The following is a 72089-nucleotide window of genomic DNA, read 5'->3' as shown; positions in this document are numbered from 1 at the left end:
TAAAAGTAAATGCGAATCCCAATTACCACCAAAATCTATGACACACAAACGAAGCATATCTTCAAGGGTGCGATTCGTGCGTTCAGTCTGACCGTCGGTCTGGGGATGGAAAGCGGTACTGAGATTAAGAGTAGTACCGAGAGCGGATTGAAACGTTTCCCAACGGTGCGAGGTAATTCGACCATCGCGATCAGAGATGATATCACGAGGTGACCCATGTCTACAAATGACTTCGTCGGTATAGATTCATGCTAATCGTTCAACCTTATAGTCTTCTTGTATTGGCAGAAAGTGAGCAGATTTAGTAAGACGATCAACGATAACCCAAATGCTATCGTGACCTAATGGGGTGCGCGGAAGTTTCGTAATGAGGTCCATAACTATACTCTCCCATTTCCACATAGGGATTTCGGGTTGTACGAGTAAGCCAGAGGGTCGTTGTTGTTCAACCTTGACTTTCGAACAAGTTAGGCATTTTGAAACATAGACGGCGATATCGTTCTTCATTCCAGGCCACCAATACCAAAGACGAAGGTCCTGGTACATCTTGTCGGCACCGGGATGAATGGAATATCGGGACTTGTGGGCTTCGGTCAATAATATCTCCCGAAGGTTATTGCGACTTGGGATCCAGATGCGATCAAGATAGTAATAGATACCGTTCAATTTGGTGACAAGTTGGGTTTCAGCACCGCACTTCTTCATTTCCTCTTTCAAGGTATTCTCAATGAAGCATGCGTGCTACGGGTCACGGATTAGAGCTTCGAGGTTGTGCTGGGCTTGAACATTACGAACGCTATGCAAATAGCTTCGTCGGCTAAGAGCGTCGGCAACGACATTTGCTTTGCCTGGGTGGTAACGTATCTCACAGTCGTAGTCGTTGAGAAGTTCAACCCATCTTCGTTGGCGCATATTCAGTTCTTTCTGGTTCAAGATGTGTTGTAGGCTCTTATGGTCGGTGAAGACCGTACACTTGTACCGTAAAGGTAGTGTCGCCAAATCTTTAACGCAAAAACAACTGCATCGAGCTCGAGATCGTGGGTTGTATAGTTCTTCTCGTGGATTTTGAGCTGACGAGAGACGTACGCGATAACCTTATCTCGTTGCATAAGAACACAACTGAGACCGAGGTTAGAGGCATCACAATAGACTACGAAGTCGTCGTTTCCATCGGGTAAAGCGAGGGTGGGAGCATTGCAGAGCATATGCTTGAGAGTTTGAAAGGCTTCCTCTTGTTCAGTTCCCCAAACAAAAGGCTTATCTTTATGCGTCAGGGAGGTAAGCGGGATGGCGATTTTAGAAAAATCTGCGATGAATCGTCGGTAATAACCCGCCAATCCGAGGAAAGAACGAACTTCGGACGGGGATTTCGGTGTAACCCAACTCTTTACTGCTTCAATCTTCACGGGGTCGATGTGAATACCTTGACTATTGACGATGTGACCGAGAAATTGAACCTCCTCATGCCAAAAATCGCACTTGGAGAACTTGGCGTAGAGGCGATTCCCTTGGAGTAGCTCGAGAACCAAACGAAGATGTTGCACATGTTCGGCTTTCGACTTCGAATACATAAGGATATCATCGATAAACACGATGACGAAGCGGTCGAGAAAGGGTTTACACACGCGATTCATCAAGTTCATGAAAACCGCGGGTGCCTTGGTTAGACCAAAGGGCATAACAACAAATTCATAATGGCCGTATTGGGTTCGAAAAGCGGTCTTAGGTATATCTTCCTCTTGAATTTGTAATTGGTGATAACCAGCGCGTAAATCAATCTTCGAGAAACACATAGCGCCTTGCAATTGATCAAAAAAATCGTCGATTACGGGTAAGGGATTGCGATTCTTGATAGTAAGCTTGTTGAGTTCCCTATAATTGATGCACATTCGGAACGATCCGTCCTTCTTTTTGACGAAAAGGACAGGTGCGCCCCATGGAGATGTGTTAGGGCGTATGAAGCCTTTTTATCAAGCAATTCCTGGAGTTGACTCGAAAGTTCATGCATTTCAAACGGAGCGAGGCGATAAGAGGCTTTAGCAACAGGGTTAGCTCCAGGAATGAGGTCGATACGGAAATCAATATCACGACTCGGGGGTAGACCAGGTAAATCATCAGGAAAGACAGAAGGAAAATCACGAACCACAAGTACCTTTTCTGTCGGCTTCTTTTCCTTTTCCTCCACTACTACGATGTGTGCCAAGAAAGTATTGTATTCCTTTCGGAGATACTTGCATGCTTGAATGCACGACATGAGTTTCAGATCCTTCGAAGATACTTCTCCATAGACACAGAGTTGGTCGCCATTAGCAAGAGAGAAACGAATCATTTTATCAAAACAAACGACTTCAGCATGATTTTCACGAAGAAAATCCATGCCTACTATGATATCAAAACTATCAAGCTGCATCGGAATGAGATCGATCGGGAAAACGTGATTGTTGATTTCAAGGGTACAATCACGGAGAAAAGAACTAACGGTGACGGTTCTTCTGGTGGCAATTTCTATGTCGAACGTCGTTGGGAGATTAGCGCGTTTACGGTTTAGAAGCTTTTCGAATTCAAACGATACAAAACAGTTATCGGCTCCAGTATCAAATAAACACGAAGCATAAATACCGTTGACAAGAAACGTACCATTGACAACATTGTTGTCAGTTTGAGCCTGGCAGACATTGATGTTGAATGCTCTGCCACGGGCTGCTTGTTGAGCTGGCTGCTGCTGCTGTTGATGTTGGTGCTGCGCTAGTTGCTGTTGTGGCTCGTGCTTCACCACTCGATTCGGGCAGACGTTTGCGAAGTGGTTAGGATCACCACATGCGAAGAAGGCTCGTGCATGAGCAGCGGGAGCAGGAGCTGCTTGATTACCCTGAGGAGCGGGAAGAGGAGCTGGCAGTGCAGGAGGAGCTTGAGCTTGCTGAAGAGGACCAGTACGAAAGTTCGCTGTAAAGTGTCCGTAGAGATTGCAGTGGACACAAAAACGGCAAGCGATCCCAACTGGGTGATGGTAAGTATAAGTAGGGCACAGAGGGTGAGGACGGTGTACGCACGCTTTGCGGACGGTGCGTTGGTCATAGGTGCTGCTACTTGGCAGTTCTGGTTCTGAGGTTGGGCAGGAACAGCATTCAGAGAAGTGGCGGTGACAGCACAGTTCTTGTTGTTGTTGTTGCTCTTGCGCTTGCGGCGTGAAGACTTCGATCCTTGAGATGCGGTGGTTTCAGAAGTGGGAGTAGCAGTGACTTGATGGAGACTTTTGGTGGTGTTCTTGAAGTAACCAGCCAAAACTCGCTTGTCATTGATTTCAGTGGCGAGTTGATAAGTCTCTTCGATGGTAGTAGTCTTGGCTGCTTGAACAAAATCGGCAACACAATCAGGTAGAGCGCGAATGTATTTCTTGATTGTGATGTCGGGAGTTGAGACTTGTCCAGGACAGATGATGCTGAGCTGCTTAAAGCGAACAGTAAGACCAGCATTATCGCCACCTTCTTGCTTGATATTCCAAAACTCGTTCTCCAGCTTCTGGAGCTCATGTGGGGGACAGAATTCTTTCATCATGATTTCCTTCAATTCCTCCCAAGAAAGTCCATAGGCTGCATCGTTACCTCGCATGTTTCGTTCGGTAGTCCACCAGTCCAGAGCCCTGGACTGAAAAACGCTAGTTGCGTTAACAGTGCGGAGGTTGTCCGGGCATCCGCTTTGACGAAGAGTGACTTCAATCGAGTCAAACCACTGAAACATGGCGATGGGCCCATCTTCCCCAGTGAAGTCTTTGGGGCCACAGGCCTTGAATTGTTTGAAGCTAAAAGAAGCTTTTGGAGAGTCACTCTTATATTCCTCAGAGGACTTGCTGCCGACTTCATTGATTTCGCTGACGATATGCGGAATGACCTTGGCCATTTCCTTGGCGACTAGCGATGCGATGCGTTTTTCAGCGTGGTTGCGGCGGGTAGTATGAGAAGTATGGGATCCAAATGATGACATTGTCTGCAACAGACATCGTCATAGGATTCAGAAGGGATACAATCGAATCTCTCCACACAAACGTACTTATTATTACTAGATAAAGCATCAGGAACACTTCTAACACATAGGCACATAATCACGTAGGCACATAAACCACATAGGCACATATGCACATAAGCACAGAAGCACGTAATCCACATGAGCACACATTCAACTATATTTTGCACGTATTCTCCTACATATTTTGCACGTATTCACCTATCATTCAAGTTTTGCGAGCGCGTTCGAGAGTAGCGAGTGCGAGGAGCGAGTAGCATAAGCGAGTAACATAGCATGCGAGGGTTCATAGATTGTCTGCGATTTGTTAGCATTTTGAGATATGTGTGTTGTGCGCATTTATCAAAGCGAAGGGCGGAAAAGCGTATCTCCAAAATCGAAACACATATAAATTCATAAACCACATAAAACACATAAAATCACACGGAAAAGCGATAAAGCGTAAAAGCAGCGATTGTGGGCTTGAAATAAAAATTAGATTGTCCTGGGTGATAGATATCGACTACCCAAAGTGATTCGACTATCCGCAACGACTTTGAGTACACACTTTGGCCTAGTAGACTGTGCTCTCTCACCGACATACGGTGAACGGCACGCATCCTTTTGGTTACTACGTGAGGTGAGTCGTTGGAATTCATCGAGACTTTGGTGAGAGTTTTGTAAAACTAAAATAGGGAGCGGAACAAGTCAGTAAGATGCGGGTTCCACCCCTAACTTAACAACTTTATTCCTGGTGGTGTGGTAAACCACAGGGTAGAGAGGGAGAACTTCGTCGAGATATGGATTTCACTCCTGACTCAACGCAAATTCTCGTGTTTGTAGTAAAAATGCGCGTTGAGCGAGCGATTTTATCGAGAGTTCTTCGTTTTCACACCTAGTCTCGACCAAATCACTCTGTTGTGTTGTGCGAGTGTTTTCGAAAAATCATGTGTGTCGCTAGCCTTAGGAAAGGCTAAGTGATAGTGTTCGACCTTAGGAAAGGTCATTCCTGGACGAGGCTGTAGTATGCGGTGTTCACGCAAGAATGAGTTCGAGAGAGTAATAGAAATAGGCTTGTGTGGAACCCCTACTGGGTTCGCACAAGGCGGTCTGTTGGTACTTAGACTATAGACTAGGTCATCTCTAAGACAGCAGAAGGTCGCGTCTTTCCTAATTCCTTGTAGTTATGGCTCTGATACCAATCTGTCACACCCCTACCGATGGCAGAATCATCGGGGCGCAACATTGAGCGAAACCGATTGTCCAAGAGAATCCATAACACTATTAGGTGTTGTTTGTTTTTGAAGAGGTAAAAGGTCTGCAGTCTGCGGACCACATCTGCAGGCATCTAAAGGAGAAGAGGTGGACCAAAGGTCTGCAGTTTGCAAGGAGAAGAGTGTTTGTTTTTTTACTTATACAAAAACCTCTTCTCACAACACACAACACTCCTCTTTCTCTATCTCTCCTCTCTCTCTCTCTACCTTCACCCACCACCGCACACACATGCATGAAACAACACTCTGGTACTCTCATCCTCTCTCCCTCTCGATGACAATCTGGCAGCCACAAGAGGAGCCGCCTGCCGAAGCCGGTATTCCGGTTACACACACTACGACATCTCAAAAACCCCCCTCCAATAACAACACCCCCAAAACTCCTTGATTTTGTCAGCGACGGCAGTGCAGCGACGACGAGACAGAGAGACAGCGATAGCGGAGGTCACCGGTCGGCCATTACCACCCATAGCAGACCTAAGTTTTCTGTAAAAATCTCACTGCGGTGGCGACTCTGTTTCCCCAGTTACCGACATCCTGGCGGTGGTGGTTCTGCAGCGACGGCAGTGTCTCGGTGATAGTGGTTTTGATGATGTTGATGTGGTGGTGGTGAGGATTGACGGTGACCGTGATGTGGTGGATCTGGGTGGTGGAGGTTGAAGAGGAGAGGAGAGAAGAGGTTTGAAGACATGGGTATAAGTCTGCTTGGGGAAGAGGTGAGGCAGAGGTAAAAGGTCTGCAGATCTTCAAGAAAACAAACAAGCTGTAGGACCCTTATGTCTGTGCGCGTCTGCGCGACGCAGACATAAGTGCTCAGAAGAGTTTTTACCCAAAAAACAAACACCACCTTAGTGACAATATATTTAACGTTCACGTCCCATACCATAAACATATAAAGCATAAATAGTTATTACAGACATTGTTCTCAAAGACAAATAATTGTTCCGACAACTCAGGTTTTATTGAATGACGTTTCTAGACCACCTACTTCATTCATCAAGCAAAGCATAGCATCCTAGACACCTGTCACATACGTTAAAATAAAGTCAATACACATAGTGTAAAGGTGAGTACACAGGTTTAGTAGTATATAGTATAGCGAAAGCGTTTACGCATAACCAGCATGTAACACGTAGAAACGTGAAGCAAGTAAGCTATCGACAATGACATATGCAACCGACATGACTGTGAGTGTAGAATGGGCAACACATTATCACCACTGTGACCATGTGAAGTAAAACCCTTAACAACCCCTGTTCACGACAGGTGCTGAGTCCAAACTATAGTACTATCATTGCTAAGGTGTCAGGCAACAATCACTGTGTAAACATAACATACAAGCATTCATCGAAAACACATATAACATGCGAGAGCGGTTAGCGTATAAAAGTGTTTGTTTTTGTGCTGATGTGATTTGATATAGGTAACGCATGTAACACCCAAAAGTGCGTTAAGCGAAAAAGGGTCCGAGTATACTCACAGAGCGTGTTTAGTAAATAAACACAGTCTTGGATTGAAGGGAGCGCTTGAGAGATTAGCCTGATCACAGAACGATAGTGTAAGCGTTGAACAGCGTATAACTGTGCGTCGAGTGAGATGATTGATCGGATGGTGGTTCGATCGGATGACCGTCCAGACGGATGGTCATCCGGACGGATGACCATTCGGTCAGTTGGTCATTCGATGGAGGAAGTGTATTGTAAAATGTTTGAACTTTTGAAGTTTTCGTTGTAGTATAAATAAAGTCATTCGATCGGATGGTCATCCGGGCGGATGGCCGTTCGATCGGATGGTTATTCGATTGAAAAGCTGATATTCCTTGAAGTTTTGAAAAAATGTTTAAGTGTTGACCTTAAAATTTTTCAACTTAGCTGATTTTACAAAATTTTCACATACAAAATTTGCAAAACGGATGGTCATCCGGTCGGATGGTCATCCGGTCGGATGCTCATCCGGTCGGATGGTCATCTGGTCGGATGGTCATCCTGTCGGATGGTCATCCGGTCGGATGGCTATTCGTTCGGCGATCTGATGTTTTGCAAATTTTGTAAAATCAGCTAAGCTAAAAACTTTTGCGGTTTAACCGAGACGGTGTGATGACGTGTCGAACAACGGAAACCACTCCAAGTCCAACTCAGTCGATCGGATGGGAATCACCCCATTCGATCAGGCTTAACTGTTCTTGACGGAGTTTCATGTTCAACCTGAGAATCGGTCGTCTCTCCGGTAGAAATCCATTCTCAAACCGGTTCTTCACTAGAGAATGAGTAGAGAGCCCGAACGAGTCCAGATTCTAACGGTTTTGGGTAGAAAGTGAAGAATGTTGTAGAAAAGTTTGAATCAGTTGTTAAACGTTTAGATTTAGACGAAATCAGTGTAAAAACATGTTGAAATCCTTTAGATCCGAACCGTTCTTGATGAGATGAGGTCACACTTCAGTGTTCACAAGAACCCGAGGTGACGTCACCCTAAAACAGCCCAAATCAGGTGATTTCATGGTGAAAATGTAAGATTTGATGGAGAAAATGATGAGAAAGTGTGTAATGAAGATGGAAGTACAAGATTTAGAGTGAAAACTTACAAGAATCGAGAGGAATCGAGAGAAAAGAGCTTGAGAGTGTGTGGGTCAGACGGAGCTGTCACATCAATGAACAATTGATGTGACAGGAGGGGTATTTATAGGTGGGAGGGTGAAAGCGGTGTAGGTTAAGTGGGTCGAACGGCCGTTCGATTGGATGGTCATCCGGTCGGATGTCCATTCGATCAAATGGTCGTTCGATCGGTTGGCTCGCGCGGGTTAGTTTTCCAATTTTCGTTTCGTGCGTTAAGCATTGCGTTGCGTTTAAGCGAGTTGCGAGTAAGCGATACGATAGTATTAAACAATAGTTACACAAATAACATAACTAACACATAACAACATAAAAGTAAGTAAATTTGCGTTGATGAGATTGCGTTGCGATAGAGTTAGGATTGTGTTCGTGAATAACATCTTTAAACATATACAAACATGCACAAGAAAAGCACATAATAGCACACACACATAGAACAAAACCAATAGTTGTGTTTCGAGTTGGCGATGCGATAGCGATGGCGTTTAGACTAACATGCGATGCGATAAAATGCGTGAAATAGTATGCGTTGTAATTAAGCGTTATAAAATGTGTTGTAGAACATAGTTTAAAATATCGTTAATTAATATATAGATTAACACAAAAGGGCTAAACTATTTATCGAGTTTTGAGAGTACAAGGCAATAATTAAGCAAGAAAAGACAGATCTGAATAACAACCTAACTTTTACTTTTACTTTGGCTTTGACTTCGAAAAGTCGGGTTGTTACACCAGTGAACGAAACATATGTCGGTTTTGGTCCGTTTTTAGTGTAAAAATCGAGTTTTAAAAAGTTTTTCTTTGGATTAAACACTTGGTGAATGCGAGATATTCATATCTCTATCTTGGGAAGCCAAAGCTAAACCCAATACACTCGTTTAAGTGTAAATCCGTAGCAAAATCAGAAGTTTTGATGAAAAAGATGAAGGTTTTTCATGAAATAGAGAAGTTTTAGATGAAATCGAAGATAAACTCATGAAAAATCGTAGTGGAAATCATTGTGATACTTGTAAAAAAAACGGATCGTACTTGGAATGCAGAGAGAAAGCAAGTAGGGAGTGTTCTTGAGAGAATGGCAGCAAGTTATGAAATGAGAAGTATGATGAGTATTTATAGAGGGAGCTGCAGGTCTTGTACGAAGCTGGTGCCTTCATACGAAGGTGGTGTCTTCGTACGAGGGGACATGTTTCGTGCTAGAAATTTCCGTTTCGTGTGTCGGGTGTTCGTTTGGTGCGTTTGGTTGCGTTAGTCAGTTCGGGTACTTTAAGTATTTTAGCGAGCTAATTAAGTGTTGTGTTGCGTTGCGTTTTAGCGCGAATAATCGAGTTGCGTGACAAGTCGAGCCGTTCACTCGCGCCATTGAGCATTTTAAGCGAATGTTCAATACTCGATGATATAAATATTTAACAGTTAAACACACAAATAACATAAATAAATCCGCGTTTTGTGTTCTCGTTGAGTTTGCGTTGCGATGAGCGTTAAGTAATAAGCGTTTAAATTGTAAGCGTTTAATTTGCTTATTTATCGCATTTAAAATGTAGTTAACCAAGCGATATACAATGCGTTTTAAAGTGTAGTTAACCAAGGGTTAGTCATCGAATCTCAGAGTACAAGTGTTTACAAATGAAACAACGATAAAAGTAGGATCAACCGAAAAGTCTGGTTGTTACACACATGCGGATCGTAAAATGTACAAAAGGAGATCAACAAACTACTAGGTTTTATGCAAAGGAGTTGCAAATTCCTCTTTTAGCATTACCGAGCAACTTCTAGCCTATTTACGTACTTGATCATGTAACTTAGTCTTTTGAAAATACGTCAGTTTACACTGGTAAATACAATCAACCGACTCGTTTTGAAAACATTTTCAAAATCATTTTAAGTGCACAAGGCACATGATTTTATAAATAACTTGGGACAATTCAAAATGATCATGTATACAGTTTTACATGCTTGTCAATACATACGGGGCCCAGTACTAAACACCGAGACATGATTAACCGACACGCCACTTAAACATACTTGTAATACACCCTATATACGTAAAAATAAGTTAAATTATAAGTTTATAACTCAAAATATCAATAAAATCCAGTTCGGGGGCTAAAAACGAACAAAATGCAACAACTTTTGGAAAATCCACCGTTGCGTCGAGCGAGGGATAGATGACCCTGGTGTCGCATGATGCGACACCCCCCTAATCCGCAGAAAGCTGTTTCTTTCATCCGGGTTGATCACTTTTCACGCCTCTTTTCACCTCAAATCACCTTGCAACTCAATAAAAACACAAACCCAAAACCTCAACTATAAAACCAAGCCTCCCACACCTCTATTTCACTTTCACGTCAAATCACTCGCTAAACACTCTCAAGCATTCAGATTTGCAACTTTGGGCAAATTTGTTCCAAGTGCAAAAAGTGAGTTTCAACTCACTTTCTTTTTCTATTCTTCATGAATTCTTGCTTCTCTCTCTTTGGGATAACCTCTAGGAGTGTTTCCAGAAGTCTACCATGGTAAACTAAGGTGGAACATCACCATTTTGAGGTCCAAGTGGAGTTTAAATTATGTTTTTAACAAATCTTTCAAAACCTTATTCATTTTCCTTCATTTCTTGAACATCTACAAGTTGCCACAAATCCCAATGGTTAGATAGGTTGGATTGATGATTGTTCCAGAAATGATAGGTGTTTTAACTCACATTTAAAATTATCTAAGTCACCAAGTAACTTTCAAGTAATCAGGACAAATTACACCAAGTCTCCAACCATTACCATGTTGGAAGCACACGTCTAGTTAAACCCACTTGGTTGCTTGGTGAATTAGATAAGTCGTTTACTTTATTGTTCTTATGTTCATGACCATCCAAATCATCCATGTGATGATTTGTGCATTGGTGAACTAAGGGTTAAAGGAATCATTCTACCCATACATGATACTAACCGAAATAATGGTTAAATGTTGTGGTAAAGTGGAAACTTTTCTTAGATTTAATTTTCTCATTTTTGGACTTCCAATGAGTTTAATCCTCATGAAGAACACTAATAAGAATGGTGTCCAAATGAGTATCTAAAACAAGATGTATTTGATGTATTTTCGTATTTAAAGTCTCAAATGCATTCCTATCATCAACCTCCCAAAGAACTTACAAACCTTTGTTTATCCTTTAGGGTAACTTCGATGTTCCATCCTCCAAGCCATTCAAGACTCACTTTGTGGAAAACATTTGCAAACCGTGGGTTCATACTTTACCCATTTTACGCTTTAAACATTATTTGGGTTGCAACATGTATCCATATTAAATTATAATCACACAGACAATCAATCTTGCGCAGACACTCAATCCTTAAACATGCTTACTTGTTATGTGACTTTTTATACATATTAGGACAATCTTATGCATGCTATCTATCATTAACTTTAAAAAGTCTCCCTTAACATGTATAGCGCTACAGGAGTAGCACACCACCCATTTTGGGGTCATTGTTAAGTATTCTATCATAACGGTCTTGTTCACTTCGGTGACGAGATTATGCTAGTGGACACTTTGGGTTTACATATAGGTTTTGCATGCTAGTATGATATATAGCTTAGTGTACAAAATGTCATGTTGTATTTGAGACTTTTATACGTATACTATGTAAGCTAAACTTGTATGCTCACCGACCTTTTTGTGTTGACATATACTTTAATACATGTTGCAGAAAAATGATGACAATAACTCGAGAATCTACTTAGGATAGACTAGAAACACACCCAAATTTTGTTTATGTAATCTTTTGATTGTTTGGTTATGTTAGATTCAATGTTGTATTTCCTTTCCAAAACGATGTATTTCCGATGTTATAAATGAAATGAAAGTTGGTTAGTAAATTATTGTCATTTTAGTTCGTTATGATGTTTTGAACAATCTCGTTCGTCTCACTCTGATGTTTCCGCCATCGATTGGGGTGTGACATTGAAGTACCACATATCAGGTCAATCTTTATGTCCCAATATATTAAAAATATTCTTGTTGTTAGAAAATGTATAGAATAGGTTCATATTTGCTCTAATGGGTTTGCCATGTGCTAGATGATATGTCCTTAGTGTACCTTCTCATGCGTTAATTTGTTTTTTTAGCTTATAACATGTCACATCAGGTTATAGCAATTTATTTAGGTGTTAATGACATTTGTTTGATTAATAAGTCCACCAACTGAGCTTTAATGGGTATTATCATGTGTTAATGTGCATTTTTAGCTTATAAAAAGTCAAATTAGATCACAACAAATGATTTAGATGTTAATGACATATTTTACAAGATATTTCCACCAAGCCTTAATTGTCCTTGTTGTGTATTGATGTGTTATTTTAATATATAACAAGTTAGGCTATATTCTAAAAAGGTCATTTAAATTTAACTACACGTGTTATATGATAAGTGCACTGGCTAGTTAGGACTTAAGGAGCATTGTCATGTTTTATCCGAATAGGCAAAATCAATCCAAGAACACCAAATCTCACAGATGTTAAAATCAATCCAAAAACACCATTTCCACCATTGTTCGTGTAGAAGGATGTTAACATCGAGACACATATGTAAGCCCATCCAGGCACATTTAATACTAAGACCATCAATCCCACCAAACTAATTACCATCAATCCCACCAAACTAATTACCATCAAATTAACAAAGAGTGTATAATACGTGTGAAGAAAACAAATAATGCAAGAGTCCATGTTGCGTATGTATTGAATCATGTCAGTTGATCATACATTTGTTTTGGTGATGGTTGGTAAGTGTAAAGTTGATACGTGAGTGGTGGTTCACGTATAATATGACTTTGAACCACGTTGGTACATGCTAAATTCATGGCTAGTAGAACACACACAGATGAACATAAAGCCAGTTAACCAACCCGGTTTTTAAGAACTAAACCAAACCCGAAGCGGTTAACTTCGATATCCAAATTGGAAGTTCCACACCGGTTTCACCTCTCCATAAGAAAACCTGAACCGAAACCGGTTCGGCAAAAAATCGGTTTTGATTCATTAAGAAAAACAAAATATTCATCTCTACTAACAAACAAATTAAAAGGTGTTCTCAATCCAAACCCTCTTATTTGGGCTAGCTAAGCCCACCCTTTATGAAAAAGCCCAAAGACAAACTCAAGCCCATAACCCACCCCATCCAAAAACCTTAATTCCCCAAAATCATCACACCCACCGGCCACCGATAACATCCCTTATCCTCCTCCTCTTCCTCTAAACCCTCGTCATTCACAATGTCTTCTTGTGCGGCAAAACCCTTATCCATGGCTTCCAACTTCCTAATCTCATCAACCCCATCAATCTTTGCCGGAAAAACCTCAAACCAACACATCTCCTTACCACTCAAACCCATCAACCTCCACCTCTCCGCTTCTTTCACCCCTTTTTCTCTCCGAAAAACCCCAACTTTATCCCGAACCATAACCTTTGTTGCGTCACAAGAAGACGACAGCACGTTGGTTGTTGAAGCAGGTGAAGAAGAATCGAGTTGGGGGAGTGAGGAGAGTCAGGAGCCGGAGGCGGCGGCTGCTGGTGGGTGGGGAGAGAGTCCGGTGGAAGAGTCCGGTGAGGGAGAAGGAGAGGTGGAGGAGTATTCGGAGCCGCCGGAGGATGCGAAGATATTTGTTGGGAATTTGCCGTATGATGTGGATAGTGAGCAGTTGGCTCAGTTGTTTCAACAGGCTGGTGTTGTTGAGATTTCTGAGGTATAATTCATTCTTTCAATTGCTTTGTTTATTATATCAAATATATATTTGTATAATAAGTGTTATATATATAATTAGGATTCGGTTCAATTAAGAAACCATGAGAAATCCTGCTTTCTGCACAAGTTGGGCCACCGTTTTTTGCACAAATTTAGATGAGAATGTGTTAAACACATTTGTAAAAACAAAAAAAATGTTGAGTAGGTAGTTACGCTTGATTTAAATTTTATTTATGCATGATGTAAATTTTCTTTATAACGATGTGAATCTTTTTACATCCAATTTATATTGTTGCATGCCATTTTATTTATTTATTTATTTATTTTTTTGCTGGAACAAGTGGTTTTTTAAAGATTTTTGAGGGAAAAAAAATTGAAAAAAACTTTTGGAAGGCCTAGTTATCAGACCATAGGTAATGGTTAATGCCCACTAAGGGGCATTTTTCACCACATCATCATCATAATGCCCTTTTAAAAAAGGTGTAATGGTTAATGCCCATTTCATTTATTGCTTTCCATTATTTTTCTTCTCTTTGGGCATTATTATAGAAATGCCTCTCACTCTTAATGCCCCTATAATGCCGATGAGTAATGGTGTAAGGGCATTATCAAAATCTTTCATGCCGTTATAAAGCCCCATTGCATACGGTCTCATACTCAAGTTAGTTCTCATTTTACTCTTTCCCTATATAATTATTATGATAAAGAGAAAAAGTATATCGTACATTACGGCTTAACGTACTTCACGTACAACAACGTGCATGATTTGTTCTATAACATGCATGATTAATTTTTTCAATATGCGTGATTATTGTGTTTCAACATGCGTGATTTTGGATTTTTGAGTTATAACGTGCGTGATTTTAAAATGAACGTGCGTAATTACCTGTCGTACGTGATGTACATTAAGCCGTAATGTATGTTAACTTTCCTCATGATAAAGATATCTAAATATTATATATTCATGGGGAGGGTTTAAATGAGAACGCTAACTATTGTGAGAACCGTGAGAACGAATGAAAAAACCATGAGAACTTGGTCAAAAACAATTCAAATTCAAAATTTCTTTTTACACTTATCATTATTATCGATTACAATGTTAGAAATTTAATTTACACGTACAAATTTACGTGAATTCGTAAATAAAGAAAATTTACACATGTGTAAGTTTGCCATTTACACATGCCTAAATTTGTTATATTTACACATATGTAAAAAATCTAATAAGAGTGCTTTTGAGAGGAGAAATGAATTATTTGATGTTGTAAATTCTTTTTTTGATGTTGTATTTTTATTACAATGAGTGATGTATTAAAAAAAAAGTGGTTTTAATTGGTTTTTTCATTTGTTCTCATGGTTCTCGCAATATTTAACGTTCTCAAGATAACCCTCCCCATATATTCATTTTGTTGTATACAAATTATAATTACAAATCTATTTAAGTTTGTTAATGAACTTGGTTTTGAAATGCGAGAATCTGGAGTGCTTAATGCACATTATCTATAAATAGTTTTTTAATATTTGTTTTTTAATAAAGAATGCCTCACATACATGACGCGGGCACATCGCATCTTGCACATTGCGCATTGGAGAGCTACGCGATTTTCAAAACCAAGTTAATAAATAACAAAACAAGCTCGAGCTTGAAAAACTATGAAAACGGGCTATAGAAATAAAATCTAAACAAGCCAAGCTGAAGCTCTCTTGTTTACGGTGGTGATGCTGGATTGATATAATTGTTTTGTTTGTTGAAATAGGTTATCTACAACAGAGAGACTGATCAAAGTAGGGGTTTTGGGTTTGTGACTATGAGTACTGTTGAAGAAGCAGAGAAGGCTGTTGAAATGCTTCATCGTTACGTAAGTTTCTATCGAAAGTTTGTTATCCGTTATCATCAATTTAACGAAAATATGTTAAAATTGGTTTCTTTTGATCGGTTTACACTAGTTTATCGATAGTTGGACACACAGTTGTAAATAGCGATCGCTATAGCAAGCTACGTAGCGTATAGGTCCAGTGTCGCTATTTGGGTTGTAGCGATGGATAGCGAGAATAGCGACACTTTATTTATTTTTTTATTTTTTTAAATATAGATATCAATTAAATATAGCTATAAAATAGCTGGATTTTAGGCTTTTGTTAAATATACATGTAAAATAGCATATATACGAGGGTATTTTGATAAAATATACATATAAAATTCTTAAAAATTCTTTTTCTAGTGTATCGCTATTTATAAAATAGCCGCCTGCTATTTGTCGCTATTCGCCATTAACAACTATGGTTGGACATGGGATTTGAGTGTGTTTCGATGTGCATTTTGAAACCAGTTATTACAGATTGTAAATTAGGGGCTCTGTTTGGATTTGCTTAATGAGTTTTTTTTTTTTTTTTGTGTGTAATCTTAAATAAATAATAAATAATGTGGTGTTTGAAACAGGAACTAGGAGGAAGGTATTTAACTGTAAACAAGGCTGCACCAAGGGGATCAAGGCCAGAACGCGCTGAACGGTCACCTCAGAGCAGTGGGCCGTCATACAGAGTGTATGTTGGCAACCTGCCGTGGGACGTTGATGATGTTCGTCTTGAACAAGTTTTTAGTGAGCACGGGAAAGTCGTGAGTGCAAGAGTTGTTTACGACAGGGAAAGTGGTCGATCACGAGGTTTTGGTTTTGTGACCATGTCCTCTGAAAGTGAGCTCAACGACGCCATTGAAAATCTTGATGGACAGGTGCCTATCTTAAATTATTACTATAGATTTACCTTATGATTTATATTTTTTTAATAGATAATAATTGTTTACATGCTATATGTATTTCAGAGTTTGGGTGGGAGAGCAATCAGAGTAAACGTAGCAGAGGAGAAACCAAGGCGTTTCTGATTCGAGTTTTGGAGTGAGATGGTGATCCTGCACGGTGGGTTGGGTGTAATTGTTCGAAAATGGTATTTATATTCGTGTAAGTTTGAGATTTTATGTAGGAATTCTCTTTATTTTATTGAGTAATTGAGTTGATGATTTTGCACACGATGCCGATGCAAATTTGCATGGCGGTTTATGGCGTAAAATATGTTTTTTTTTTAAACCTTGTGATGTGTAGGATGTGACCAAAAAAATCGCCTAGAATTGTTTATGTGATAAGACTGATGTCTGGCCTGATTACCCGAAACATATATATATTTTGTTCACCTTAACAATATACTTGCCATATGTTTGTAAAAATATAACTTCTATTTACCTTCTCACTTTTTTCAAGTAACCTTATCATGTAAAACAGAAATTATGTGGCTGACTTGCATATATTTATGTTATGAATATATTTTGTTGTATTTGTGTTAAGAAATTTACATATCTTATATATTTTAAACATTTACAGTAACACCAAAACATCTTATAGTAATATGAAAGGCAAGTAATTTAAATTAGGAATCATGGATTTTAATAATCTTAATTATTATCCATTGGCCGGTAACTGTCCAACCTTCAAAATTTTTCACTGGCGGTACTATCTTTTCACATATAGGTCTTCAATGGACCCTAACTAACAGAACCCTAACGCCGTTAGTCTTAGGTCACCGGAAAAACATTTTTGGTCGGAAATAGGTTCCTAAAGGTTCAATCTATGGTTACAAACAGGTTTGGGACGAAAACTTTGAGTTTTCCGGCCAAAAAAATGAGTTTTCCACCCAAAAAAAAGTTTTCCGGCGAAAAAGGAGTTTTTCCGGCAACCTTAATAATTGGGGCTTTTACTAAAAGGGTCATAAAGATCCGTAATAATATTACAAAGAGGTTTGAGACGAAAAGGTTGAATTTTCCAGCCAAAAACGTTTTTTCGACGACCAGAAACTAACGGCGTTAGGGTTCTGTTAGTTAGGGGAAGGTCAATATATGAACAAATGGGACCACCAGTGAGAATTTTTAAAGTTGAAACCATTACCGGCCAACGAACAATAGTTGAGATTATTAAAATCCATTATTCATTTAAATTAGCACTAAAAGGGATGTGGAATTAAAATTAATAATCTCAACAAATATACCAGATACTAGACAAGTACTCAACATTGTTTTACAATCAGTTACAAGACTAAGATTTACTAATATGATTGTCATTTCTAGACTGCCAAACCGGATTGTTATCATTGCCATGACCTCAAAAGAGTTTATAACATGCCATGACCTCAAGAATTTATAACGACATCTACATCACTTTATTACATCTTTTTATAAAAATCGGAGTAAACTACCATTTTGGTCCTTGTGGTTTGGGCACTTTTGCCATTTTAGTTCAAATCTCAAACTTTTTAAATCTGGGTCCCTGTGATTTGAATTGTGTTGCCATTTTGGTCCAAATCTCAAATCAGATCAAATTTCTAAAAAAACCCTGGTTTTTGTCCTTTTCCCAGAGGCATTTTAGTCATTATACTTTTATTATAACTAATTATTAATTAAAAATAATATATATATATATATGTGTATGCATACCCTCTTCCTGCACACACACATACACTCTCTCTCTCTCTCAGCTCACCGTCTTCCCTACACACACACTCTGTGATCGGAGAGCATGAATAGAGGGTGCGCTCGTCTTTTCCGGTGGTGGTGATCAGAGATTTGGTTGAAGACATCGAAGATTAGAGGGGTTTGAGATTGATATGGGTGGTGTGGGTGTATGGTGGTGGAGGGTAGACGGTGGTGATGGGTGTGGTGGTGGAGATCCCATGGCGCCGACGATCGACTTCTGTTTCTCTCTCTAGCTGTTCACCGGAGCCTCCGGTAATGTCAACGACGGTGCCGCCGCACCACCGCTAACACCACCGTTGCTGCTGCCGAAGCCTCTAACTGTTTCTCTCTCTAACTGTTCACCGGGAGCCTCTGTTTCTCTCGTTCAATTGATTACATATCAAATAAAGTTGCAGCTAAAAAGCTTGATTCTATCGATTAGATTTTTAGAAGGTTGTTAATTTTGTGTCAAGTGTTAACCCTAATTAGGGTTTGGATTAGGGTTTTCTGGTGAAATTGGGTGAAATGAGGAAGACAAGGGTGGTGGTGGTGTTAATGGAGGGGGGGGGGGGAGGTGGCGGTGGTGAGAAGGGCGGAGAGAGAGAAGAGAGAGAAAGGGGGTGTGGTGTTTTACTGGCACTGATGGTGGTTGTGGTGTTTTACCGGCGTCTCCGGCATCGTCGCACCAGCACCAGTGGGATGGTGGTGGTGGTGTGGTGGTAGTTCAGAGAGAGAGACCAGAGTATTATATATAGATAATTGAGTTATAATAATTCCAAAATAACTAAAATATCCCTAAAGATAAAGACAAAACATCAGGTTTTAAGTTGAGGAATCTGGCCAAATTTCACTTTTGGACCAAAATGGCAACAAAATTGAAACTACAGGGACCCAGATTTAAAAAGTTTGAGATTTGGACTAAAATGGCAAAAGTGCCCAAACCACAGGGACCAAAATGGCAGTTTACTCTAAAAATCACTTACAGCTATTTACTCTATTTACTACTGTTCATTTAATTGTGTTTCTGAATTTAACCATTCATACATGTTAGCCAGATTAAACTTAAAAACTGTGTAACCAAAAGATCAAACACAAGTACATAGATTTAGAAGTTAAAAAATAAGCATAAGCTAACGTTAATTTTCAACAAAAGGTCTACAAAGGGAGATACAGTGACTGGGTGTGCTCAAAAAGACCAAGGCATCATCTTTCGAGAGGAGGTAACCGTAAAGCAATCCATCGTCTTCTAATTCAACAAAAATGATAGATGCATCACCATCAACAAACTCCATGCATAATAAAATCAAAATATATTGATATTTTATCCCAACATGCTGAAATATCAACCTCATCCAGTTGAATTCTCGTGAAGAAGTACGTATTCTCGGCTGCAAAACCATTTAGACACCGCTTTAATGTGTAGTTTGATAATGAATACAAATTCTATGTTGAGAAATTATAAAAATGACGTCTGAGATCATGGCAGATGAAACAAAAATAAACGAATACAACCGAACCACCAAACCAAAGCAAGTCGACACTTCAGTTCACTGTTCAATTTTACCAGTTTGCCGACAGTTTGGAACAGAACTAACCGTGTAAACAGATCCAGCCTTCTAGCCTATTCGGTAATAATCGTTATTAATTTAAATTATTTTAATACAAACTAGTGATTTTGAAAATTACAAAAAAAAAAAAAGAAAAAAAGAAAACAGCTCTAACCACCAAAACGGAACCGTCAAAAGTGGCAGGTCTAACATTTTGTTCTCCAAACTGTAGTTTGTGGTTTGGCCGAGATATTTTGTCAAAACCGGCCAATCCAGACCGTAAACACTCCAAATCAAATAAGTTAAATAATGTGTTCATGGTCATGCACAATTGCAAAACGAGATGACTACTTTATGCAGCAGGAATGATAAAAGTATGCAAATCCTTTTAAGACCACCTTGACATCAAGTCCAATAAAGAGCAAAAACATTGTCCACAAGATAAATAATCGTATATCATGTATATAAAAAAGCAAGTAACCGCATACCTACTATTACCGAACTTAATAGTGTCTTTCTCCATAAGTTCATAATAGCGTTCAGGTTCAATACGATTATCCTGCAATCGCAAATGGATATTTTACATGTTTGACCCGTTAAAGATAAAACATAACCCGAATAGACACATTCATAAGTAAAGGGGTTGAATTGTCCCCTCTATTAAATATCATGATGTCTGCTTACATTTATGAAAGTCCCATTTGTGCTTCCAAGATCCATTATGTAAGGCCTATAAAAATGATGACAGCACGTGAATACATAGACACGCATATCTGTATATATAATTTCATGCGCTAAAGAATCCAATTGCCCTTTTATGGTGGGACACAAAGTTTACTTACTTTACTTCCTTCCCTAACATGCCATCTGGTAGCTCCTTCTCAACTTGCCTGACAATGAATAGAAATCAGAAACTGCTGAAGATGTTTTTGTACAGAAAATAAATGATATAACGAAATGACTTAACATGGTTATTTAAATATATACCGGTATTGAAGAACAGCATGCTGTTTGCTGCATGATGGATGATCTGTTGGGATGTCTGCTACCCTTCTTTCTCTCCCAAATAGATAGCATGTTTGCCGATGTACATACAATGGCTCTGTTAAAAATAAAAAAAAAAATAAAAAGAGAAAAACCATTAAGCCCACAAGTATGGCACAAGAGCATCCACCATGTGTTAACTTATGAAAAGAAAAACAAATTAGAAAGAATGTTAAAGCCTACCATTAAGCACTTCACCACCCTTGAAAACATAAAGTCTCCATCTTATATCTGGTTTCCTTGCATCCGGTGGCTCCGTGAACAGCAGTGTCACACCTACCGTTAAAAAATATGCTCTTAAATTTATGAATATTAATTGTTAAATTTATTTATTTTTCTAAAAATGGGTGATCTCAAAAACATTGTATAAGTTTTTTTCTTGTTTTGGGGAAAAGCAATGTTCATTAAAATAAAACAAACAGTCAAGTACACGGATGGTCCCTATGATTTACCAAAATTTTGGATTTGGTCCCTAGCTTTTCAAAAGTACACGGATGATCCCTGTGGTTTGCACTTTGTAACACATTTAGACATTTAGTCCCCAACTTTTGCCAAAATACATGGATGGTCCCTGTGGTTTGCACTTTGTAACGCATTTGAACTTGGACCTGCTAAAATCTTTAGATTTGTTGACTGGGGACTAAATGCGTTACAAAATACAAACCACAAGAACCATCCGTGTACTTCTGGAAAGCTAGGGACCAAATCCAAAATTTTGGTGAACCATAGGGACCATCTGTGTACTTTACTCTAAAACAAAATAGAAATTCATTTATCAATGATAATCTATTATTCATTAAATAGTTTTTGTGAACCTGATATGTACCAGATCAAAATCTACATTTTTCTCTAAACCACAGAAAATCAGAGTAGAAAGAGAGGTGATGATAGTCAGAAGAACTAGAAGACTCACCTTTGACGCGATTGGTCTCAGCAGCAAGCTTTCCAGACAACTCAAACGAAGGCTTTTGCTGTAAACCGTGTTGAAACATCAAATAAACAGTATAAAAAGATCTACAATTCAATAGTCGTATTTACACATGATAATGCTCACACCTCAGATATAAGAAAAGGATAAAATGCATACTAAATTTAAGAAAATTATTTTGAACTTTAAATAAGAGATGAAACAGTAAATAATCTAACACTTACTAAAATTGACGAAAGCACTCATCACGAAGCTAGAAATACGATACCTTTTCCTTGGTTTCAAGAGCCTCTTCAGCTGCCTTCATACGTGCAACCGAATCATCATCGCCATTCCTGATCACATGTAAATAATACCGAATCAGAGGATGCATAAAATTGGATAAGCAGTACTGAAATGTGAGCAAATTACAAAAATGCCATACTGAAGTACTCATGATACTTTAGATTTATAGAGAATGAAAAAGAATTATAGAGGAGATAATCAGTTAACAGGTTCAATAATGTTCACCAAGTACTATCTTCCAAAAATTGATTGGATGATCATATGCCTTCTAACGTAAAATGGGGTGTTACTAAACTAGCTTTTGGCAAACAAAAAGAGTAACTCTTTGCAAAACAAGAGATAGTAAGTTAATGTAGTAGTGAAGTCATATAATGCCGATAATGTCTTCTTATGACTCACAATACGGCCAAAAGAACAATATGTATGAAAGGATGGACAGGGTACAGTGAGTACAGCGGAAGAGATGGATGCAAATACTGACTTAGTGAATTGGGATATAATATATACAAGATGAGATATACTGACATCCTATCAGGCTACAAAGTTCACGCTTCATAGTTAAAGCATTGCTAAGCAGATAATGCGGTAAAAAATTGAATATCGGTCAAGGACCGATATTTGAGATATCAGTTATCATCGTGGGATAATGGTAATTTTAATATCATGCTGAATGTATATATCTAGCAATTTAACACTAACAGTTGAATATACTTTCCTACCATTAACAAATTAACCTTTCGCAACTTGCAAAACACTAAAATTGTAGCAAGTAGGAACTGATTGAGACTTAAAACACTAAGAGCAGCAATAAGAAGAAAGACAAATGGTAGAACTAAGAAAGACAAATGGTAGAACTAAGAAGAAAGGTACTGATATCGGAAAAATCGGTGATATATCAGTCAATATCGCCGACAACATCGGTACCAATATTCTGACCGATATCTCACCAGACGACCGATAACCGATACATCGCTATATTACGATATTAACTGCATAGAAGCACTGTCCCTGAAATTTAAGATACTACATAAAGTTGAAGAGTTAACACATGTGCTCACCGATGATCTTCTCTTGAGTTATTTCCCTGGAAATAATAAAATAAAATAAAAGTCAATAACATCATTTACAAGTTATCTACAGAAGAAAAACAACATTCATACAATGAAAGGATGCCAGAGTAACACCTCATTCAAATTATCATCTTATAATAGAGGTGACATAATTAGGCATGTTATGTTTAACTACAATGGGTCAATCAGATAAATAAAGAAAATAGCCTAAAAAGAAATGAGTCAAAAGTCAACAAAGCATCAACATATCTTTCGGCCAAACCCGATTTACCCATTACCCAACAAGCCCACCCAGCCCATGTTGCACGCCCGTATTACGACATCGGAAGCAACAAAAGATCTTATCCCAATAATTTACAACAAAATGCATGACAAAAACTGAAGGTGCGCTTAAAGGAATGGATATCACCAGACACCTCATCACGTGGAGGCGAGCGAGATCTGTGTCGAGTCCTATGATGTTCCACTTGTCTTGACTTGTAGGACCCACCATCATCCGCATCCCTTCCAGAACTTCTATCCCTTCTCTCTCTTTCAACATCCTTCTCCTTACGTGCACCCCTGTCACTTACTTTATCACCGGCATCAGCTTGAGCTCTCCTCAACCTTCTCGTTCGTGGAGACGGGGACCGAGATTCAGGGGACCCAGTTTTTCTGTGATTCTTTTCAGGTACTCTTTCGCTTGATTTATCATCTTTATGATCAGATCGATCTCTGCGTAATCTTTTACTCCTCGGTGATGGTGATTGAGATTTAGGTGATCTTAAAGCTGGTTCTTTCGCAGGTAAACGGTCTGATGGAGACCTTGATCTTGTGTGTTTGGAGGGTTTTGTGTGGCTTGAAGGTTTGTGCCTCGGTGGTGAATGAGCTATAGGAGACCTTGGGCGTTTTGGGGATTTGTTGCGACTTGAAGACTTTTCTCTAGGTGGTGATTTTGTTGAGTGTGAGTTTCTGTGTCGAGCAGGAGATCTCTCTCTTCTGGATGGGCTCCTATGTGAAGACCTGTGGTTTCTAACAGGAGATTCTGATCGATCGTAGGAATCCCGCCCCATGAGATATTTCCAACTTGCAGGTTGAATTTCCTGAACAAATTATACACATTTTCAGAAATCCAGGAACAGATAAATATAAACACGTCTCTTGTGTGTTTTTAACATATGTTAAATTTATCTAAGAAGCCATAAAAAAACCTGACACAGACAGAAGATGTATTTGCTTATAGCCAATTGCCAACTAAGATATTTAACCCATCGAAGAGTAGATCAACACAAATTACACTTCAAATCTTCAAGAGAAATCACTAAACATATGTTCCTCATCTTATAAACCCTAAATTAACATCAAACGAAAACATCAACAATTGTGTCACAAACGACGAATCCAAATCAACTGATACTTATTCAACAGAATTGCTTGATAATGAATGATCTAGCAACTTGAACCCCACTTAACACATTCATAAACATTTCCTATACAAGTAAAGCAATATCTAATTCCACTAAACTTTTCACATTATGAACATATAACTTAACAAAACTGTAAAACAATCACAAAACTAAAACTTACCAAAACCTAATACAACAAACGGCAGTGATAGCTATTGAAATCTTCAGGACAAATCAAACAACCAGCCAACAAGTGTGTAACGAACGATGAATCCAAATCAACCAACAGTTACTCCATAGGATAGCTAAATAATAAATGACCTAGCAACTTCAACCACATTTAACATATTCAGATTGTCGACAATATTTCCTACACAACTAGAGCAATATCTAATTCCACTAAAATTTCCACATCATAAACATGCAACTCAACAATGTTACAGAACAATCACACAACTAAAACTTATCAAAACCTAACCTAACCACTACTAACAGCAGTGATAACTAACGAAATCATAAACACAACATCAATCGAGCTAAAAAGCTAAAAGATTTCAACATTTGAAGCACAATGAACGAAATTTTAAAACGAATGGTTAAAAAAAACCCTAGAAGAGCGAGAAGACCGGTACCTGAAGCAGAGGAGGTGAAAGTTTTTAAAATTCCGGTAGCTACTACGGCTGCCGGAGTAGAATGAGTGACCGGAAACCTAACGGTAACGTAGATGCGAGTGAACGATAGTGAACTGAAGGGTGGTCGTTGAGGATACCGTGAGCTCTGGTTTTTGGTGAAGATTGAAAAATGGGGGAGCGTTATGGGTCGGCTGTTGATAAATGAATGGGCCGGGCTAGGTTCAGTTGGATTGGGCTAAGTTTGTAGAGGGGCACATAAAAACCGGGTATGGGTCGGTCAAAAAAATCCAATATCGTGTATTGCCGACCCGTTCAATAAGTTATACATAGGGTTAGTTTTTTAGGCTAGAACCCGAACCCGAACCCAAAACCCGGTTTTATGAAATCGGGTATTGTCGACCCCGTTTAATAAGTTATACATAGAGTGTAGTTCTTTAGGGTAGAACCCGAAACCGGTTTTATAATACCCATAACCATATCAAGAAACCGGCTTTTATAATACCTGAGACTGGGTTTTAACCGGGTGATACGTGGTCGAAAACCGGTGTTCGTAATTTTTAATATTTTTACGGGATTTTTAGTTTCGTTTAGCCTACTTTTGATTAGATTGGTTTTTTGCAGGTGTAACGAAGTTTAAGGAGCTAATCGGGAGCTTTACGGACCACCGGAACGGAAAACGTGTCAACCGGGAGCAAGATACGTGAAAAACGGAGAGTATCATTAAGTAAAAAGTATGAATAGTTACACAATATCATTAAGCAGATAAGTATGACTTGGTTTGACCCCCGCTTGTTTTGACCCAACCAATTTTTTCCCCTCGTAAAAAAAATCCAGATCGTCACTACCTAGAAAAATAGCCAGTTTATGCATATACCTAGAGCGTAGTGTCGAATTTATGGTTGTTCCGGGTTGTAAATATAACTGGATCAGGTTGGGATCATACCAGAAACTGGGACCAAAAAAAAAAGAAAGGTGATTTATTTGGATGAACAATGATTATGATTTAGACAAAACCAGTTAACATTAACGTGTTGTCACTTTTAGGGTTAGGATTAAATACAAAGTCTCTTAAAAATAAGAAGTCGTAAGGGTATCAAACAAACTCCGATTGACCTCATTCAAGTGGCATTGGAACCATGTCATCGAACTCTACAATATGAAATTTTAGGTTTTCACTTTTGAATTTATAGCATGTAGATTTCAAAATTATTGTTTATATCATTGTGTCTTTTTATTCAATATTGTGTCTTTTCTATATTTACGTCATTGTATCTTTTTTCCTTGATATTGTGTTATATTTCTCGGTATTTTGTTATATTTTGCGATTCATTGACATTCTCTTATATTTAGGAGACTTTGTAAGATAAATTTACCCACCACTTTTAAATTAACGGATATCTTATAAGTATCTGAATTCTAATAAAGGATTCCAATTAATGCCATATAAAATTCTCTCCTTTAACCTAAAAAAATATGTGTATTGTTTTTTAAATATTTTAACAATTAATTAGTACATGAATATCACTTATCTTTATCATAATAATAAAATTAATTAATAAATGACTTCAAATAATTAATTAATTAATTAATTAAAAGGTTATAAAAGTTTAATTAGTTACAAATCATTACACGGGTTTGTGTAGTACCCGAAAGTTAAGTTACATATTTATAATATTTACGCACAAATACTAACGTATCAATATAACACAATGAACAATGGATATATTTAATTGAAATATGTTATTAATTGTAATACAGTGCAATAGGTTCGTCATATTTTTTTTCGAACGACGGTTCGTCATATATTACAACTAAAAAAATAAATTTTAATAATATATTAAAGAATTTACCCTTTTATAACAATTAAATAATTAACGATTCCAAATAATGTCAGCCCGTGTAATATACGGGTTTGTTATACACATGTAATAATTAAATAAAAAGTTTATAATTTTTTTTTATATTCAACCTTTGTAATATACGGGTTTCCAAAGAATGTTACATATCACCCACTTATATATCAGTAACAAAATACTAATCTTATTTATTTATCTATCTCATAATAATTATAAGCAATAAATTAACGATATCATATTTTTTAAAACTATTTGTTTACGATAATATTTATTTAACTTATGCAATACACGAGGTTTTAACCTACTCTCAAAAGATGCTTAAGGTCAATAATATATAATAGAACTCATCATTTGGGATAAAGTTTGATACCTCAAAATAGTTGGTTTCTATCATTGGGGTATATCAAACCCTTATCTATTTCTTTAAACAAAGTTTTTAACTTTATTAGTCACCATAGTAAAGTGTAAAATGATACTAAAACTAAGAAATACTTCAAATCCCTAGTTTTAAACAAACGAAAAAGAAAGCATGTCGGCTATTATAATATTAATATTGGGTAATCTAAGATGTTTATGCATCAAAATAATATTAGTATTGGATAATCTAAGATATTTATGCATCAAATTTTCATGTTTTCAAACAATTACTACCATCACCCTAGTATCTTCTTTAACAAACATTGCCCTTTGATCTTTCGAATTATTCAGCTCTAGCTTACATCATGTTAAATGTTGTGTCATTGTCGTTGTTCCATTGACGCTTGGGTCCGTAAGGATAATGCCGAGCTCTATCATTCATGTTAGTTTTCTTAATCATTAAATTATTAGAGTACTCGCAAATAGTATATTTCAACTTTTTCTTTCAATCTACTTGAATTTGAGTTTCATGTCTTCGATTTTTTATCATTCATATTCTCACGAGGAGATACGTTCTAAATGTTTTTGACCCATCTATGCTAATTAACAAAACAAATAAACATCACTTTAATTTTCGTGGAACACTATTTTGCATAATGTAACTACATGGTTGGGTTAAAGGATTGGATTATTTTGGATTGTATAATGGGTGTTCATGATCCAATTTGGTAAGTTTAACGAAAATTCTTTACTGAAGCGCTAAGTACAATTCCATGAAACAACACATCAAACACGGAAGATTAGACACGTTAATTTATATATATACAAACACTAACACACATATGTTTATTATTGTTATTTTCGTTTCGGTAACCTTTAATACATAATAACTCAAAGAGTAAATTGCAATTTTCGTCCTTGTGTTATTTGGGTGGGTCAACTTGCGTTCATACTTTGAAATTTCCGCTGACTTAGTCCTTCGGTTTCCAATTCCTTTACACCTTGTATTCCTGCGTCAAAGATAACCGTTATATACTTAACAACCTGGGGCAAAATTGACTTTCCACGCCAAGTAAAACCCTTTTTTTTGAACGGTGAGAATATTTGTTGTGAGAGAGATCTCACACCCTCCTAAACAGAGGGCCCTAATCTTTTTCACCGATCGCATCCCTCTCGTCTTCCCCACCCAATCTTCGGCTACAGTGTCCCTGCATCTATGTTTAATCCTAAACAAACCAACGACCTACAGGTGTTCCTTAATTCTATCAACACCATAAATCAAGCAGTCAAAGATTGAAGATTATTCTCTCCTCATTTATTTAGACAATCAAGATGATTGGCAAAATGATTGCAAATCAACTAATTCATGGCTGCACATTATTCTTGCCTTAATTCATGCCTTTTGTATGTATCTTGTATCCTCTATATATTGTAATAATGTAAACATAGTGTACAACATCACAAATTCAATATAATATCATTGTTTATTATATGGTATCAAGAGCCAACAAGCTCCTTTGAGCCTTTTCTTTCTCGCCAGCTCCTGTCCGACCTCACTACTTTCTTTTTTCAACTACCATGGCCAACCCCATTGTCCACACAACCGCAGCCACTCACTTTCCAATCAAACTAACCTCCCAAAACTTCCCCTCATGGCGCACCCAAGTCACTGCCACCCTCATTGGCCTTGAACTTGATCACCACATCATCAGTACCGAAACAATCCCTTCCGAAACCCTTGCCGACGACGACAAAACCAAACCAAGACCGGAATATACTCGTTGGTTTTGACAAGATCAAATTGTGACAACCCTCGAGTTTCCAAGATTCTATCTTCGCATTAATTGCACGTTAATTGTTTAGCTGTTTGCTTACACGACTTGTTTGCCTTGTAATTGTACACGTGTTTGATATATGTTGAGACGTTTTGTGATTGTTGCATCTATATGTTTGTTGATATAACATGTAACCTGTTTGAAAACTTAAACTATTTAAACCTGAATGAGTTTGACGAAACAGGGCGTTTCGCCATAACTCACTTCGACGAAACAGGGATCGACGAAACAGGGATCGACGAAACAGAGAGAGTTTCGTCATCTACACTCCGACGAAACGGAGTGTTTCGCCGGCCCAGTTTCCCCGAAGCCCAGTAAGGGCCCAAAACGGTAAAACCTACGTATTTAAAGGACATAGGTTACGTAACTTGTTATTGTGAAACCCTAAGGTCTCTCTCCACTGTGCGACGGCAACCCTCATTCCTCACCATCATCTTTCTGAGAGTTCGTGTGTTTCATCTCAACCGGTTAGTCACGATGATCGTTGCGATCTACTTGTTACTGTATGCGTAGATATTTATCACAATAAGAAAGCTTGTTTACTAAATGTTTTGGCTGTGATTAATGCTTGAGTTGAGATTCACGTAACTAGGGTTTGATATTCCGTTGCTAATCTGGTGAACCGGATCTAATGTTGTGATTGTATTCATCCATGATTCACTGCTCAGAACTTATGTTTTCCTGTTTGATGTTTACCTGGTATGTCATCCACTGTTTATGTATGTTTAAAGAATCGGTGTTATGAATTTGTGATGATGATGATCTAGTAACCTAGGGTTCATGCTAGATGTTATATGCCATGGTGAATAAGTATGATAAAATGGTATCGATGATTTGCTGTATGATTGTATGATTTCTGTATGATGTTGATGATCGGCGGTTAGGGTTTCTGGGTAATCATCAGTTACACGACGTAACTGATCTAAGGGACGAAACGCTAATATCAACGAAACGGGTGAGTTTCACCGAGGGTAATATCGACGAAATGGGTGAGTTTCGCCGAGGGTAATCACGACGAAACGGGTGAGTTTCGCCGAAAGGATGCACGACGAAACCAAAGGGTTTCGTCGAAGGAGTTCACGACGAAACTTGTATGTTTCGTCAACTATAAATCAAGCACAGTAACTTGGTTAACTCTGTTAGTAATTAACTAGGTTAGTGAAGACTATGTTAACTGATAAGAATAGTACAAGTAACTGGTAATTACAAAGCATGGTTGCATGAGCTTGTATAACTGATAAATGTTATGTGTTAGTTGTTTACTTGCATGTAAGTCATGATCTTGACTGTTAGCCGAACATTGTGAATATAAACTGATTGCGTGTACGTGCAAACTATAGGCTTTGACTGAATTAATTTTGCACAAGTAAATAAGCATACCAAGCAAACCGAGGTGATTTCACACTTTCTACAAGGCATGGGATTCCCAAGGGTTGGGAATGGGTTAATAAACTAAAACGGAACCTACATATCCTCCTTGGGTAGGATATGTATGGCCATCCTCCTTGGGTAGGATGCCACTATAAATCCTGCATATTCTCCTTGGGTAGACCTACGTACGTTCGTCCTCCTTGGGTAGGAAAACAACCTTAACTTACTAGACAAAACTCTATCATGAAGTCCCTCCTCTTTATATCGACTTAATCGCTGAGGCCGATGGCGAGCGGTTCATTAGTTAATAGCGCTATTAGGTTTAACAAACCTCACACCGTGTCGTTCGAACGGGCGTGCACTAATGGACTATGGCAAACTGTCAGTGATGATAGACACTGATGTAGGGCACAACTTACATTTCGTTAGTAGTCGATATGGTACGGTCTAGTAGTTCACATGGGAAGCCCCCACTGATTATGGTTATGGTTTGGGAAACGGAAGTACTGGTTAACTCATGGTTTACGAAACAACATATGATTTCAAAACGAACTGGTAAAACTAAACAACCAACTGTGAACTCGCTCAAATTTTTTGTTGACTCGTTGTTACATGCCTTACAGGTCAATAGGTACTTTTGGAGCTTGCACGAGGAGGCGTGGACGTTGTGGGACATGGATAGTCTTATGCCATGTTAAACATTTATTACATTTTGAACTTAAACTTTGGCTTTAAACATTATGCTTCCGCTTACAACTTAAACTATGTTTTGTTTGGACACCAATTATATTGTGTTTGGGTTTTATGATTATTTACACGCTATGTTCAATATGATTGGTGGCTTGATCCTGGTCAGTCACGCCTCCAAGCGGTGATACTCCGCATGTGGATTTTGGGGGTGTGACACAAATGATCATAAGCGCCCTTCTTGGTAGTTGTTCCGACCAAATCCAACCTATCGTTTCGTCCGCCAAAACAGCCCGCCAAGCTTGGGATCTCTTAAACTCAAGCTATGCGAGTCGTTCACGTTCTCGCATCATTTCCCTTAAGTCCCGGTTAGCCAAAAATCCAAAAGGAAATCGCTCTATTTCCGACTACCTTCATGAAATGAAGTCTCTCTTCGATGAACTTGCTATTGCTCAAAGCCCTATGTCCGAGGAAGATCTTGTTGTTCACATTATGAATCAACTAGGTGATGACTATTCCAACTTGGTAGCTTCTTTTCGCACCCGTGACACCACAATCTCCTTTGTGGATCTTTTTGAAAAATTATTAGATCATGAACGCAACCTTAAAGACATCCTAACTGAACCTACCCTTAGAACCATGAACCACACCTAGCACCTCCTCTCGCCCTAACACCAACCGCCAAAATACCACCTATGATAACCGCTCGAACAATAATCCGACTCCACCCACTAACCGACCCCAATGGTCGTCTAGGCCCAACAACCCCACCAACCGCCCAAATCGCAACAACAATGCCTATTGCTACTATTGTAACATTCCCGGCCATGACACCAAAGATTGTAGAAAACTTGGTCGTTTCTTAAAAGAACATAATGTCTCACCTCAAACTACCAACACCTCGGTAGTTAACCACACTACTCCCCATCCCACGGCTACAACACCTTCTTGGATGTGGGACACCGGTGCATCCAACAATACCGCAAACAACAACCAACCATTTCCCGTTCTTTCCGAATACGGAGGACCCGATGAGATCGTGCTAGGTGATGGTAAAACTCTCCCCATAACTCATATTGCTCAAACAACTATTCCAACAACATCTCGTCCACTTCTTTTAAATAATATTATAATTGCTCCAAATATTCGAAATAATCTTATTTCCGTTGCTAAAGTTTGTCGTACTAATCGTGTTTCCGTTGAATTTTTTCCATATCATTTTTTTTGTCAAGGATCTACGCACGGGGGCGCGTCTCATGCAGGGAGTGAACGTCAATGATGTCTACTATGGACCAATCTCCTTATCAACTCAAGTCAACAACACCCAAACCAACTCTCTTCTCATGTGGCACCACATACTTGGACATCCATCATTTCAAGTGTTTAAGTCTTTAATTTCTAAATTAGGACTTCATTGTAATAAGGTGACCCATGACTCATTTCATTGTATGTCGTGTTCTTTAAATAAAAGCCACAAACAACCCTTTGGCAAAAATTCTTTTGTTGCTAACCAACATCTCCAACTCCTCTACTCGGATGTTTGGGGTCCCGTCACAACATCTATTGATGGTTTCAAATACTACGTCATTTTCGTTGACTATTTTTCCAAATACATTTGGTTATACCCAATTAAACGAAAATCCGATGTTAAAACTCTTTTTCCACAATTCAAATCACTTGTAGAATTTTTTTTTAAAACAAACATTATCGCATTATTTACCGACAATGGGGGTGAATATATGGGTCTTTCCACGTATCTTACCTCCCAAGGCATTTCTCATTATACAACACCACATCACACACCGAAACAAAACGGTGTTGCCGAACGACGTCACCGTCATGTTGTTGAAACCGGCCTCGCTTTACTTCACTATTCACACTTGCCACAACAGTTTTGGTCCCATGCCTTTCAAACCGCAACCCACCTAATTAACCGGATGCCTACACCTATTCTTCACAACAAATCTCCCTACGATATGTTGTTTAAAACCGTTCCTTCTTATTCCAAACTTAAACCATTTGGTTGTCTTTGCTACCCATGGTTGCGACCCTATGCCACTTCCAAACTACACTCCCGTTCCAAGCCGTGCATATTTCTTGGGTACTCATCCTCCAAATCGGCATTCAAATGCTATGACCATACTAGTCACAAACTATACCACTCCCGTCATGTTGAATTTATCAAACATATTTTTCCATCTAAATCCACCAACTCCCACCCCAAACACATGTCTTTTGACACCTTTCTGTTCACAAACCAATCGGACCAATCAAAACCTTTTCCTGCCCAATCTTGTCCAGACTCACCTATAATATCTCAATCCCATCATACCCCACAACCCACTACAACCGAAGCCCAAAACCCCATCCCTTCCCAACCTCTCGGCCCACCTCCCCCCTCTCTTACAACCAGCCCAAACTCCCACACCACCAGCCCCACATCTAACACCCCAAGTTCCAACAGCCCCACCAGCCCAACATCCAACACTCACCCTCTCGGTCCCACACACCAACCCGTCGACACTCCCTCACCAACCAGCCCACCCTCACCAGACGGTTCATCCTCTCAACCCGATAACACCCATACCACCCCAACCGCTTCTCACCACAACGACCTCACCAACTCATCCGCTTCTCAAACGACCCGAACCTCCCATAACCCTCAACTACCTCGTCGTCAACCAAAACCCAATTCCAAATATTACAACCCCAACTTTGTCAACTCTACCACCATTCATCCTCTACCCGTGTCCATTGAACCATCCACTTATACCCAAGCATTGAAAGATCCCGATTGGCGCCATGCCATGGACCTTGAGTATAATGCTCTCCTCCATAACAATACATGGGAACTTGTTCCCCACATGACCCAAACTCCTATTGGTTGCAAATGGGTATTCCGAATCAAACGCAAACCCGATCACACCATTGACAAGTACAAAGCCCGTCTAGTTGCCAATGGCTTTCACCAACAATATGGAAAAGACTATCATGAAACATTTAGTCCCGTTACTAAACCCGTTACCATTCGCACCGTTCTCTCTATTGCTCTTTCCAAAGGATGGTCTTTGCGTCAACTAGATGTTAATAATGCGTTTCTTCATGGGACTCTTCACGAAGATGTCTTTATGGTGCAACCTCCCGGGTTCACCAATACGGAATTCCCAAGTCACATTTGCAAACTAAAAAAGTCCCCCTATGGGCTTAAGCAAGCACCGCGTGCTTGGTTATCGAACTAACCAATTTTCTCATCCGCTTTGGCTTCAAAAAATGTATCTCTGACCCCTCTCTCTTTGTCTACACTCTCAACAATATCACTTGCTATATCCTTGTGTATGTTGATGACATTGTCCTCACCGGCAACCACAATCCATCTATGGATTCCTTTGTTCAAGCCCTAAGCAAACAATTCTCTATCAAAGACTTAGGCCCTCTCCATCATTTCCTAGGAATTGAAGTCATTTCTACGCCCCATGGTCTATTCCTTTCCCAACATCGCCATATTCAAGATATTCTAACCACCTTTAAAATGGATGGTGCCAAAGAGGTCCTCACTCCTTTAAGCACTTCTGATTCACTTACTTCCTTTGACTCCACTCCCCCAGTCGATCCTACTCCCTATCGCCAACTGGTGGGTACTTTGCAGTACCTCACCTTCACTCGTCCCGACATCTCCTTCGCAGTAAATAAATTATCTCAGTTCATGCACTCACCTAAACAATCACACTGGCAGGCTCTCAAACGGGTACTCCGCTATTTGAAAGGAACGGTCCATCATGGGTTGTTCTTGAAACGCAATACTAACCTTAACTTGCAGGCCTTTTCGGACTCAGACTGGGGCGGTATTAATGATGGGGGACGGTCCACTACACCTTATCTCATATATCTTGGGTCCAACATCATATCTTGGAAATCAGCTAGACAAAAAACTGTCTCTCGATCATCTACCGAAGCTGAATACAAAGCTCTCGCTAATGCTGCAGCTAAACTTTCCTGGGTTAAAAATCTACTAGGTGAACTCGGGCTCCCAATTAAAAGCACTCCATCGCTTTACTGTGACAACACCGGCGCTACCTATGTCTGTGCAAATCCTGTTTACCATTCACGCATGAAACACATTGCTCTGGACTATCACTTTATGCGAGAACAAGTCAATTCTGGACAACTCAAAGTTCTTCATGTCAGCTCCAAGGACCAACTCGCAGATGTCCTCACGAAACCGCTTCCACGCGCACCATTCCTATATTTTCGATCCAAGATTGGAGTCTCCAATGGATCCTCCATCTTGCGGGGGCATATCAACACCATAAATCAAGCAGTCAAAGATTGAAGATTATTCTCTCTTCATTTATTTAGACAATCAAGATGATTGGCAAAATGATTGCAAATCAACTAATTCATGGCTGCACATTATTCTTGCCTTAATTCATGCCTTTGTATGTATCTTGTATCCTCTATATATTGTAATGTAAACATAGTGTACAACATCGCAAATTTAATATAATATCACTGTTTATTATAAATTCTACTTTGATAACGTATCGTCGCCGACAAAATCACCACAACCGCCCCACCATGAATCATCCAGAGTTTGGGGCTTTGGCCCGCTATAGTCTGCAACATTTCAGATGCTATTTTTGGGAAAGTCTTTTTCTCAATTGAAGTGGGCATCAGTTCGATTAGTCAAGAACAAATTGGTTCAGTAGGTATTATGGTGTTTTCGGCATATTTTTAGCAGAAAATTGATGTTTGTTTGACGGAGGGACGCAAAGTGTAACAGAACTGGAAACCCAGGGATCCAAGCAGCAAAAGTTTCAAAGTAGGGATACAAATTGATACCGTCCAAATAACATAAGGACGCAAATTACAGTTTACACTTTACAGTAACTCAAATATACCATTGTTATGCATCTTTTTATCTATATTACAATGTAATAAATTTGATTATAAATTGAACCAAACTATTATTAAGCACCCCGCGTTGCGGTGGGGGTGTAAAATCATGAGAAATAGCACCAATGCCACACCATCGACAACGACCACTAACACTGAAGTTGCGACGTGTTAATTGGAGAAATTAGAGCGAAACGTCAAGTATGGAAAGTAATAACTATGTCAATTTAGAACCCGCGTATTGCGACGAACTTCTCAAACGGGAAAAATTAGACGACGTAAAAACGTTGAACCACACACGCACGTTGCGTCGTGTTAAGTCGCAAAATTTAGAAGAAAACGTAAAAACGTGGAACCATATACGCACGTTGCGCCGTATGAACTCGCAAAATTTCGAGCGAAACATAAACAAAAAATTTGCAAAACATGAAAAGTAAGAGACCAAAGTTGAATATAAAAAAAGTTGTGAGGTTAAATTTGCAAAAGATGAATAGTGTTGGATTAAAAGAAAAAAAAACCAAATACTTTTTAGTTAAAAGTATAATATCAAATTTATTTTGAAAACTCCCCTAAGCCTTTAGTAAAACTCCTTTATGCATAACAATATGTTAGTATAATATCAAATTATTTTGAAACTTCCCTAAGACTTTAATACAACTACTTATGCATAACAATGTTGGAAATTTATAACGTGGAAGTATGGATATAAATAAATGTAAATATGGAAAAAAGAAGTTATCATAAAATGTTGATAAATTTTATAATAAAATGTAGATAAAAAATAAACAAATAAAAAGTTATAAGTGAAAATGAAGTTATACTTTAAATCAATTTACATAAAAAAGAATTAGAGATTAAGATGATCAATTTAAAGATGCATGTTATCAACGATTTATACCCCCTTTTGCTTTTTGGTGAGATTAAGAAAGCAAAAGAGACGCCAATGATTATCATGTGTTTCCTTTTCCATATTTTATTTAGCTAGCGTCATGTTTAAGTGGTCAGCTGACACGGGATCATTTGGATCAAAACGAAAAGGTTCAAGTTAAAACGGGTCAAGTAACTTTTACGCCGGACATAACGGGTCGAATTAGATCGGTCAGACCCGCCACATACTTTTAAATTTTAAACGTAACAAATGTAACAATTTTGATAATAGAAGTTACTTTTTTTAAATAAAATAATTTAAGCGTCTATAAGTAGTTTATTCTGTTTATGATTTCAGTTTTATTCTTTCGTTCTAGCTCAATGACCCTTTGTTGTACCCTTCTAAATAAGAGTTACTACCGACGGAATCTTTTAAGAACTTATAAGATGAAGATGTGTATACGCTTAAATTTGGAAATATGAACGAGTTAGACATGCTTTGGAGACGAACGTTTCTAGATCATGGGACTAAAAAGTTTGTTGAAATTGAAAAGTCAGCTACTTAAACCCAGTTGGGTATACGACAACAAGACAAGACACGGTAACTTATTAGAGAGGCAACTATGTCTGAATTGGATGATAGTGTATTCCATTAAAACACTCCAATTCATTTCATTATTTCAACTCTATAAGTACATTGAAAACAGCTATATTTTCTCTCTTATTTGAATTAAATAATATCTTTTTATAGATTTATCATTACATTTTCTTTCTTCTCTACCGCACATACTTTCAAAATATATTAAAAAAGTATAGAGGGTGACAATGTCCCCTCAAATATATAGATGAATAGTAACATTTTCTCTCTTCTCTACTCACACAATTTGGTGAAAGGATTGCGAATGCTCTTAGAGGTCAAGTGAAAACGTTGACCCCATTTGATTACAAGAGGGTCGATTTCGGTTATGTACTTACGTTTTACCTCTAACACGCCAAAAAGGTTAGGAAAATATTCGACTAAAATGAAACATAGTAAAACTAGTCAAGCATGTCACACATTGAAAGTCATCCAAATGCAGATAAAACAAACAAATAACAATAAAATCTTCTCATGACAAGCTATTGGTAAGGTATGAGAAGAGTAGGATAGGGGCAAACCTTTCTTCTATCCCAAAAGATAAAAAAGCTACTCCCGCTTAGATCACCCAGCAAAAAATGGTGCGTTTTGCAGATACAATATTCTTGAATAAGTTAAGTGGTTGCAAAAGTCAAGTCACATAGTGTTGAAGAAATGCATAAAACCCTCTAAATCACTTTGAAAAAAAATAGTTCTGATTATTTCTAACAACATGGTTTCGCGATCATATTATGCAAACCGATCATTCATGAAATTCACAAAAAGGGAATAGAAAACGGTTGGCTGGGCTGGCACAACCAGTGCTAAAATAACCTTTTTGACTCGTTACCCAACACACACTAACACCTCATTTTGCCACCCCTAGATGTAGAGGTGTACAAAAAAACCGTGAAACCGGGAAAAAACCGAAACTGTTTTTTTTTAACCGGTTTTAGAACCGAACCGAACCGCCGGTTGTAGACCGGTTAGAGATATTTATCTTCGAAACCGGTTATAAAAAACCGGTTTAAACCGGTAAAAAACCGTTTTTTTTTTGGAATAAACCGATTAAAAACCGACCCTAACCGGTTGGACCGGTTATTGTTTTGAGTAAAAAAAAAAAACAGTTAGTAACCGAAACTGGTTATAAAAAAACCAGTTTTTGTTTTTGATGAAAAAAACCGGTTCAGTTAATAACCGGAACCGGTTTTGAAAAAAAAACGACTTGTACACCTCTACCTAGATGTCATCACACCCATGATGTCATACACATGATCCTAAAACGAATAAAATCCAGTTCCACATTCATTCACTCCATTTTTATGATCTTATAGTCATTTCTTCTATATTAAGCAAAAAGACCTACATAAAGAAAATGTTATAACTATGCCTAATATATATAAGGCCCCACCAGCTACCAAATGCTTATCCATAGCAAACAGGCTTTACTTTTAAGGTGTTAACACCTACATGCAAGTAAGGAACTTGATCCAATAGTAACTTTGCAATATTCCCATCTTTTTTCATCATTATATATTGCTTACATATCGCGTAATCAGAAAACCACACATCAAACTTACCTTCTTTCGCTCTCCTTACCTTTTCGGCTTTGAGCCCAAACGTCTGACAGCAGCCCGAAAATGCAGCAGCAGCAGCAGGTGGTTAAGAAGGATCGTCGCATGTTCGCTTCCTCTGATGACAATGCGATGATGAAGCAGGTTATGGGAACCCATTCACCCGATGGGCGTGATGTTGAGTTGGAGCCCATTCTTAATGTCGTTGAAGAAACACTCCATCGGGCCATTCCTGCCAATATTGATGGTGTCATTAATGTATGTACAATATTTTCTAATGTTTTTGTACAAATGGCAATTTTGACCCGTTTGATTGTGTTTCATCCCTGAAGGGTCAAATAGATAGAAGCAATCAAACGGGTTGAAAGTTGACGGATGTGTATTTTATATGCATACAACCTACTAAGGCGTTTTATCAAAAAAAAGAAAAAAAGATTTTGCAATCACCTAACCATAGTAGAAAGTATTACAGTATCATTTACGACCCGTTACCTGCCCATTTGTCACCTATAGTTTTTGGGCTGCTTACCATGTCATTGTAGGGCACGCATAACGGGCATATTGATGCATTGGTTGGACAAGAGACGCTTGCGTTTTCTAGCTTTGAAGATGATGGGATCCCTGATGGATTGGCTAATGTGATCCATAAAATTTCCTGTGAGGTTAGTATGTAATTTGCTATATACTGATAATTTAGCGGTTTGTGTTTTATCTATATGAGGCGAAACCGTTGGTAAATGAATAGAAACCTCTGAAATGTTAATATAATACTATAACTTTTGTAAACATCCTTAAAACCACTATTTATATGTGTTTGGGTTAATTAATATTAATACTTTTGTTGGCAGTTATCTTGCAAGTGCTCGGGAGGAGCAGACGCGCATGGATCAACAATGGCAATCCTCAACATACTATCGAGCTACTCATGGGAAGCCAAAGTGGTGATATCATTAGGAGCCTTTGCAGTGAACTTTGGAGAGTTTTGGCTTGTGGCGCAACTATTTGCCACCAATCCACTTGCTAAATCGGTAGCATTGCTTAAACAATTGCCAAACATCATAGAACATTACAAATCGATCAAACCTCGGTTTGATGCTATTAATGAGCTCATTAAGGTTATGTTGGAGGTCACCAAATGCATCATTGCATTCAAGAACCTGCCTTATCAATATCTCCAAGATGACACACCACCTAAGTCAACCGCGTTATCTCATATTCCCACTGCGGTTTATTGGTCCATCAAAAGTATGGTGGCTTGTGTCTCCCAGTTAACAAGCCTTTTAGGCATGAACTTTGAGTAAGTTCTATTATTTTCTCCTTTTCTTTTATAAATGAGGGACATGCCCAACTCTTGAAGGGTTTAAATTTGGCGCGTTTTGAAATTATTTAGGGGTTACATAATTACATTCGCTTATTAGACGTTTAAACAACAAAAACACGTTCAAACACCATAGCCTACAACCCGTTCTATGATAATTGATGATCATATATAAGCTTATTTTCCATTTTGTCCAAATTACAAGCAATATATCATGTGTTATATGATTTTGCATAAACGTAGGTACATCTCGGCCACCTCCGAGGCGTGGGAACTTTCAAGCTTGGCTCACAAGGTTCATAACATCCATGAACACCTTAAAGAACTCCTTCACCTGTGCAAGCAAAACATAGGTAAGTTTAACTTTGTTTTTCGTAGTTTTAACTTTTGATGATCCATAAAAATACGAAAAAAAGGAACTAATGTTCATACATTATGTGGCTGCAGAGGAGAAGCAACATGATGAATATTTTCTCATGCTCATGCGAATCTTCGAAGTGTCTCACTTGGATAACTTGAAGATTCTCAAGGCTTTGTTCTGTGGCAAGGATGACATTCATCCACTTCTTGACGGCTCATCGAAAACAAGGGTAAATTTTTAAACTCGCCATCTTTTTTTAAGGGTAAATTACATTTTTCGTCCTTTATGTTTATATCAATTTTCATCGGATGTCCTTTACTTTTAAAAATGTCAGGAACCATCCTTTACGTTTTAAAAACCTTGCACGGTCTGTCCTTTGACAATAACCCAGTTAAATTTTCAGTTATGTCTGGTCACATAAGGGTAATTTAGTCTTTTATATGATGTTTAGAGAGAGAAGGGGTGTTCATATCACATTTTTTTCATTCTTTTTGTTTTAATTTTAACATACTTTTTAAAAGAAAAAATGGATAAAATTACTAAATTGCCCAAAATTAACTGAAAATCTTAACTGGGTTGGTATCAAAGGACAAACCATGCAAGGTTGTTAAAACGTAAAAGATAATTCCCGACATTTTTTAAAGTAAAGGATATCCACTGAAATTTGGTATAAACATAAAGCACGAAAAGTATGACGTACCCTTTTTTTAATCTTTAATTTACTTTTCATAAACTAATTTGTTGATTTAATGCTTGTATCATGATTAAAACAGGTTAATGTGGACGTGCTACGAAGGAAAACAGTGTTGCTGCTTATATCAGACCTAGATATCTCCCATGAAGAGATTTTAGTTCTTACTCAAATCTACAAAGACTCTAGAATACAACCAGATCTTCATTATGAAGTCGTGTGGGTCCCGCTTGTGGACAATCTGATGGCATGGAATGATTCACATCAACACAAGCTTGAGCAGCTTCAATCAATGATGACATGGCATATGCTGCATCACCCTACATTGCTAGAACCAGCGGTCATAAAGTACATCAAACAAGTGTGGCACTTTGAAAAAAAGCCGATTTTGGTATCGTTAGATCCACAGGGGAGAGTGGCATCACCAAATGCCCTCCATATGGTCTGGATTTGGAGAAATGACGCTTACCCTTTCACTAGCATGAAAGAAGACGCGTTATGGAAGGAAGAAACTTGGACACTAGAGTTATTGGTTGACAGCATTGATCGATACATACTACACTGGGTAACTTATTTTACTTTGTAGCATTTTTATAAGTTTAGTTATAACTAATAATCATATTCTATGCGGTAAAAAAACCGAATATCGGTCAACAACCGATATTTGAGATATAGGTTATCACGATGAGATATCGGTAATTTAATATCATGCGGAATTTATATATATAACAATTTAACACTAACAATTCTATATAATCTCCTACCATTAACAAATTAACCTTTTGCAACTTGCAAAACACTGACAATTGTAACAAGTAAGAACGATTAAGACCTAAAACACTAACAACTAAGAATTAACATTTAAAACACTGATAGCAGCAATAAGAAGAAAGACGAATTGTAGAACTAAGAAGAAATGGTACTGATATCGAGAAAATTGGTGATATATGATATTCTGACCGATATCTTGCATATATCATATTAATTAGTTTAGTCTCTATAATGCACATTGCTAGATTGCTGAAGAGAAATACATATGCTTGTATGGAGGAGACAACTTCGAGTGGATCAGAAGCTTTACAAAGATAGCATCAGATATTGCTGCAACTGCGGGAATCCCATTGGAGATGGTTTACGTGGGAAAGAGCGGAACCAAGGAGAGAATAAGGAAAATAAGTACAACGATCAGTGAGGAGAAACTAAGTCACACTTGGCCAGACCCCACTTTCGTGTGGTACTTTTGGACCCGCCTTGAGAGCATGTTGTATTCAAAGATTCATCATCAACATGGAAATAGTTTTGAAAACGACCCAATTATGAAGGAGGTTATGACCATGATGAGCTTCGACGGGAGTGATCGTGGGTGGGCCTTGATATGTAAGGGGTCACGTGAGATGGGTCGGGCAAATGCAGAACTGGCAGAGACGAGTTTAGTGGAGTATGAGAATTGGGAAGGGGATGTACAAGAATACGGTTTTGTCCCGGCATGGAAAGCCTACTTGGCGAAACTGCATAAACCACAGCATTGCAACCGACTTATACTTCCCGGGATCAGTGGCGGGATTCCCGAGGTGGTGGTGTGTTCGGAATGTGGCCGGACAATGGAGAAGTTCTTCATGTTTCGTTGTTGTACCGATTAAGGAGGATGATCATTGTGTCCTAATTATGTCTAATATGATGTTTGTTAATTGTTGACTTGTTTCAGTGTTAGGACCAGTGAGGAGGTGCTGCTAGATATGTGATACTGGTTCATTGTTTTAAATAAGTATCTCAGTGTGTTATTCTTATTTCTACTTGTAAGTACAAGAGTGGCAGCTTGTTTTTTTTCCTTTATTCAGTTTAAAGAACCGTCTTATCTTGAGCGTGACAATAGCTACATTCTAATATTATCACAGTATATTATATCAAAAGTTACGGTAAAAGAATAAATCAGATTAGCATAAAAGGTTATACAGACCTTAAAAATCTAACAGTAACTGAGGAAGTATCCTTTCCAGGTGAGTAGCTTCAATCTTGGTCCCGCCTTCAGCTTCCGCAATAGTAGCAGCTCGTTGGACTGCTTCTGCGTTAACAAAAAAAATCGCTTCATAAGTTGCACATAATACATACATGAAAGCAACTGCAAACAGGCAAACTTCCTTTATACTAATAGCGGCTACAATCAAGGTGGATGGATGTACCTGTAACAAACAGTCGAAGTAGTTCACAACTCAGCCTCACAGCATTTGGATTGGCTGTATCAACAATTGCAGATTGTTATGTCAAAGTGCAGAAATTAAAATAAAATAACATAAAAAGTAGAATGTTGAAACCCTAAAAGAGCAAAATCATGTCCGGCTCCTTACCGGAAGTAGGCCGGTTTTTCTTAGAGGTTCCAGCTCGTTCCTGCATTGCAAAATCACACCAGTCAAAACACAGAACGGATTATTCATGTTAAAACATATAATAGATTATACGTAACAAGTTTTCACACAGATTAGACAACAAAACCGCAGAAAAGTTCTCAAAAACCTATAATAGATTATACAAATCACACAAATTAGACAACGGAATCGCACAAAATGCACTCAAAAACCTATAATAGATTATAGGTAACACATTTTCACACAAAGCATACACTGAAATCGCACAAAATGTTCTTGAAAACATATAATAGATTATACGTAACAAAATATTCACACCTATCAGACGCTGAAATCGCACAAAATGTAAAACCTAGAATAGAATACGCGTAACAAATCACACAAATTAGACACTGAAATCGAACAAAATGTAAAACCTAGAATAGATTATGCGTAACAAACACACAAATTAGACATTGAAATCGCACAGAATGTTCTAGAAAACCTGTGATAGATTATAACAGCATACGTACAAATTTTCACACAAATTACACACTAAATCACACAAAATGTTCTCGAAAACCTATAATAGAATATACGTATGAAATTTTCACAAAAATCAGACACTGAAATTGCACAAAATGAACTCGATAACCTGAATATGCGTAACAAAGTTTCACACAAATTAGACACTGAAATCGCAAAAGAAGATTGACCTCGCCTTTGGAAGCCTCACCGTCTTCAATCTTCTCCCGATCTGAAACAGAACCGACTCAACGAATGTAGTTCAGTAAGAACAAAATTTGTACAAAAGTGAATCGCAATTGTGAATTAACTAACCGATTGCCTTCTTGCTCCAAACGAACTTGAAAATGGCAGCAATCACATCCTGTAATTTCACAGATTTATATATAATAAACTGAAACTTCATTTGTTGGATTGAAATCGGAACACGAAGTTAGGGTTCTACCTGATCAAAATTGGTCTCCATTGTGCAACAACGAAGAATTGTTTGAAACCAGTTTTTAAACCATTTACAAAAACCAGTAAAGTTTGGTTTTATAAATAATTCTTTTGGATGAATAGCACGATGGGGTGGTGGCGCAGTTGGCTAGCGCGTAGGTCTCATAGCAATAGAGTAATCCTGAGGTCGAGAGTTCGAGCCTCTCTCACCCCATTCCTTTTTCTATTTGTTTGCATTTTTTTACAGTTTGTTACAGTGTGCTTTTGTCACACTGTCGATTGGATCGAAAACCATTGGTTTGGTTCCCACACAGAGGACCTCCATAGTCATAGCCGACCGGTTATTTAATTGTGTTTTCTGGACCAATAAATAGATTGAGTGGTTACCGGGTATAGTTCACTCGTTTGAAGAAGCCTGGTTAGCCGCACAAAGTGAGTTCCATGGTTCTTTCCTTATTGCGAGCTGCGACCAATATGGGCCAAGAACGAGCCGACCCAAGATTTGAACCAAATAAAACTGATGGTAGCTGGGTAGAGTTCACTTATTTGAAGAAATTGGGGTTACCACATGGTTTCATCCTTGTGAGTTACGACCAATCTTGGGTCAAAACGAGTTGATTCGGAATTTGAACTGTATATAACCTACAACTATGATGGCCCTTTTGCTATGTATAATGTGTGTCCGGCCCTGCCCAATCCAAACCGTTGTTTTTTTAATCTTTTTACTTCAATTTAACATTTAACAATATCATTTTGATAAGAAGTTAGTCTTAAATTACTAGCCTAAAGTCTGAGTGCAGTTGTACGTGGTTTAAGACCAAACTTGTACCACAAGTATACAACAATATGAAACATATACTAAAGTGTATGGGTGTTCATGGTCTGGTTTTAACAGTTTTTAGGTAAAATTGTAAGCCAAATCAATGATAACGTTTTTTTGTTATCGAGAATCGAAAACGAACCTTTGAAATTTAAAACAAAATCAAATCAACCGTTACTAGCGGTTTGGTTTTACAATTTGAACTTTATACATAACATAACACAAAAATAATTTGAGGTAATTCAACCAAAAATACAATTATCACAATCCAAAAAAATGAAAACAAGAGCTAATGTTTTCAAGTGTACATCTTGAGATCTTTGTTATTATTTTTTTGTCATTTTTTAGATTGCTCATTATTAAGGAAATCTGATTAGGAAAACAGATATGTTAGCCTACTTCACATTATTGTCCCCAAATTTAATTAAATTAAACTCAAATGAATAAAATAAATAGTTAATGATGTAACATGAAATATTAACAAACATATATGTAAATCCTAAGGTCCTGTCCGGTTTTATACGGTTGATTTTCGGTATAAACTGTAAACCAAAATATCAAACTGTTCACTACGGTTTAGTTTTTTTTTTTTTTTTTTCAAAACCGACCGACCATACGTAAAAGAAAAATATTGATCGCGAAATCAAACCGATGATCAATTTCGTAGTTCCAAACTAAACCGTAAACACCCCTGCTATACTCTTTGATTCTTTACACTATTCATTATTTTGATACTGATATTGTTTCATCGCGTTCCACGCCCTTACTTAGCATAGGTGATGTGATCATTGCGAACTTGCGAAGGCTTCTTGTACCGTTATGATCTCATGTAACATGTCGTGACTTGTTTTATATGAAATTTAAATGGCAACATTCCTTTTTAGAGATCAAATAATCACACTTATAAAGTGCAAACTTTTTTACTATATTGAAAATAAAAACTTTCTAAATGTTTTTGAGTAATATAAATTTCTATTAATTAGCATTTTATAAGCGTATCAATGACATATTTTTTTTTTTAAGAAAACACAAAGAAGATTTTATCCAATATTATCGTCTAATAATTAAAAGAAGATTTTATCCAATATTATCGTCTAATAATTAAATGTTTTTGAGTAATGTAAATTTCTATTAATTAGTAGCATTTTATAAGCGTATCAATGACATTTTTTTAAGAAAACACAAAGAAGATTTTATCCAATATCGTCTAATAATTACTAGTTACAAGCTAAAGTGTTTATTTCTAATTAAATAAGTGTTCAAGCATATGAAGCTTCGTTAGCCTGGTCTTGGTTGTTAAATCGGGGTGATCCTTGTCATCCCGATCACGTTGTTCATGCTACAATAAACAACGATAGATTGTTAGGTGCGGTGGCGGATCCAGAAACTTCTTTTAGTAGGTTCGTTTTGGTAGATTCTCACTATTTTTTCCAAATCATACAAAGTTCTTATTAATTTTTTCCAAACCGAGTGGGTTCATGTGAACCTACAAAACAAGACTGGATCCGCCTAGTGAGGTGTGGATTCAAAGTACCCACACACTCCAATGATGAAGTCAGTAATCTATAGTAAATTGTAATGCATGTATTCATATGTGGTAAAATGTCGTGTACAAGTGATGAACCGATCATCGTCAATGAGTGGTTCAAGATAACAAGATTTAGAAAGGGACATGACATTTAGGTCCAATTCACGAATATGTCTCCCACATGGTTTCATGTTGTGTCAATTACTAGTAACAAAATGATTTTGACACTTATGTTTTTATTATCATGTTTGCATACGTCCACTCGTTATGATTACTTTCTTTTAACGTCATGCTATTTTAAATAAGTTATAGAAAACCACCGTATTATAACTACTGGTAGTAAAACACGGGTGATTTTTAGAAAACCATGCATAATAGATTTTAATAGAAAGTATAGATAGATATATAGATATTGTATCAAAACTTGTTATCTATTAGATAATAGACAACTATATAAACATATATCATTGGTTAATATATCAATTACATACGACTATTTCCATTCTCCTATTCAAAAAAAGAAGTACCCACCCACTGACAATGTAAACTGTTTATAGACATAATTACATATAAAAGATGTTTACGAAGCTAAATTAGTACCACCAAAGAACCAAATATACACCCACAAACAACCATCACATCAAACATTGTTTATAAATCTCCAATCAACACAACACTCATGAAGAGGGCTTAATCTTTGTCACGAAATGTACAATTTTTGTTAGCTTCAACAACTGAGCAGACTTGTGAAATTCAAACGAAAGTTCATCACCAAAAACAATATTTTGGTTCTTCAAATAACCAGGCCATCCAACAATACCGTAGCTGAATCCAGTATTGGTTTTTTGAGATATTGTAAATAGTTCCTGGACTTCACCTTTTAGATTTTGGATCTTAACAGGCTTAAGATTATCCGTATACAGATCCAATGCAGATGATACATTTGATGACAGATGCTAAAAAACAGAAAATTGAATAATGAATTTTATAAAATATTGATATATAACTGAAATTGTTGAAATAACGAAACAAAGTAAGAACTGCAAAAACTTACAAGGCTGTGTTCAGCTTGTCTGGTGAAGTATAAAACTGGCTCTGAAGTGGATGATGCTAAATGAACATTTTGAACTTTACACGGTCTATCAAATGCTTGTTTATCCTCTACAATGGTCTTGCCATGAAGATTGCGCATCTTTTCAACCTAAGTAAATTAATTTAGTCTATAACAACTCTGGATTCTTGAGATTTTGTAACTTCTTCTTCAACACAAACTATCTTGTCAACTCAGCTTTGAAGTTTAAGACTCACTCATACAGAAGAATATCAACATATCGAAAAAAATAATAAAATGGGCAGTGTAAAACTAATAAACACTTACATTAGATACAACATTTGGAGAGGCAGGAGTGTCATCAACAGAAAAATCTTTAGAGTGAAGTTGAGGATCATTAACATCAGCAGCAATTTTTACAGAATGATCTTGAGACTACAAAAATATTTTAAAAAACCTTGTTATACTTATTGTACAATAAAATATATCTGTATATGTTTATATACAATAGATAAGAAAAGAAGGAAAATTTAAACTTACAACACTTTTAATATCTGACTCATCAACCAGAGCCGCTACCTTTGCATCGAATATGCCATCATCAACAGACTATATTTACAAGAATGATCATATATACGAAACCGTATTTTAAATCATAATAATAAGTAAATATTACATGTGTATATATATACATTAAAATATCTTCAAAACTCGTAAACTGCGTAGAATTACCAACCGTGGCTCCAGTCTCAGCATCATCTAAAGCAACTTCACTAGAATCCAGATCTTGTTTGTGTTTAGTCTACAATATGGCATTTCAATAGTTATTAGCATATTATAATAAAAGTTACTTATCAACATCATGTTATCAAATAGATGTATATTAACATCGAATTTTTATACCGCAGCCAATAAATCAAACCCATCATCTCCATAAACCGAATCATCCAAAACAACAACATCAGTTCTCTTGAAAGAAATTTCAGTTCCAGTTTTGGGATGGAAAATAGAAAGCTCAAATGTTTTAGATGCAATCATGGTGAAAACCAACCAAGATTCAACTGCTATTGGAACTTCTTCAATCACTTTTAACCATCCATCAGTAAAACCGCATCCATCGGTCCATCCTTTCATCATCACATTCCAAAACCTTTCGCCAACATAGATAGTTGTCATCCCATACTCGTAATTTTTACCATAGAATTGTTTCCAGAATTTGTCAGCAATTAGCTATAGAAGAAGTAAAAAAATAATTATTGCAGACTTACAAAATTGATATGAACTAATGATCAACAGAGGTTACAACGGGTTAGTCAACAGAAGTTAAAAGGAGGGTTAGTCAACAGGGGTTCCAGTATTTACACACAACCTAACCACTGTTGTCTATCAATTATCACATACCTCTGTGGGTTTCCAACAGAGGTTTCCTAACAACTATCATCCATTATGCCCAACAGAGGTTGCAACGTGGACATATGTTAGCTATCAGATGTTAGTCAACCGATGTTAAAAGAGTTAGTCAACAGAAGTTAAAAAGGTTAGTCAACAGACGTTAAGATGATAAGGAAACAGACATTAAAAGGGCAAACAGATGTTAGCAAGTTGTTGAGTTGGCAAAGTCAACAAAAGTTAAAAAGGTTAGTCAACAGACGTTAAGAGGATAAGGAAACAGACGTTAAAAGGGCAAACAGATGTTAGCAAGTTGTTGAGCTAGCAAAAAATGTTTATAGTAAGTAGCAAAATAATATATAGTTACTTACATAATGGATAAGAATCTTACTTTCAACAATTCCAATACAATCGTTTCTCTTCTTCTTCTCCAGCGAAAAAACTATTCAGCTTCTTCTTCTTCAGACTTGACGATCAGAAGTTTAAAGTTTTGAATCAGGTATTTTTTTTTTGTTTTCTTGTGTGTTTTACAGTTATGTTTTGACATGTTCGTTTTGGTTTCTTCATTTCAAATTATATAGACATCAAAATCATAATCTGCTGATGTTAAAACAGATAAACTTATATGAACTTGTTTTCTTTGTTTTATAATAAGATTTATATGAACTTATTTAGTTACATTTCGATACATTCCATCTAAATAAGAATCTGAGATAATATTGTTTCATAAATATTTGGTTGTATATTTTCCAAATGGTTTTAGAATTATTGTATGAACTACGGCGTAGTATTGATATATTTCTTCTATCAAACTTAATTTTGGTAAAATATTCTGCAATCAGTTTATAGTACTCATATGTCTGATTTGTAAGCGAATATAGTGTTGGTTGCTGAAAAAAATGAAGTTTGAAGTTTGAAGTTGACACCAACATGGATATTTGGAAAGTTTAATGTCATATAATATATTTTTATTATACAACAATATAAATTTGGTCCTACAGGGTGTTAGACTCATATTGTTGGTTATAGGGAACAAATTGAAGTACATAACATATAACTTTGGTCCTACAGGATGTTGGATATTTTTTATGCCTTAAATAACATGCTTTTCAGTTACAATTGATTTATGTTTAAGTATTTAATTTTTATTGTATTTTTTACTTTCAGACGAAGTTTATGATAATTATCAATGTCTCTGAATTGACATAGCTAAGTGAGGGATTGGTAAGCTATATTCTTAGAACAACTTAACTCAAATCATGATTGTATGCTAAAAACTGTGTTTATAATGAAAATATAAAATTAAATGTCAATAATATTTTATATACTTAGGTACTTCCAAGGATAATGAGTAACCAATTACCAAGAGTGTGTCAAGTAATAAATCTTGTTGATTATATGGGATTTAAGTACAAGGTTGCGGTACAGAGCATCAGTCATAAAATTAAAAAGATAAACGGGCCAGAATGGATTCGGTTTGTTGAATCTTACAAAAATAAGAATATAGAGAAGCTGTGTTTAAAAAAATTGAAAGAAGTAAAATTTGAGATAAGTGTTTTAAACAATGAGGGTTTGGAGGTTAGAAAGGATGCCTCGTGCAGAGATTATGTTCATGGTTGCTTGATACAGGCTGAAGAAGAAACATACTATAAGTAGGTTAAAAATTGCTACCTTGTTTTTATATATTGTCAGTGTTTCTTTTGGGCTGTTAGAAAAACTTCTAATTTATATGATTTATCGCACGATTTGCTGTGGCTGTTGTCAGAGAGGAGGTTAAAAATTAATAACTTGGTTGCAAAAGTACACGGACTAAACAAGAGTTGTAAAGTTGATGTGTATTATGTTTTCCTTCCTGAAAATGAAAAGGGATTGGCTGCTGGTTTTATGGGATCAGATGGACAACTTTTTGCTTTGAAAATGACATTGAGGAAAGCTGCCAACTGTTGTTTCAATGGATGGGAAGTACTCCTGAAAACCACTTTAACTTCACTGTCAAGATTTTTAATAAAGACGGGATTGAGCTTCACGTGGGGACTACACATCACTGCAGCCGTAGCAACCACCGACACCGCAAAAGGCGTCCACATTATAAGAAACGGTTTGAATACTATGTCATAAGGACACACAACCTGGTATTTACATATCTACTTTTAATATGGTTTATTTACTTATAATTTTGGACTTATCTTTTACTTAAAGTATATGTTATGGAGAATGAATAACCAAACAAAAAATTTACTTTTACAGACGATACCAAAGAAGTTTGCTCGAGAACACCAACTAAATAAGTACTGTAGTGCTGTGTTGTCATTTGGTTATGTGAAGTTTCTGGTACAGCTGCTTGTAAGGAGACGTCCTAGAAAATCTAATGATAACACCCATCTAATAATGTAGTCGAACTGGCAGCGTATCACGGATGAAGCGGGAATGTCTATGGGCAAAGTGTTGAGGTTTGAGATGGTTGAAGAAAAAAGTGTGCCAGGAGATAAAGTACACTTTGAAGTTTGTTGATATGGTTTCTGAACATCTTTTTAGGGTTTAATAGTTTATGTTTTTGTTGGTATGTTTGATGGAAAAATTTCCTCTTCCAAAATTAACTGCATGTAGGATGAAGTTATGTGGTGGTGGTGTGTGAAAGTTATATATTTTCCAAAGTTTGTGGATTTAGCTTTTTATGTTTTGCATCTAAACATTACTATATAGGTATCTTCCAGTTGGTATGTGCTGCATCATGTTTTCTGGTCGCTCAAGGGAAAGAGATAAGATTTAAAATTAACAAAATACTCCACAACCTCTAATTATAAATAATAGTCTTCTAAACATCTGCTCCTACCAAAGAGATAGACTCAACATCTATTTCGCTAAACTCTGCCAAAACAAAAGGTTTGTTGAAGCAAACAATCTCTGTTGATGAACACAAAGACTGTTGAAGCAAAGGTCTGCCAAAGACAACCTCTGCTGATGAAGCCAAATGTATTATGAATCTAAGTTCTGCTGTGTATCAACAGATGATGCAATTCAACAGAGGATCTTTAACAAAAGATCTTTAATAGATGATGATCAACAGATGATAAGGTCTATTGAAGCAAAGTCTATTCAACAGATACTAATGATACTAATGTAACTCAGATCCTAACAGTTCTTAGGACCTAGCAGATGTTAGGAGTCTGTAACAGTGCTTAGCCTCTAACATATGTTAATGTATGTCAGGTTTTCCCACTAACCAATTAATTAAATTTACATTCATTCACTAACAATAATGTACAACCCTACTACTTGTGCAATACATGAATATAAACAATAATTTATAATTTATAATTTATAATTTATAATAACAATAATATATAACAAAAAAGGTCAAACTTTTAATTATAGACATTACATACCAAATCCATCAGTTTAGATGTTTCAAATTGTAGCCATTACATACCAAACTTTTAACTACAGTATGTTAAAACAACAGTTAACAGACATAAATAAAAACCACAAGGAGTCTCAAAATAAGTGGTTTCTACTTATCTCTCATAAGAAATGTTTTTTCATAAGCATATAATTGTTAACCTTAGATAGCTTCTTCCGGGTTCTTCTCACATTAGAGGATAGCTCACCAACATTTACAACATCAACATCTTGGACTGTTCGCTTTCAATTCGGACATTTCAACGGCTGAAGAGTTGGCTGTAACAGAGACAATGACGTGATGTCGTGGTCACAATCAAATTTAATCCAAATAACAACTATAGCTAGTGGTAAATGGGTATCGAACTCAGGGAGTATGTGGAAAATGTGTTGATGTTATAGCTTTGCACTTTAACTAAATTAACCTAATTTGCAGAAAGTAAAGATCAATAATTTGGATTGTTTGGTTTTAAAACTAAAATTAACTAAATAACTTCAAATCAGAGGTTGGTTGTAAAGCAGATTAAGAGGAAGCGATCATCCTAAACTTCCGGTTTGCTTTTGAGAATTGTGTTTAAATTCACTAGAAAGAATCACATAGACATGATTCATGTATGATTGTTTGTTCGTGATAAAAGGGAACTAAGTACTCGGATTATGAAAACGTGAGGTTGTTACCCCATAACCAATTGACTAATATCCAACCCTAATCCCTCCCGTGATATCTCGATTGTCAGCGACACCAAGAACGTACGGTTTAGAATATGATCATAACATCAATCAATAATTTACAAACAAACATTCACACACCATAATAAACAAACAAACATTGCAAGTCTATTATTCTTGAAATACGAATCCAAACACAAAAGTCATAGACAAACCTTCAATTTAGGATGATCACCGTAATTTTAGCCACACATAGCTTGGTGAATCATCATAACAACAAGTTTAGTGTTCATACCAATAAAAAACATAAACCGAATGTTAGAAATTGTTTGGAACCAAGTACAATCAGCCAAAATCGCCCTTAAGATGCCAGAGAAACGTCCAATGATGAGATGATGTGAAAAGACACCCAAAAACTGAATAAATGAGCCAGTTACGGAATTCCGCGCAGCCTCCACCGTAAATTACGGTACCCACCGTAATTTACGGTGGTCTTCAAATTGATACGGTGAAAGTACACTGAGTTACGGTGGAATCTGGCATGTTTCAGGGCCACCGTAAATTACGGTGGCCACCGTAATTTACGGTGGACCCCTGAATGCTGGGTTTTGTTTCTTCTTTCATTCCACGCATGACCCGTTCATCTCCAATCCTTCCAAAGCTGCATTGTATCCACTTTTAGCTTCCGAACTGCACCTGAAACATAAGCACTCGTAGTTATCTAATTCAAGATAATTACACGATTAAGTGAAGGGTAAATTCGTCTTTTAACATCAGTGAGGGTTGTCCTATGGACCACCCGTCACATCCCCACACTTAACCGTTGCTTGTCCCAAGCAACTCATCAAACCATTTTCAAAACAAGTGATCAATATAAACCAAACACAAACATGTATCCCTTTTACTAACCCCTTTTTAACACCCAAAATAATGCACCCCTCGCTATGTCTCTCCTCTCGGTAACAAGTAAGCACTAGCAATATGAGCTAGACACACAAAGGCTAACGGGTGGTTGCACAACTATAAGCTTGTACCTAAATCGATCATTCTCCTAAAGCGTGTCAAACATGAATGCAAATCAAAGGGACTTTAATGGTTGTAACGTGGCTAGGTGTACGGGTAGGAAATGGAACATATATGAAGTAGCGAAAACTTAACCCGGTCTTTTATTACATGATAAATAAACAAACAACTAACAAGCTTAACTACTATATATAAGACAACTAAACATCACCTCTTTTTTTCATTTTTCATTGCTTTTTCTTCTTTTTTTTTCATTTAAACAAACATAACATCAAATAAACTTGCATACTACTAAACAATCACTAACACTATAAGACCGGGTCAAGTTGGGTAATTTTAAGGTAACTAGCTAGGGGGTAACAAACGATAGGTTTTTAGGCACAAAATTGGGCAACTAAATGTCCAAACCCCCGCCCCTCTCACTACCATGCTCATATATATAACTTATGAGGTCCAACCCCCAAATCCCACACTCACACACACTAAAGACGAGGCTTACCTAAATGCCCTTATAATTTTCGCATTCACGCCCAACTAAGGACTCAAACCGTATTAAGGCACAAGTTCTAATGCACCCCCACCCGTTACCACTCTCATCAAAGACAAGCATTATTTATGTACAAGTGTGGCTTCAACTCTCACCAAGAATAGAAGGGGTATCAAGGGTTGCCGGTGCATCAATTGGGGGTTAATCTAGGGTGTTCAAATTCTCACATTGTTTTGCTTGACTTAAATTTTTTCAAAATCTTCAAAAATTTCCCCTATCCCCACACTTGGGATACATTGACCCCAATGTATGGTTTTAGGAGGATTTGATCACTAAACCTCTTTCACATCATCCAAAAGCTCAACACTCAAACCACAAATTTCTTTTTCGTATTTTCATTTTATATTTTTTTATGTTTTTCTTCTTTCTTTTAAAACATCACACCGCCAACTCGCACCAACCCAAACATAACATCACAAACTAACACCACCCAACCACCCGGCCATAAACAAAACAAGCTAACAAATATTCGCAAAATATACAAGGAAGGAACACGACCTGACTAGTAATAGCGTGGCTGTGGAGGCCCAAAAATGGAAGACAACATGTTATTCCATTCTCCAAATGCAAATGAACCGCTACTACTCCCACCTTGTTGCGGAGCTCCTTCTTGTTGGCGCGGGTCGATCCATTGTGAATGATGAAGCTGCGGGGTCGGATACGACACACTACCATCATAAGGTGGTAGAGACGCATAATCCACATGTTGTGGATCCACAACCACCGGCCGCCCGGCGTGTCAATCTGCATGCAATCTTCTTGCTTGGTCATCATGGTATCGGTTGTTCATTTCCAATTCATTGGAATACGCATGTGTGCGATTCCACGCCTTTTGACGATCAAAGCTATGTTTCAAAGACCGCTCTATACTTGCACTCATCATCGTGTGTTGATCAAATAACATCCGCTCCGAACCTGACCATGATTCGAAAACGGGAGCCGGAGGACGTTGATTCTCGATAACCTCTTGCATAGTGCCTTCATAAGCCCACCCGGGCTCATAAGAACGCTCCGTATAATCGTAGAAAGCACCACCATAACCTCCACCCGGGCCCCCTTGCCCCACATTCACATTCACACCACCTTGCGGTTGCTCTACATAATCCTCATCACCACTAGCAACCTCCGCATCACTTTCGGGTTCTTCCTCCTCACCCGGTAGAAGCTCTCTCGCATCAACTTTTAATGCCCGCCATCGTTGACCCTCCGACTTAAGTTTATGAAACCGCTCCGACTGAGTATAGGTCCACCCAATACCCATTTTTTGTAAGGTAAAAGGCTGATGCCTTTTCGGATGTCCCCTATCTTCTGAAGTGATTGCCTTTTGTTTCTTTATCAACCCCATGATGATCCGACAATATGGAACAATATCTCTCTTCAGCTTATTCCGGCAAATCCATAGATGGTTCATAATCAAATACCGAATAGGAAAACGTGGACCCCCATGAAGTAGTGAATAGAGGACGAGTACCTCCGGGTACCTCACCTGCTCCTTATCCCCCCTTCGTGGAATGACATTTAGAATGCAAATGGCTAACAACAACTTCGCTTCGATTTTTAAGTTCTTCCGGTATAAAATTCCACTATATGTACCCGACAAGAACAATGCCGCTAACATGTCATTCCAATGATTATGCTTCTCCGGCTTCAACAAAAGATCATCAAGGGTGGGAATCATGTAGTCACGAGCCGGAAGACTATCATATTTCCCAAGCTTCTTCAAAGTGTCAAAAGACATCTCTACCGGAATCCCATGCACTTCACCAACTAATTTCATTTGCGACGACTTTTCATATGTGTTGCGCTTAAGAGCTGCCATCCATTCTTGAATTTCGTCCATAAACAAGTTTTTGCTATCCTTGTCATAGCAACTCAAAGCCGATTCCCATCCTAGAGCTCGGAATTTGGCATACACATTGAATGGTCCAAATTCAACCTCTCTTACCTCCCTTTCACAAATGAAACCAGCCGCCTTGTTTTTCAATCTATTCATGCTATCATGATACAAAGTTGGCTGCCATTCTTCCGGTTGCTCATCCAACGGACCCGACTCCCACTTTGGCTTATCAGCCGGGTTTAAATATACCATCTCTTCATCATCACTTTCACTTTCGCTAACCCTACCCAAATACTGTCTCTTCTTTGGTTGCACTTCCGGCTGTTTGCCCTTTCCTTTCGCCGAAGAGGATGAACTAGCTCCTGCTTTTTCCTTCGTCTTCACCATTTTCCTACACACATTCAAGCAAACAACACATCCAAACGCCAAAAATTAGTCATTTCTCTCCAAATAACATCCCCACACTTGCTTGTTACTATGGTTTTATATGCTAGTGAACCAGCATTTTATAAATCATTTTCAACAAAATTTGGGCATGGTGTCTCTACAATGTAGAGAATCCCAAAAGTTCACTACTTTAAACACCAATCCTACATCTACAAACCATAACCATATTCAAATAACCATTTGCATTACAACATCTAAGAACAAGCAAGTGGGTATGAACAAGTGACAAAAATAACCTTCTTCTCACAATGCATCAACAAAACATAGTAAATAAACTCCATACCTTTGTTTGAAGATGTAAGAAACACAAATAAGGCAAGAACTTCAAAAACCTCCAAAATTTTCAGACCTAGGGTTTATGATTCAGACCCGAAAACTTCGTTTTTTCACAAATCTCTTCTCAAAATCAGAAAATACGTGAAAAATTAGCCAAGGTAGACCCAAATTTCACGTGATTTGGTTAAGAATTGAGAGAGTTATGAAGGATTTAAGGTTGAAGAAGGTTATGGAGATCTTGTGGGTCTTAGAAAGTGATGGATGAGAATAGAAGAATGAGAAAGGTGAAAGAAATCATGTGGATGGGGAGGTATTCACGTGACCTGATTGTTACTATATATATATATATATTTTTTTTAAATGCGGCAGCTGAAACGATCCAGAGTCTCGCCAGGTCCACCGTAAATTACGGTGTGGACCGTAAATTACGGTGGATAATGGCCAATAAATCCCACCGTAACTCAGTAGCAAAATACCGTAAAGGACAAAATTTTTTAATGGCCACCGTAAATTACGGTGCCACCGTAAATTACGGTGGCATCTGGGCAAGTCTGGTTCGCTGAAAAGTGTCATTTTTAAGTGTTCTTTTTATATTTTTTCAGTTTTTTCGATTTTTTTGTGTTTTTAAATTTTTCAAAAACATATAAAAATCACCCTACCCCCTCGAAAGTTCCGTGTTGTCCTCAACACAATGTTAGAGCAATTCGTGACCCGAATATCCCCACACTTGTTTCAAACACGGATTTCAAGAAAATACGATAATTGTGCAAATTATACAAAACAAACTAAACAAAATACTAACTATTTACATTACCAAACCTGGGCCTCTCATGGTTGTTCCTCATCGACCGGGCGTAGAATGTAGCCCACTTTATCAAGCTCTAAATTGTTTATGTCGTTCCCCTCCAAGTACGGTTTAAACCGGTGACCGTTCACCATTTGTTGTTTTAGTGTTTGCTCGTCTTGGATGTCTACGTCACCAAACCTTCCAACTCGCCTAACAACATACGGGCCCATCCATTTACTTTTAAGCTTGCCCGCAAACATCTTGAGTCTTGAGTTGTATAACCAAACTTTTTGACCCACTTCAAACGTTTTCTTTCTTAATTTTGCATCGTGTACTTTCTTGAGATTATCTTTATATGCCGATGCACATTCATACGCCTCGTCTCTAAGCTCTTCAATTTCACACAATTGTAGCTTCCTCATCTTTCCCGCTTCATTGTAGTCCGCATTGACCGTAGTGATCGCCCAATATGCCCGATGCGCTAACTCCATTGGCAAATGACAACCCTTCCCATAAACCATCCGGTACGGTGTTGTGCCAATAGGAGTCTTGTAGGCCGTTCGGTATGCCCACAACGCATCATCCAATTTACTCGACCAATCCTTCCTATCCGTTCTTACCGTCTTCATTAGAATTTCCTTGATTTGACGGTTGGACACCTCGACTTGTCCACTCGTTTGCGGATGGTAAGGTGTGGCAATCCGGTGATTCACGCTATACCTCTTCAACAATTTCCCGAAATTAAAGTTCTTGAAGTGCGAACCACCATCACTTATGATAACTCTTGGAATGCCAAAGCGAGAAAAGATGTTGGATTGAACAAATTTACAAACAACCGAATGGTCGTTTGTGCGTGTTGCAATAGCTTCAATCCACTTTGAGACGTAATCCACCGCTACCAAAATATATAGGAAGCCATTCGAATTTGGGAAAGGACCCATAAAGTCAATACCCCATACATCAAATATCTCTACTACCAAGATCGGTTGTAATGGCATCTCATCCCTTTTCGAGATGCTTCCCATCTTTTGGCAATTTACACAATTTTTAGCAAACTCACAAGCATCTTTGAAAATTGTGGGCCAATAGAACCCACATGAGAGAACCCGATAGCCCGTTTTGTGCCCACTAAAATGACCTCCACATGCGGACGAATGAGCATGCGTCAAAATTTCCAACACTTCTGTCTCGGGCACACACCTCCGTATAACTTGATCCGGTCCGATCTTGAAGAGATCCGGTTCATCCCATATGTATTGCTTCACTTGGACCATAAATTGTTGTCTTCGTTTCTTGGTCCAATGATTCGGTATGGCACCCGTGGCTAAATAGTTGACATAGTGAGCATACCACGGTGCAACAAAGGTGAACACGGCTAAAAGTTGCTCGTCGGGAAAGCTTTCATTTATTTCACTTATATCATCGATTCCTTCCACCGGGATTCGGGACAAGTGATCCGCCACTACATTCTCACTTCCGTTTTTATCTCGAATTTCCAAATCAAACTCTTGCAATAACAATACCCACCGAATCAACCGAGGCTTCGCGTCCTTTTTCTCCATCAAATATCGGACCACACTATGATCCGAATATACCACAACTTTGCTCCCCCAAATATACGAGCGAAAATTATCCAAAGCATACACCACCGCTAATAATTCCTTTTCAGTTGTGGTGTAATTCAGTTGCGCTTCGGATAACGTTTTGCTTGCATAATAAATGACCACCGGTTTCTTGTCAACCCGTTGACCCAAAAGTGCACCAATAGTAGTGTCGCTTGCATCACACATGATCTCAAATGGCTTTGACCAATCGGGCGGTTGCAAAATAGGAGCTTTGACCAAGTGTTAAAACAGTGAAAGCTTGCATACACTCGTTAGTAAAATCAAATGGGACATCTTTTAATAACAAGTTGCATAAAGGTTTTGTAATAACACTAAAACCTTTTATGAAACGCCTATAAAACCCCGCGTGTCCCAAAAACGATCTTACACCCTTAACATTTCTCGGAGGTGGCAAAGATGCTATTACCCTTATTTTTGCCTTGTCTACCTCCATGCCCCTCTCTGATATCACATGACCCAACACAATTCCCTCTTGCACCATGAAGTGACTTTTCTCCCAACTTAGCACTAAAGTTTTCTCAACACATCTTTTTAAAACTTTTTGTAATTCGTTGAGACAAGCTTCAAAACTAGTGCCGAAAATGGAAAAGTCATCCATAAATACTTCAAGCGACTCTCCAACCATGTCCGAGAAAATACTCATCATACATCGTTGGAAAGTTACCGGAGCATTGCACAAGCCAAATGGCATTCGCCGAAAGGCAAAAGTGCCATATGGACAAGTGAAGGTGGTCTTGTGTTGGTCATCCGGGTGTATTGCTATTTGATCGTAACCCGAATACCCGTCCAAAAAGCAACAAAATTTTTGACCCGATAATTTTTCAATGATTTGGTTAATAAAAGGTAACGGGAAATGGTCCTTAGAAGTGGCGGCATTCAATTTTCGGTAATCAATGCATACACGCCACCCGGTGATCGGTCAGGTGGCAATTTGTTCACCGTTTTCATCTTTGACTACTTGAATGCCGACCTTCTTAGGCACAACTTGGGTGGGACTCACACAAGCGCTATCCGAAATCGGATAGATGATTCCCGCGTCTAACCATTTTATTACCTCCTTTTTTACTACCTCTCGTAGATTCGGGTTCAATCGCCTTTGAGCTTCTCGTGTGGGCTTTGCATCATCAGTGGTAATAATCTTGTGCATGACGATAGATGGACTAATTCCTTTGAGATCGGCAATCGTCCATCCAATAGCTCCCTTGTTCTCTTTCAAAACTTTCAACAATGCTTGCTCTTGCACCAACTCTAAGTTAGAGGCAATAATGACCGGTAAAGTGTCATTATCCCCTAAGAAAGCATACTTCAAGTGACTCGGCAAGCCTTTCAATTCCAGCTTTGGCGGTTCTTCTAATGATGGTTTAATACCGGAGTCTATTTCCGCCGGTAAGCCTTCAAATTGATGAGTCCATGGTGGTCGACCTTCCCTCAAAGCCATGGCATCCTGTTTTTCCTCTTCAACCCGTAGTGCATAAGCATGTACCTGTTCAGAAAAATCACACAAACAAACATCCATACCATCCTCCTCATACTCATGCGGGTTGCATCCGTCAACTAAATCTGCCATGAAACACTCATCAACACCAACATCATTAGCATTGTTAGTAAAAACATTTAAGCGCATTTTTCGATTCCCAAAAGTCATATCGACTGTACCGAACCTACAATCGATCACGGCATGCGCGGTGCTAAAAAATGGCCGACCCAAAATCACGTTTTGTTGTTGTTTTGGGTCCGCGGACGAGTAGTCCAAGACTAGAAAGTCAACCGGGTAATAAAACTCATCAATTTTTACAATCACATTTTGAACCATGCCTCGGGGTAACTTATGAGACAAATCGGCCAAAACAACCGTTGTCTCCACTCTTGCTAATGGACCAAAATCGTATTGGTCATATAAGCCCCTCGGTAAAATGCTTACCCCGGCTCCAAGATCGAGTAACGCCTTTGCCATTTGAAAATTGCCAACTTGTATATTTATCAATGGCGTACCTGGATCTTTAAGCTTAGGGGGAAGCTCCCCATTCAAAACCGCACTCACTTGCTCGGTCAAGTCTACCCGCTTAGGCATTTTTTTCTTTTGTTGTTGTTTTTGTGTACATAATTCCTTAAGGAATTTAGCATAAGCGGGTACTTGCTTTATTGCATCAAGTAATGGAAGATTTATTTTCACTTGTTTAAACATGTCCCATAATTCTTCTTTTTGGGGACCTCTTGATGCAATAAAATTTTTTCTACCCGGGTCAAGCAAGGCCGATGGAAATGGGACTTGACTCGGTTCACCCTCAACTTTTTCACTTTTCTCATTTTCACCCAACCCCGGTTTGTTAACAATTGATTCTTTAGGTTTAACCGGTGAAACTTCATCATCATTTTCATTACCCGTGATATCCTCAACTACCCCCTCAACCATACCCGGTGACAAATTGGCCTTAAATTCTTTGCCACTTCTCAAAACACTAACATGACTAATATTAACATTACCTCGTAACGAACCATGTGAAGGATTTACCTTAGTATCACTAGGAAGTTGACCCTTGCTTTTCTTTAATTCCGCCACATCGGTTGCCAATTGACCCATTTGGGTTGTTAGTGATTGAATGCTCTTGTCACGAACCTCATCCTTTTGCATCCGGACTTCATCTAGTTGGTTCCGCTTTTGCATATCTTGTTGCATAGCCCGAAGCATATCCATGACTTCATTCCCGCTTGATGAACTTTGACCCAAACCACCTTGACCAGTTTGTTGGAATTGCCCTTGATAACCATAATTGTTTCCACCTCTATAGTTGCCTTGATTGTATTGTTGGCGAGGTGCAAAGTTACCTTGAGCTCCTTGAAATTTTGGGTTAGCTTGGTTCGCCGCGTTCCCATAGCGAAAATTCGGATGGTTTCGTAACCCGGGGTGGTATGTGTTGGAGTTCATGTTGAAATTTCGACCACCCCCTCCTTGAATTGCATTAACCTCTTCTACTTGCTCATCAACTACTCCCACTACGCAGACTTCCGCCGTATGGCCTATTTCATTGCAATTGGTGCACACGTTGTACACTTGGTTCGTGGTTTGAACATTGCCACTCTCTACTCCGTGCACTTGTGGCCTTTGTGTCACATGCCTTACCCTTCATGAAGATTGAGCTTTTCTCTTTGAATTCACCGCCATTTGTTCTAAAAATGCCCAATCAACATGTTCATAATTGGTACCGAATGTACCATTAGTGATTGACATTAGATCCCGTGCATACTCCGAACTCAACCCTTCATGAAATGCATTCAATAATTCCCAAAGTTGGATCCCATGATGAGGGCAATTCCTGTAACACCCCGAAAATATAAAACTTTATATTAGAATTATAAAGCATAAATAAATGAGAAATTCACCAACTAAAATTTTAACCTAGTTGGTTAATAGTTGAGAATATACCTATAATAAGAATTAAAAGTCACAAAATAAAATGTTGTCCAAAGTGAAAGGACTTAAGTTGCCAAAGCTTAAAAATCTTGTCACTAAATTAGTGAAACAAAAACCAAACACCCCATTTGGAGGTGTTGGTCGACCAGGAACAAGAGAAGGGGCGATCCCCCACTCCTCAAACCCTAAATCTTGCTTAAGCTCTCAATTGAAGGAGTAAATCTGGTCCAAACGAAAATCCAAGCTTAAAATTGTGATCCTCATCGCAAGAGGATTATAAGGTATGTGAAATTTAATGAAAACCCTTAGCTTGAAATTCTCATGAATTGGGGAAAATCTGAGATTTTAGTTGCATGATCGTCTCATGACGATTTAGGCATAACTATAGTGTTTAGAGACAAACCCTAGACAAATAGGGGCTGAAATCATGAAGAATTTGATGGAAACTATGATCACCATTGTAGGTGATTAATGGGTTATGTGAATTGGAATAAACACTAGGAAATAGATTGTTAATCTAGTGTAATTTGGTAATTTTGAGATGAATTCAGCAATTAGGGGCTTACAATCATGTAAAATGGTGAATTCATGTGAAATCATGGCTAATTGATAAACTAAAGATGTGATATGTAATTATGTAAAAATTCTGCCTATCAAGTGTTTGTTGAAATGCCTCTATGAAGGCTTAAAACTGAAATTCCAAGTTTAAACGCATAATCATGATAGTTGTGTATTATGCGAATGATGATTTGAAAAGAAAGTTCTAAACATATGGTAATTGAACTCAATAGGAACGGGCGCAGGAGCGTCAAGTGGACAAGCGAGTGCCGAACCACGTCAAAAAGGGTTACTTTGAAGGTATGTAACACGTCTCGTTACATTATGTAAATTTAGATCGTTGTAGTTGTTTATCATATTTCTAGTTAAATTGGATTGGAGCAAAGGCGTTGTCATATTTGGATACTAGTATGAATGACGAATTTAGCTCGTTGGTAGTTGCCAAGAAGGAAGGAAATTCCGTAGGCAAGCCAAACGGGTCAAACAATCAAGTAAACATGATCTATATTCCGAATATGATAAATTGATGTATGTAGTGGCTATAGTATGATGTACTAGAAATATTAGACCCTTACTACTTTGATAATGCAGGATGTTGAAACCCGAAAGTTGGAATTTTTGGTTGAAATGCTCAAACCAAACAAAAGCATGAATTCCCAGGTGCTACCGTAAATTACGGTGTCACCGTAATTTACGGTAGGGGATTTTGATTTATGGTGGTTCTCTCCTGTGTTACGGTGTAACCAGGAATCTCCAGCCCTCACCGTAATTTACGGTGGTACCGTAAATTATGGTGGAGCCTGGGACACTATTATATTCTTATTCTTTTAATGGGGTATTAAGCTTTGTAACCTTATCATTCTTAAACATCAAGAACTAACGATCTATTTGTTGATTCTTAGGTAATTAGAAGTCATGGATGGCGATCAAGCGACAAGATAAATGAACCGAACACTCCACTTCGAAGCTTCCGCTATGTTAAACTTGTTAAACAGTGGTTCTTTTGTTGTAATCAAAGTCTTAAACAACAATATTACGTTCTACTTTTGTTCTTAGTAGGCTAACTAGTAAAAGTTTTGAAACCTTTGTAAATTTTAACGGCTGTTGGTATATAATAGATATTAAATTCTAGTATAAAAATAAGGGTGTAATAAGTTGGTAATCAGAGCCTCGGTTGTCAATAAGTGTTCGGTTCAAGCTTGATCGACCATCCGGTAAGAACTAATTTCAGTTAATAAACTTTATGTTATGCAAAGAATGAGAAATGAACTCACATGCATGAAATGAGCAAGTAAGCTCAATTAACAGCAAGAACAATCAAGTCAAGTCGTGAACTTGATTGAATCAACAGCAAGAACGATCAAATCAAGTTGTGAACTTGATTGAATCAACAGCAAGAACGATCAAATCAAGTTGTGAACTTGATTGAATCAACAGCAAGAACGATCAAATCAAGTTGTGAACTTGATTGAATCAACAGCAAGAACGACTAAATCAAGTTATGAACTTGATAGAATCAAACAAGAACAGCATGTGTTATAAATGGAATGTTTTAACAGCTTGTGTAAACATTTCAGAAACGAAGATGGCTGATAAAGGTAACGATGATGCGGTGCCAAGAGTCACCGAACAAGTCAGGGAGGCGATTGCCGAAGAGGTTGGAAAGGCAATCGAAAACAGTCTGGCAGGCTTCATTGATAGAATTCAAAACACAGTTCTATCAATGGTAGAAGATAGAATCAAGAAATTAGAAGACGACTCAAAACTTGAAAAGGAAAAACATGGAGGAAGAAAACCTTGTTCATACAAGGAATTCATGGCTTGTAAACCACCGGTATACAATGGGGAGGTTGACCCAATAGTGTGCCAAAGATGGCTGAGTGATATCGAAGGGGTATTCGAGAGAACCCATTGTGATGTAAATGACTATGTGGCCTATGGTACGGGTCAACTAAGAAATCAAGCAAAAGATTGGTGGGATAACAAGAAGAGAGAGATCGGTGCTGAGGCTGTTAAGATCATGACTTGGGATGAATTCAAGACGCCATTTCTGAAGCATCATAGCCCCAAGGCGGTTATGAATAAAATCAAGCAAGAATTCATGCAGCTCAGGCACAAAAACGAGACCATAGACAAGATCACGGCAACGTTTATGGATAAAATGAAGTTTTGTGATGATCTTGTAACAAACGAAGAACAAAGGATATATTATTATCATAACATGTTGAGTGCCGAGTATAGGGAGTTCATCACCCCTTCCAAATACGAGACCCTTACCGAGATTATAAATGCTGCTCGGGAAAGGGAAATTGAGCTGAAAAAGAGTATCGAAAGGGGTGAACGGAGGGCACCTGATGTAAATCCTAGCCCTACTAAAAAGGCACGAGCAAGTGAGAGCTCAAAGAAGTCTGATACGAAAGGCGGGTCACCGGGTTGCAAAATTTGCGGGAAGGGCCATAAAGGCGAATGTCATTACAAGGATAAGCCTTGTCCTATATGCAAGAAAACAGGACATATAGCCTTATCATGCCCGGAGAAGGTAACGGTTTGTTATAATTGTTATCGAACGGGTCATAAGAAAGCAGAGTGCCCGGAGTTGGTTGAAAAGAAGGGTGGGCAGGAACAGAAGGGTGAAGCCCCTAAAGCAAAGGCAAGATCTTTTCAACTAACCGCCGCAGAAGCCAAGATTGAACCTGACGTGGTCTCAGGTATATTTACTGTAAACTCGATTCCTGCACGTGTGTTATTTGATACGGGTGCGAATAAATCCTTTGTTTCATATGGATTTATTCGACATCCTTCATTTATTCTAACTAAATTACCTGTGCCCTTAGAAGTAGAGATAGGTAATAATAAAAGTTTTATTGTTTGCGATGTATGTGAAAATTGCAAACTGAGCATTGACGACGAAGAATATTTGATAAATCTAATCCCGATGTCGATGGGAGAATTTCAAGTCGTCGTTGGGATGGATTGGCTATCTCGACATCATGCAAAGGTCGTGTGTTTCCGTAAAGAGATAAAACTGACATCTCCGAGCGGGAAACACGTCACTATCTATGGCGAGAAAGGAGGCAATCCCATTGTATGCTCAATGTTGAAAGCACACAAGCTAATGAAGCAAGGATGCAAAGCATTTATGATATACGCAAATGAACCCGAAAAAGAATCACGAAAGATTGGAGATGTACCGGTAGTACGAGATTATGAAGACGTTTTTCCGGAAGATTTGCCGGGAATACCGCCCGAACGGGAAGTAGAGTTCGGGATCGAATTGATTCCGGGCGCGAAACCCGTAGCAAAAGCCCCGTATCGACTTGCGCCGTCAGAATTGCAAGAATTGATGTCCCAAATCCAAGACCTGCTTGACAAGGGATTCATAAGGCCGAGTGTGTCTCCTTGGGGCGCACCGGTATTGTTCGTGAGAAAGAAAGACGGGAGTATGCGCATGTGTATCGATTACCGGGAGTTAAACAAACTCACGGTAAAGAATCGATACCCGCTCCCGAGAATAGACGATTTATTCGACCAGCTACAAGGTGCGAATTGGTTTTCCAAAATTGACCTTAGATCGGGGTATCACCAATTAAGGGTCAAAGAAGAAGATGTGCCGAAGACGGCTTTCCGCACGAGATACGGACATTACGAATTCCTTGTGATGTCATTCGGATTAACAAACGCGCCCGCGGCTTTCATGGACCTCATGAACCGGGTTTGCAAACCGATGCTGGATAAGTCGGTCATCGTGTTTATCGATGACATATTGGTATATTCGAAAAGTGAGGCTGAACACGCACATCACCTACAAGAAGTGTTAGAAGCCCTTAGACGAGAGAAGCTATACGCAAAATTCTCTAAATGTGCCTTTTGGTTACGAGAGGTACAATTTCTTGGCCACATTATAAGCGCTGACGGAGTACTGGTGGATCCGTCAAAGATTGAGGCGGTGTCAAAATGGAATTCCCCAAGAAACCCTTCTGAAATTAGAAGCTTTTTGGGACTTGCGGGATACTATAGGAGATTTATTCAGGATTTCTCCAAGATTGCGTCGCCACTAACCAAGCTGACCCGAAAGACAGAAAGATTCATCTGGGGTGTTGAACAAGAGAAAGCGTTTCAAACGCTAAAAGAAAAATTAACTCAAGCTCCGGTACTAACACTACCGGACGGAGTTGAAGACATGGAGGTTTATTCGGATGCTTCACTATCGGGACTCGGATGTGTATTGATGCAACGGGGCAAGGTCATAGCCTATGCCTCGAGGCAATTAAAGATACACGAACAGAAATATCCTACGCACGATCTCGAGTTGGCGGCGGTAGTATTCGCATTAAAAATATGGAGGCACTATCTGTACGGAGTAAAATGCACCATATTCACCGACCACAAGAGTTTGAAATATTTCTTCGATCAGAAGGAGTTAAATATGCGACAAAGGCGGTGGCTAGAAACGGTAAAGGATTATGATTGTGAAATACGTTATCACCCGGGAAAGGCTAATGCAGTGGCCGATGCGCTGAGCCGCAAATCGGATAATACCCCAATACGGGTACGATCAATGCAACTGGTTGTGACTTCAAGCTTGCTTGAACAAATTCGAGAAGCACAAGATGAAGCTGTAAAGGCAGAAAACTGGAAAAAAGAAAGAATTATCGGCCAAGTTAAGGACCTAGAGGTGGGCAGTCACGGCCTGAAGACTCGCTTTAAAAGAATCTGGGTCCCTAACACATGTGGGGTTAAAAAGCTTCTACTCGATGAAGCTCATAAATCCCGTTATTCCATTCACCCGGGAGCAACCAAGATGTATCATGACTTGAAGCAAAATTATTGGTGGCCCGGAATGAAGCGGGACAACGTGAAGTACGTGGAAAAGTGTTTGACATGCTTGCAAGTCAAGGCAGAACACCAAAAACCATATGGTAAACTTCAACCGTTAGAAATTCCGGTTTGGAAATGGGAGCAAATTACAATGGACCTATTGACCAAACTGCCTAAAACAAGTCGTGGTTTTGATGCCATTTGGGTAGTAGTGGATAGGTTAACCAAAAGCGCTCACTTTATTCCCATTCGTGAGACTTATACTTCGGAGAAAATGTCGGAGGTTTATACCAACGAGATCATAGCAAGACATGGAGTACCGATATCCATTGTGTCAGACAAAGATACTCGGTTTACTTCAAAATTCTGGCGTGAATTCCAAGAACAGATGGGAACTAAATTGTTCCTTAGCACTGCTTACCATCCACAAACGGATGGGCAGAGCGAAAGAACAATACAGACATTGGGTGATATGCTACGGGCTTGCATTATCGACTTTGGGGGTAGTTGGGATGTTCATTTACCTTTGGTCGAATTCGCATATAACAATAGCTATCACGCGAGCATTAAAATGGCCCCGTATGAGCTATTATATGGCAGAAAGTGTCGGACCCCGGTATGTTGGGGAGAAGTGGGTCCGCGGGGGCTAGCGCCATCCGATATAATCCGAGCTACAAACGCTAAAATTGATATAGTTCGGGCACACTTGAAAGCGGCTCAAGACCGGCAAAAGGCATACGCAGATAAAAGAAAAAGGCCAATTGAGTTTCAGGTTGGCGACATGGTCATGCTAAAGGTTTCCCCATGGAAGGGTATCATTAGATTCAGAAAAAGGGGGAAGTTAAGCCCGAGATTTATTGGGCCATTTAGAATCACTGAACGGGTCGGTAAGGTGGCTTATCGACTTGAATTACCTGAAGAATTGAGTGGAATTCATAGCACATTCCACGTATCACATCTTCGAAAATGTTTGGCTGACGAAACTGCTCATGTCCACTACGATGACATCGAGGTGGATAACAGCCTCAACTATACGGTAAAACCAATTGCGATTTTAGATCGTAAGGAGAAAAGTTTGAGGAACAAGATAATAAGTCAAGTCAAGGTCAAATGGGAGCACAGAAAAGGGTCAGACACTACATGGGAGTCCGAGGAAGAAATGCGACGACTCCACCCTACATTATTTGGTATGTAATTCGGTTTCGGGGACGAAACCCTTTTAAGGGGGGTGGACTTGTAACACCCCGAAAATATAAAACTTTATATTAGAATTATAAAGCATAAATAAATGAGAAATTCACCAACTAAAATTTTAACCTAGTTGGTTAATAGTTGAGAATATACCTATAATAAGAATTAAAAGTCACAAAATAAAATGTTGTCCAAAGTGAAAGGACTTAAGTTGCCAAAGCTTAAAAATCTTGTCACTAAATTAGTGAAACAAAAACCAAACACCCCATTTGGAGGTGTTGGTCGACCAGGAACAAGAGAAGGGGCGATCCCCCACTCCTCAAACCCTAAATCTTGCTTAAGCTCTCAATTGAAGGAGTAAATCTGGTCCAAACGAAAATCCAAGCTTAAAATTGTGATCCTCATCGCAAGAGGATTATAAGGTATGTGAAATTTAATGAAAACCCTTAGCTTGAAATTCTCATGAATTGGGGAAAATCTGAGATTTTAGTTGCATGATCGTCTCATGACGATTTAGGCATAACTATAGTGTTTAGAGACAAACCCTAGACAAATAGGGGCTGAAATCATGAAGAATTTGATGGAAACTATGATCACCATTGTAGGTGATTAATGGGTTATGTGAATTGGAATAAACACTAGGAAATAGATTGTTAATCTAGTGTAATTTGGTAATTTTGAGATGAATTCAGCAATTAGGGGCTTACAATCATGTAAAATGGTGAATTCATGTGAAATCATGGCTAATTGATAAACTAAAGATGTGATATGTAATTATGTAAAAATTCTGCCTATCAAGTGTTTGTTGAAATGCCTCTATGAAGGCTTAAAACTGAAATTCCAAGTTTAAACGCATAATCATGATAGTTGTGTATTATGCGAATGATGATTTGAAAAGAAAGTTCTAAACATATGGTAATTGAACTCAATAGGAACGGGCGCAGGAGCGTCAAGTGGACAAGCGAGTGCCGAACCACGTCAAAAAGGGTTACTTTGAAGGTATGTAACACGTCTCGTTACATTATGTAAATTTAGATCGTTGTAGTTGTTTATCATATTTCTAGTTAAATTGGATTGGAGCAAAGGCGTTGTCATATTTGGATACTAGTATGAATGACGAATTTAGCTCGTTGGTAGTTGCCAAGAAGGAAGGAAATTCCGTAGGCAAGCCAAACGGGTCAAACAATCAAGTAAACATGATCTATATTCCGAATATGATAAATTGATGTATGTAGTGGCTATAGTATGATGTACTAGAAATATTAGACCCTTACTACTTTGATAATGCAGGATGTTGAAACCCGAAAGTTGGAATTTTTGGTTGAAATGCTCAAACCAAACAAAAGCATGAATTCCCAGGTGCTACCGTAAATTACGGTGTCACCGTAATTTACGGTAGGGGATTTTGATTTATGGTGGTTCTCTCCTGTGTTACGGTGTAACCAGGAATCTCCAGCCCTCACCGTAATTTACGGTGGTACCGTAAATTATGGTGGAGCCTGGGACACTATTATATTCTTATTCTTTTAATGGGGTATTAAGCTTTGTAACCTTATCATTCTTAAACATCAAGAACTAACGATCTATTTGTTGATTCTTAGGTAATTAGAAGTCATGGATGGCGATCAAGCGACAAGATAAATGAACCGAACACTCCACTTCGAAGCTTCCGCTATGTTAAACTTGTTAAACAGTGGTTCTTTTGTTGTAATCAAAGTCTTAAACAACAATATTACGTTCTACTTTTGTTCTTAGTAGGCTAACTAGTAAAAGTTTTGAAACCTTTGTAAATTTTAACGGCTGTTGGTATATAATAGATATTAAATTCTAGTATAAAAATAAGGGTGTAATAATTCCGTAACATCATATTAAACCTTTCGAAGGCTTCATGAAACATCTCCCCCGATTTTTGTTGGAAACTTCTCAAACCTCTTCTAGCATCATTGGTCTTTTGAGAAGTATAATATTCATCTAAG

The 72089-nt window shown here is 38.2% G+C and overlaps 5 protein-coding genes, 1 long non-coding RNA gene and 1 other non-coding gene across 8 annotated transcripts; 4 read left to right on the top strand and 3 right to left on the bottom strand.

Annotated features, from left to right (window-relative positions):
• The first annotated feature begins 13068 nt into the window (after nt 1–13068).
• LOC110873726 (28 kDa ribonucleoprotein, chloroplastic) lies at nt 13069–16695 on the top strand. The gene is made up of 4 exons (XM_022122730.2): nt 13069–13617; nt 15374–15475; nt 16057–16347; nt 16438–16695. The coding sequence occupies exons 1-4, from the start codon at nt 13147–13149 to the stop codon at nt 16495–16497; spliced, it is 924 nt and encodes a 307-aa protein (XP_021978422.1). The 5' UTR covers nt 13069–13146; the 3' UTR covers nt 16498–16695.
• Nucleotides 16696–19170: 2475 nt separating this feature from the next.
• LOC110873725 (FHA domain-containing protein DDL) lies at nt 19171–25192 on the bottom strand. Of its 2 annotated transcripts, XM_022122729.2 has the most exons (12): nt 25006–25192; nt 23405–24070; nt 22977–23002; nt 21902–21968; nt 21619–21676; nt 20889–20981; nt 20649–20763; nt 20504–20551; nt 20346–20391; nt 20150–20220; nt 19461–19502; nt 19171–19410 (listed from the first exon to the last, which is right to left on the bottom strand). In XM_022122729.2, the coding sequence occupies exons 2-11, from the start codon at nt 24038–24040 to the stop codon at nt 19463–19465; spliced, it is 1200 nt and encodes a 399-aa protein (XP_021978421.1). In that variant the 5' UTR covers nt 24041–24070; nt 25006–25192; the 3' UTR covers nt 19171–19410; nt 19461–19462. The 2 variants fall into 2 exon arrangements, with proteins under 2 accessions (XP_021978421.1, XP_021978420.1); XM_022122728.2 differs by having other exon boundaries at nt 19171–19502.
• Nucleotides 25193–39050: 13858 nt separating this feature from the next.
• On the top strand, nt 39051–43301 carry LOC110873723 (protein SIEVE ELEMENT OCCLUSION B). The gene is made up of 7 exons (XM_022122725.2): nt 39051–39319; nt 39604–39723; nt 39910–40358; nt 40623–40732; nt 40827–40969; nt 41514–41996; nt 42448–43301. The coding sequence occupies exons 1-7, from the start codon at nt 39128–39130 to the stop codon at nt 43069–43071; spliced, it is 2121 nt and encodes a 706-aa protein (XP_021978417.1). The 5' UTR covers nt 39051–39127; the 3' UTR covers nt 43072–43301.
• On the bottom strand, nt 40455–44870 carry LOC110873724 (protein MHF2 homolog). The gene is made up of 7 exons (XM_022122727.2): nt 44744–44870; nt 44614–44662; nt 44490–44530; nt 43777–43816; nt 43612–43665; nt 43389–43493; nt 40455–40713 (listed from the first exon to the last, which is right to left on the bottom strand). Exons 1-6 carry the CDS (start codon nt 44762–44764, stop codon nt 43390–43392), a joined length of 309 nt encoding a protein of 102 aa, XP_021978419.1. The 5' UTR covers nt 44765–44870; the 3' UTR covers nt 40455–40713; nt 43389.
• Nucleotides 44866–44950, top strand: TRNAM-CAU. Its single transcript is given in 2 exon segments — nt 44866–44903; nt 44915–44950. It is a non-coding gene; the product is annotated as a tRNA-Met (tRNA).
• Nucleotides 44951–58550: 13600 nt separating this feature from the next.
• LOC118481043 lies at nt 58551–63060 on the bottom strand. Its single transcript, XM_035976129.1, has 5 exons — nt 62647–63060; nt 62056–62271; nt 61439–61617; nt 58816–59115; nt 58551–58719 (listed from the first exon to the last, which is right to left on the bottom strand). Exons 1-5 carry the CDS (start codon nt 63058–63060, stop codon nt 58551–58553), a joined length of 1278 nt encoding a protein of 425 aa, XP_035832022.1.
• A 1259-nt stretch (nt 63061–64319) lies between these two features.
• LOC118480860 lies at nt 64320–71952 on the top strand. The gene is made up of 3 exons (XR_004863899.1): nt 64320–64404; nt 71046–71112; nt 71715–71952. It is a non-coding gene; the product is annotated as an uncharacterized LOC118480860 (long non-coding RNA).
• Nucleotides 71953–72089: the final 137 nt, after the last annotated feature.

The sequence above is a fragment of the Helianthus annuus genome, chromosome 8 (assembly GCF_002127325.2).
Source record: "Helianthus annuus cultivar XRQ/B chromosome 8, HanXRQr2.0-SUNRISE, whole genome shotgun sequence".
Taxonomy (NCBI): Eukaryota; Viridiplantae; Streptophyta; class Magnoliopsida; order Asterales; family Asteraceae; genus Helianthus; species Helianthus annuus.
The sequence above is the reverse complement of the archived record's forward strand: the minus strand, read 5'-3'. Positions and strand labels throughout refer to the sequence as shown.

Bases quoted from the DNA above. Each gene is read 5' to 3' on its own strand.
- LOC110873726 (XM_022122730.2), top strand. From the start codon at position 13,147: ATGTCTTCTTGTGCGGCAAAACCCTTATCCATGGCTTCCAACTTCCTA. The intron at 13,618-15,373 runs GTATAATTCATT...TTGTTGAAATAG, and splicing joins GTGTTGTTGAGATTTCTGAG to GTTATCTACAACAGAGAGAC. The intron at 16,348-16,437 runs GTGCCTATCTTA...TATGTATTTCAG, and splicing joins TTGAAAATCTTGATGGACAG to AGTTTGGGTGGGAGAGCAAT.
- LOC110873725 (XM_022122728.2), bottom strand. From the start codon at position 24,040: ATGGGGCGGGATTCCTACGATCGATCAGAATCTCCTGTTAGAAACCAC. The intron at 21,969-22,976 runs GTGAGCACATGT...ACATGTGATCAG, and splicing joins AACTCAAGAGAAGATCATCG to GAATGGCGATGATGATTCGG. The intron at 20,392-20,503 runs GTAAGTAAACTT...TCATTTTTATAG, and splicing joins ATGTTAGGGAAGGAAGTAAA to GCCTTACATAATGGATCTTG.
- LOC110873723 (XM_022122725.2), top strand. From the start codon at position 39,128: ATGCAGCAGCAGCAGCAGGTGGTTAAGAAGGATCGTCGCATGTTCGCT. The intron at 40,733-40,826 runs GTAAGTTTAACT...ATGTGGCTGCAG, and splicing joins CCTGTGCAAGCAAAACATAG to AGGAGAAGCAACATGATGAA. The intron at 40,970-41,513 runs GTAAATTTTTAA...TGATTAAAACAG, and splicing joins ACGGCTCATCGAAAACAAGG to GTTAATGTGGACGTGCTACG.
- LOC110873724 (XM_022122727.2), bottom strand. From the start codon at position 44,764: ATGGAGACCAATTTTGATCAG. The intron at 44,663-44,743 runs GTAGAACCCTAA...GTGAAATTACAG, and splicing joins TGGAGACCAATTTTGATCAG to GATGTGATTGCTGCCATTTT. The intron at 43,817-44,489 runs GTCAATCTTCTT...TTTGCAATGCAG, and splicing joins GTGAGGCTTCCAAAGGCGAG to GAACGAGCTGGAACCTCTAA.
- LOC118481043 (XM_035976129.1), bottom strand. From the start codon at position 63,060: ATGAACTCCAACACATACCACCCCGGGTTACGAAACCATCCGAATTTT. The intron at 61,618-62,055 runs GTAAGCATTTTA...TTTTCTGAACAG, and splicing joins TACTCGATCTTGGAGCCGGG to GTACATGCTTATGCACTACG. The intron at 59,116-61,438 runs GTATGCTTTCTT...AAGAACGGATAG, and splicing joins GGCTTGCCGAGTCACTTGAA to GAAGGATTGGTCGAGTAAAT.